At 52.9% G+C, this 69,069-nt stretch overlaps 3 protein-coding genes across 4 annotated transcripts in view; all 3 read left to right on the forward strand.

The window, feature by feature from the left end:
- The first annotated feature begins 4,695 nt into the window (after nt 1-4,695).
- Nucleotides 4,696-17,270, forward strand: HPCAL4 (hippocalcin like 4). The gene is made up of 4 exons (XM_045980547.1): nt 4,696-4,839; nt 10,705-10,874; nt 11,039-11,254; nt 13,218-17,270. Exons 2-4 carry the CDS (start codon nt 10,713-10,715, stop codon nt 13,413-13,415), a joined length of 576 nt encoding a protein of 191 aa, XP_045836503.1. The 5' UTR covers nt 4,696-4,839; nt 10,705-10,712; the 3' UTR covers nt 13,416-17,270.
- Nucleotides 17,271-22,174: 4,904 nt separating this feature from the next.
- On the forward strand, nt 22,175-40,741 carry NT5C1A (5'-nucleotidase, cytosolic IA). Its single transcript, XM_045992628.1, has 6 exons — nt 22,175-22,358; nt 29,016-29,183; nt 29,611-29,740; nt 31,347-31,469; nt 33,761-33,945; nt 35,485-40,741. Exons 1-6 carry the CDS (start codon nt 22,233-22,235, stop codon nt 35,848-35,850), a joined length of 1,098 nt encoding a protein of 365 aa, XP_045848584.1. The 5' UTR covers nt 22,175-22,232; the 3' UTR covers nt 35,851-40,741.
- Nucleotides 40,742-55,369: 14,628 nt separating this feature from the next.
- The window catches only part of HEYL (hes related family bHLH transcription factor with YRPW motif like), a 15,024-nt gene continuing 1,324 nt past the window's right edge, over nt 55,370-69,069 (forward strand). The window contains exons 1-5 of one of the 2 annotated variants that reach the window (XM_046026240.1): nt 55,370-55,526; nt 61,853-61,919; nt 62,943-63,026; nt 64,255-64,336; nt 67,392-69,069. The exon at nt 67,392-69,069 is cut by the window's right edge and continues 1,324 nt beyond it. In XM_046026240.1, the coding sequence (XP_045882196.1) occupies nt 55,447-55,526; nt 61,853-61,919; nt 62,943-63,026; nt 64,255-64,336; nt 67,392-68,065 (987 nt within the window). In that variant the 5' untranslated portion in view covers nt 55,370-55,446 and the 3' untranslated portion in view covers nt 68,066-69,069. Of the gene's footprint in view, nt 55,527-60,909; nt 61,075-61,852; nt 61,920-62,942; nt 63,027-64,254; nt 64,337-67,391 lie in introns of those variants that run through there. The other variant, XM_046026245.1, reaches the window with a different exon arrangement.

Consider the following 69,069-nt stretch of genomic DNA (forward strand, 5'->3'; position numbering starts at 1 on the left):
GCCCAAAACTGTGCTAATAGTTCCCTCCCTGACCTATCTTCAGTCATCTCTTTGAGCGCCATCTGTTTCCTGCTTGCACCCTGATAGTACAGCTTGTATGTGTTTTTATAATTTAGGAACTTCTGCTGTCCTTGGTAAGAACACCCACCTGCCCTACTCTTCGGACACAAGCTTTGGGAGGAGTTGACTTTATCTAGAAGTAGGTAAGTGCCTCACCTCTGGCCAATCCAAGCACTGTATCCCCTGTTTTCAGTGACTGGTTCAGAGCACAGCATGGATCCAAACCAGCCCAGCATACTGGCTGCCTGCACTGGGGAAAAGAAGGTCTCTTCCTTTCTCTGGTTCTCCAACCTGAGAGTGTGTGGGCCTAGAGATGCTGGCTATACCTTGCCTTTATGTGGATCTCAAGAATGAAGTCAACACAGAAGAGCAAAACCATGCCCTGAAAAGAGGTCCTATATGAATCACACTATTTAAGCCCCTGAGTCAAGCCATCCCCAGAGTCCAATCTACTCCTGGTTTTTCTCATCCTGCATCCTCTTTTTGCTTAACCCATTGTGGGCTGGATTCTCTGTCACTTGCAGCCAAGAGCCATAAGGGACAGAGAAATATTCCAAACTCATGTTTTCCACAAGCAGAAATCACCTCTCAATAACTTAAGCTTAAAAAGAAAGAAAGAATAGAAATTTGGGGGAGGGATGGAGAGTGGCTCACAGAACCAAAGGAAAAGCAGAAAAATTAGGTCTTGGAAAGGATGTGTACCAGGGTCACCCCCTGGGGATTCAGATAGGAGGAATGAGTGGACGATCACCAGAGCAGCCTTGGAATAAACCAGTGGTAACCATCTAGAATGCTTGGGTCACTTCACTCCAGACTCAGATGAGCTTGGGCAGGGGGTAGAGTGTCCCTTTAGTCCTACCTGAGACTCGTGCCCAACCCTTGTCTACAGGAGGGCAGGACCCCTGGACTGATAATTCCACCAAGAATGTATACAATTGGGGCTGTATAATTCCCCAGAGCAAAATCTGTTTTAAGCAGTTGGCACATACTAACTCATTTTAGTCCTCAGAGTAGCCGTTTGATATAGGTACTCTTACTACCATCCTTATTTTACAGATGAGGAAATGGACACACAGAGAGGTTAAGTAACTTGCCCATGGTCACACAGCTGGTAAGTGATAGAGTGGGGATGAAAACCCGGTCAGCCTGGCTCTAGAGTCTGTGTATGTAACCCACTACACTATCGGGCTTCTCCAGAAGAAAGTGAATGAAGGGTGGACAAAAACACAAGGTCCCCTGCAGGTAATGCTCAAGGGAGGAATTACCGGGGAACTTCCACTCTCTCAGTATCTTTTTTTTTTTTTTTTTAAGCCACCATGTATTAACAGGAAGAGAAAAAAGATAACAGATTTCTATTTTGGAAATTAAAAAAAAAAAAAAGTCCTGCTTAGCCAATAAGGGAGAGGGAAGGAGTCCAAAGCTGGTGATCTCACTCTCTCTCAGCCATAAAGGCTGTGAAATATCTAGGACCCAGGGGAACTCTAGCTGTCACCAGGCTGCACTAGCCAGGGCTGAGGAAACCCAGGGAGTTAGGGAGGTGTTGTCCATCATAAAGGCCTTGTCCCTACCCAACGGTGAGGAATGTTAGCATTTGGTGAAGCAGATTGAAGGGACCATTGTCTGCAGTCCTCTGCCCTCATCAAAACCCTACTGGGTTTCCCCCTCTGTGCCCCCGTCTTGGGTTCTCCCACACAAGCACGCTGTTCCAGGCAGCCTGCTTTGCCCTCCTCATTCTGCAGGGGTAGGGCCCACTCCTTCAACAACATGGGACAGGTGTTGTCAAGGCTCCAAGCCTGAGAATAGCAAGGCCACAGCATAAGTCCCAGAACTTAAATCTCATTCTTCGGGATCGGCCTTTAGCTGCAGGAAGTGGAAACCCTGACTGCCTCTTCCTAGGAACACAGGTCAGTCGGTGGTAAGAGTGTGGATTCTGGAATCAGACCTGGATGGGTATCCCAACTCTGTTGCTAATGACCTATATGAAATAAAGTCATGCTGCCTGGGCTGAAATTCAGTCCCCAGGCCTGGTACAGCTGAGCTGGTTGAGAAAAACATCAAAATACTTCCAGACTGATTGTAAATAGAGAACCACAGGCCTTGGGCTCCCCCACCCCATCCCTAGCTTCTCTTCTATTTCCCTTGATCCAGTAACTGAAGTGCTAGCTCTTGGCAGACCAGAGATCTACTAAGTCTTTGGTCTAGCACTAAGGCCAGCATCCACTTTGATTGATCATGCTCCTGTCTGAATGGATTGTTAGGTCTTTTTTTTAAAGATTTTATTTATTTATTTGACAGAGAGAGATATCACAAGTAGGCAGAGAGGCAGGCAGAGAGAGAGAGGAGGAAGCAGGCTCCCCGCTGAGCAGAGAGCCTGACGCGGGGCTCCATAGGCTCCATCCCAGGACCCTGAGATCGTGACCTAAGCTGAAGGCAGAAGCTTAACCCACTGAGCCACCCAGGCGTCCCCAGCTGTTATTGTTTTAAACATCAAACCTAAAGGCAGACACAGGATCAAGATCAAGTTCTCAAGTCTTAGAGCAGGTGAAGATGGGTTTTGACTGGAAGCTCAGGAACAGTCAGTCACTGGGCTCGAGAGGATTCATGGGCGAGGCTGCCTGGGTCCTATGTCTTGCTTCACCAACTGCCCCTTGCATGGACCCCATGCTGATGGCTGGGTAGGGGGTGGAGAAGTTGGGAGCAGCCACACTCTAGCCCTCTTGCAGTTCAGGGGAGCTTCTTTTTGTTCTCACAGTTACCAGCTCTACTATGACAGCTACTGCTGGAATCCCATGTCTTGACCACCTCAGAGTCAGAGAAGGTGCTCACGAGAAGTTGAGCTTTGCCTTTCCCGTGGCTTGGAGGGTCCAAAAAAGAACATTCTAATCCAAGGTCTCTGCACTTAAGGACTTGAAAGCTCTTCAAGAGAGGCAGTATTGTTTTCTGGCTAGGAGGGCGGGTCCTGGAGCCACACTGCTGGGGTTCAAATCCCAGCCCTGCAGCGTTACTAGCTTTGTGAACTCTGGTGAGTCACTTACGTGCTCTGAGCCTCAACTTCCTTATCTGTTAAATGGGAGTCATAATAGTACCCGCTTCACTGTGAACATGGGGGAGTTCTTGCCTATCTCTAGGTCCCCAGGGCCCACAGGAGAGAAGGTGCTCAGGAAGTGACACTGTCAGGGCTTTCAAAGCCCTGTCCCTGTGAATCATCAACCATGGGGTCAGGATGTGCCAGCTAACTGGAGGCCTAAGTAGTGCTGTCATCCCGTGGGGACCACCAGAGAGAAGACAGCCTGCAGCCCGAAGAATGGGACGGCAAAACGAGTTCCAGAGGGAATGGGACCTAAATAGGTTCCTTAAAAAAATGTCCTCCGGTTCCTCCCCCACGGAGCCTGGCCCAGGAATTTTGAGGATCAGCCTTGGTTGGCTGACCTGTCCTCATCCCCCATCACCCGGCTCACTTCAACTTTTGCTCTTTCGGCGGAAGCCCCGCCTCCCCCGCCCCCATCTTTAGTACCCCAGCTCCCATTCGAACAATCCCCAGAAACCCCGCCTCACTTTTTTGACAGATGCCTCGAAGTCCCTCCCTCGCACGTGGTCCAGTCCGAGAGATACTAGCTCTTATCCCCTCTTATCCCCAGCCCCTCGGCGCCCCCCCCCTCCCCGTTTGGAATAAAAGAGTTCCTTCCCACCGCCTTGGTTCAGGAGCTCTCAGCTGCCAGAGCAGCTAGGGCAACCCGGCCGGGCTTTGGGGAGACCCCCAAGTGCAGGGAAGAGGTGTTCCCGCGGCCCTGAAACCTTCCAGACCCACTCAGTGTAAACCGCCACGGGTTTGTGTCAACATCCGAGGCCGGAGACTGGCGGCGTCTGGGGACCGGCTCCGTCTGCGGGACGGGAAGATGGGAGGGTGGGGAAAGGAGGGTCCATGGGGTAGGCAGAGGGACTTTCTGGAGGCGATCCCTAGAAGCCTGTTGGGGGTCCATGAGCACCAAGCAAGGCCTGTCTGGAGAGGATCGGAATTAAGGGCTGTAGGGAAAGCACGAGGAGCCTGGAGCCAGGTAGAAGTGGGGCGCTTCGCCATCCGTGCTGCGCTCTCGGCGCAGTCCCACGGCGGCCGGCCGCGCAGTGGGTGGGTTGCGGAGGCGGCGGAAGGTTTGGGGGCGCGAAGCCGACCACCCCAACTCTTCCCTCCCCCACTCAGCTACTCCGCAGCTCCTCATCGCCCTCCTCCGATTTCGGGTGGGACATGGAGGGGGTCACATCTTGTGACTCATCCTCTCTTCCATCCCCACCCCCGGCTGGGGCCCTGGGAGGGAAGGCTTAGAGACTCCACTGTGGCTCTCCCGTTTCCACAGCAACCGTGCGGTTGTTTTTGCGAATCCACTTCAATCATCACTTTTCGCCCCAGACTGCGGCCCGGGGTCTGAACCCTAGGGCGGGGTACCGCTGGGGGCACAGCCCTCCCCCTTCCTCGCGACTCGGAGAAGGTCAGCGCGGGCGGGCGGGGCGCGCTCCGGCCTCGGGGCCTCACTGGCCATCCAGTCCCCACCTGAAACCCCGCCTGCCACTCCGCCCCAGCGGAGCCAATCAACGCCCGATCTGCTCGGGATGAGGCGGGGCTTATGCAAATCGTGTCGCCTCCGAGAGACATAGTGATACAAGAGCTGGGAGGCGGCTCCGGTGCGGACCTCGGAGAGCCTGGCCGCCAGTCCTCGAGCCAGTCTCGGTCCCCGCGGCCCGCCGAGGCTCAGAGCCATCCAGCGACCCGGCGAGCGGCCTCAGGTAACGCGGGCGGGGCTGCGCAGAGGCCCTTGTCCCCTCCCCCTCTACTCTCCATTCCCATTCTCCTCTCCTGCTCCCCTCATTCATCCTTGACCCCTGGTTCCCCCCCCCCAATAGGCGGCAACATCTGGAGGGCCGCCCCTGGGCAGGGGACTCCCACCCCAGTCCAGGCCCCCATGGGTCCCAGGGAATGAGGCACAGCCACCTCCTTACCCCCAGCTCAGGTAAGAACACCCACTGCTCTGGCCCCCCAACACATACACACATACACACACACCTGGGGGTGTGGTGTTGCTGGTGCTTGAGGAGGCACCGATCACCCTTCCCCTTTGGAGATGGGTAATTTGCCCAGCATCATGGCAACCTCCCACCTCCACAGATAGCCCCCACCCAAACGTCCGGCTCCCCCAGCAGCTCCCTGTGCACTTCACACCACAAGGCCCCTGCCCCCAAAGACAGCTTCCACCTCCACAGAGAGCCTACTCCCACTTCACATTGTCCCCTCGACTGTCCCCACCTCCCACCCTTCAAGCTGACGGAGCTCACAGCATATCTGGAAGAGGAAAGAAGCGCCCCCTCCCCCAGTTCTCCTCCTCACATTCTCTCAGCAGCAGCACCACCCCACATGGTCCCAGGGCTAGGAGAAGCCCCATGCTTGGCTTCTTTCATCCTGGCTGGAAGATGAACCAGGGGCACCACCCCCCAGCACACCTGTCGGTCAGTGCTGCCAAGGTCCCAGACTTCCCCTTTCCCCTCACCCTTGACAGGCACCAAATCCTCTCACTCTACCTCTCAAACACTTCTAATTTGGATCCTCTCTGGCCTTCTTGCGCTCAGTCACTCCTGCTCTCCTATCTTCCCGCTGTTCCACAAGGACCTGCCAAAGCTCCATGTGGACTGTGTCACTCCTTTCCCTAAGGTGGCCTGAACCTGGAAGGCAGAAGAGATGGGTTAAATCTTGCCTTTGCCTCAGCTGCTGTTTGCCTTTGGCCAGGCCACTTCCCTCTCTGATCCTTCATGAAATGGGGAAGGGGCAGGACAGAGGGTGGACTGGATGAGATGGTCTTGAACGGCCTTCCAACCCTGATGTGCTCTGGTTCTGTGGCTGATTATGAGCAAATGGGACCGTTTCACACTTGTCCTGAACCATTAGGACATTTCAGAGAAGAGGCCTGAGTGGCATTAATCCTCACCAAGGGGACTTGCTTCTTACTCGGGCCTCCCCCTCCCACATGTTCTCCAGGCCCAGACCCCTTCTCAGCTGTTGGGAGTCCCTCCCAGACCACCAGCCCATGTGGCATGGACAATTTTGCAGTGGAGGTGGTCACTATGGCCCACATCTTGTTTATCATGCCCTGCCCCTCATTAAGGACAGGGAGAAGACCTGGCTGCTGCCGCTATGGCTGCTGCTTGGAGAAGAGCAAAGGGAGGAGAGGAAAGAGAAAATCTCCTGACCAGGGAGCTGTTGTCACTATGGCAACCGTCTCAGCACCAGCTCCTCTGAAGCTGGGTGAGGATGTGGGATTATTGCCTCCCTCAATCCCTCCCACCCTCACCGCCTCTTCCTCATTTGAAACTCGGGACCCCGAGCTCTGCCCTCTGGAAGAAGCACAGAGGAGCCGTGGCTCTGTGTATGGGGCAATGCCATCTCCTTCACAGCTGGAGGGCAGCCCTCAAGCAGTAGGCAAGAAGCCTGCCCATGTCCAGCAGGGCCACAGCTTCAACAGAACACGCCATGCCCCCAATGCCTTTGCCTTGCTACTGTGGTTGGCTTTGGGCAAACCCTTCCTTTCCCGGGTCGGGGTTCCATGGTCTCTGAAGTGGGTGCAATGGCAGGAGAACACAGATAAACTAGAAAGCCTGACGTCATTCCGAGGAGGAAGAAGGGGGTTCTGCTCCTCTCATGGAATCCACAAAGGGACATTCATTGAACATCTCTGTGTTCCAGACAGGGCCTTTGGGTCTCTGCAGGCAGTTCTGGGCAGCCACAGAGAGGAAAGCGGGACTGGTGTGGGGCAGCTACAAGAGGGCAAACCTCAATGATGGTAAAAATGCTTTTCTCACTCTCTGAGCTGCCCCGAAGGGGACTTGGTTATAGGGGGAGGGGATAAGCTCTTCGCCATTGAGAAAAAGGCTTGAAGCATTTTTTTTTTTTTTTTTTTTTTTTTTTTTTTGGCTTGGGCGAAGGCTTAATATGAAGATCTCTTCCAAATCAGGCTCCATTCTGGAATTTTAGAGCATCGGGTGAGGGTCAGAGAGTTCTGGAGTCTACACACTTGTGGGGCTCAGTTTCACAGCCCTCAAAGGCTGAATCCATGCTGCTGACTGTCCACTGTCCCGGCTGGGAGAGGCTGATCATAAGGAAGTGGGCTTCAGCCAGGCCTGAAGGCTGAGGAGAGCTGCATGAGCCCAGATGGGAGGAAGGGATATTAGGGGAGGGGAAAGCAGCTCTGCAATAGGGACATAGGTCCTGGCTGGGTGAAGACTAAGTAGAAAGCATATAGTTGTGAGGGGAGCAGTGGGAGGTAAGGCTAGACAGGTGGGCACCTTGATGCCAGATTCTGTGGGATTCTAGAGTGTGAGGGGCCTAATGGGCATGGCTACCTCTAGCCTATGTCTTCTGGGCAAAACCAGATATGACACTGTCTCAGAACACAGAAGTCAGAAGAAAGGCACTCCCTCTGAGGCCACTGAGCCCATGGGCATGCCTTAGGCTGCAGTGTAGGACCTCAGCCTGTCAGCTGTGCCCCTGGCCCTGACTATGGGGAGAGGAGGACATGGTGAAGGTTCTAGAAACACTTGAAAAGAAAGAACAACAAGACTTGGTGCCGGCTGGACCTAGGGAAAAGGAAGAGGGGAAACTAAAGGTAACTAAGATTGCATTTCAGCCCTGGGACAAGGGAGGGAAGGAAGGAAGGGCTGGTGGAGAGGGAAGATGGCCACAGGTTGCGGGTGTCTGATGGTAGATGAGCGGAGTCAGAGGAGATGTTGGGCCATTCCAAGGGATGGATGTTTCCTAGATGTCAGATATGGTGGCCTGAAGCTTGGTGAGATGGTCCCCCTGAGACCAAGAGGGAGATCAGAGCTAGGGTTTTCCCAGAAGGCAGGCAGGAGTGGGGAAAGTCTGTACTGGACAAGAGTAGCCATGATTTGGAGAGGGTGGTCCAGGCAGGTGGCGTGGACTCTGCCTGGATGTTCATCTGGACTCTTCTACTGACCAGCTGTGTAACTATGAGCCAGTTTTCTCCTTTCTCAGGGTTCCAGTTTCCATTAAAATAAGGGGATATCTTAAAGGGACTGCCAACTTTGACTGACAATGTAAGAACAATAGAGGAAATGAAGAGGGAGATATAGTCTCCAGTGGGCTGGGAATATGGCCCCAGGACATACAGAATTGTGGGAAGGGAGCACAAGACAGGGAGGAGGAAAAGGGTGAAAAAAAAAGCCACACAGACACCATGATACACACACGTACACACACACACACACACACACACACACACGTGCTCTGACAGATATGCAATCTCATAAACTGACGGGCTTCCGCCCACATCCAGCCCGTTACACAGACACTCGGGCACGTCCCCCAGGAGAATGCTAGAGAGATTTCACTTCCCCTACTGGACACCTCTCTCTCTGGCTTCTCCAGCTTCCTTGACTCTACCCCAAGACTTCAGTGTGCTTTGGACTTGGGGATGGATCAACAGAGGAGGAAACCTGTCTTCTTCTGCCCGTAGGTGTCCCAGAGTCATCCTTGCACTGAATGTGGCTGTTTTGGACCCCACATTCCAGGTTCCTGAAGATAGTATATACCTCCCTCCCCACACCCCGGCTTCTCCCCCCACCCCGGGAGCATGGAGGAGTCCTCATGCTCTGGGGGTGGTGAGTGGGGAAGGATGTTGCTACTCCCGCTGCTGCTTGATCTTCCTTGTGGCCCAGTGGAGGAGGCCCAGAGATATCCTATGACTAACCTGAAGCCATGGAGCAAGGGAAGGGGTGTGGAAGAGACCCAGCTCAGGTCTGGTTGTTTGGGGGCATTCCTAGTAGTAAGGATTAGAAGCCACACTGGCAGGCGGTGGGCTAGGGACGTGGAATTCCTTCTGCTAACCTGATGGTTTCCTTTTCCAAGGTATCTTTATGACAGGCTACCCTGCGGCCAGGGTCTGATGCCCTTCCAAAAAGACTGGACAGGTCAAAGTTACCTCCAGGGCCATGTCCTAGGAAACTCAGGCCCTGGAGAGATATTCCTCCCATGGAGGTCAGACAAGAATGCCCACCTTCAGGGCCTGGCAAGGCCTCATTCCTGATGCATCCTGGGGAGGTCCTGTACCTCTCTGCAAAAACTGTCTCTGTCACAGGCTACATGAGGGGCTTCTGCTCCTGTGAGGGACTGACTCTTCATCCTCCCCAAACCTGGTTCTCAACACCACCACTTCCATCCATTCAGCCCCAAATCTAAGCATCTGCCTCAACTTCTCTGTCCCTCTCACCCCCACATTCGGTCACCAAGCCCTGCTGGTGCCCCTCCTAACATATCTCGATCCATCCACGTCACTCCACAGCCTCGGCCCTAGTGTCACCATCTCTGGCCTGAACTATGCAGCTTGCCCCTCTCTGCTCTCTACTTGCCCCCTCTCAGGCCATCTTGTACATTGTAGTCAGAGGAAAAATTCTAAAACACATTCTTTCTCTCTCATCCCAGCATCTAGTTCACGATCTGCCACATAAGCATTCTGTGTTTGTGGATTGAGTGCTATCTTCCTAGCCTTTGCTTTAAAATCCCTATGAGGGGGCGCCTGGGTGGCTCAGTGGGTTAAAGCCTCTGCCTTCGGTTCAGGTCATGATCCCAGGGTCCTGGGATCAAGCCCCACAACAGGCTGTCTGCTCCGTGGGGAGCCTGCTTCCTCCTCTCTCTCTGCCTGCCTCTCTGCCTGCTTGTGATCTCTGTCAAATAAATAAATAAAAACTTTAAAAAAAATCCCTATGGGTATAAGCCAAGCTCCTTGGCAGGGATTGAAGGGCCTTCACAATCAGCCAGCTACTTCTTTGACCCAGTTATGAGTTGTTGAAGGCTGGCCCATATTTCCTTTATCCCCATCACTGGCATGGGACCTGGCACACACAGTCAGCCTCAGTAAAGGCTCAGGGAATGAATGACTAATGAAAAGCAGGATGAGTCAAGGTCATCAGTGCTATCAGCTAGGACTTCTCTTCGTACAGAGGAAGGAGAGAGAGAAGCTTTCTTCTGGGATGGCCCAGAAAGCCTTGAGGAAGAACTTGGGAGATGGTGCCAGGGGGATACACGAGGGACCTTCCTCGAGTCCTGGGGCAGAGAAGAGCCTGCAGAGGCGGGTAGGGGCCAGGGGCCGAAAGCTCTAAATAGCAAGAGAGGATTAAGACTTTCACAGGGATGTGGGGTGCTCTGCCAGGTGTACACAGGAGAGGGAGGATGAAGACTGAGGCATCCACGCTGGTCGGGGAGCAGGTGGGGAGCTGAGACCCGGGGGTGGAGATCCTAGACGCCAGGAGAGGAAACCTGTGTGAGGAGAGAAGAGGCCCTGCCATGGAGGAGTTTGATGGGGGGAGGGACCCCTCCCGTGTGTGGGGAGGGAGACAGGACCTCCGATGGGAAGGGGTGTGAAGGACAGGGCCTAGTTGTAGGAAGGTGAGCTTGTTGAGGGTAGTGATGACAGGAGAGGACCCACCCTGCTGTGGAAGGAGGGATCCTGGCGGTGGGAACGTGAGGTCTCTTATGGGAGGGGTCGTTGTGGAGAAAGGGAACCCTGTCGTCTGGGGACTTGGAGGACCGCTGCTGAGGTGAGGGCCTTGCCCTGAACCAAACTGAGGGAGCCCATGTCCCCCCAGGCCCTGCCATGGGGAAGACCAACAGCAAGCTGGCCCCAGAGGTGCTGGAGGACCTGGTTCAGAACACCGAGTTCAGCGAACAGGAGCTGAAGCAGTGGTACAAGGGCTTCCTGAAGGACTGCCCCAGCGGCATCCTCAACCTGGAGGAATTCCAGCAGCTGTACATTAAGGTGGGCGGGGCCAGAGAACCCCAGGGGGCGGGCCGGGCGGGTGTGGGCGGGGCCAGGCCATCTAGGGAGCTCGCCGGACGGCTAGGGGCGGGGCCACGCAATCTAGGAGACGGGCACAGACCTCGACTCTATGGCTTCGCCCCAACGCCCGGTTCACCCCTCAGTTCTTTCCCTACGGCGACGCCTCCAAGTTTGCGCAGCACGCTTTCCGCACCTTCGACAAGAACGGCGACGGCACCATCGACTTCCGGGAGTTCATCTGTGCCCTTTCGGTCACTTCTCGCGGCAGCTTCGAGCAGAAACTCAACTGGGCCTTTGAGATGTACGACCTAGACGGCGACGGGCGCATCACGCGCCTGGAGATGCTGGAGATCATCGAGGTGCGCGGGGGTGGATGCGGGAGGCCAGGTTGTGCTGGGGTGATGCCCCTCCTATCTTCGTAGCGGGTCCTCTCCAGACTTCCCCAGGCACCCTACTGTCGGGCCTCAGGAGTGTCCTGACTGTACTCCACTCCCTGTCCCCGCCTCCCACCTGCCAGGACCCAGTGGCTAACTAGCATTGGTTGAGTGCGCAGTGTAGGACAAGCCTTGTGCTAAGTGCTTTACCCAGGAACCCTATGGAGTAGGTACTGACAGAAACCCCATTTTACATAGGAGGAAGCGTAGCAAGTAATGGTTCTTGAGTCAAATCCAAGGACTCTTGACTCCAGAGCGAGCCTAAGTTTCTAATTCATTATTTTTCAACAAATACGTATTGAGTGCCTATCGTGTGCCAGGCAAAGTTCTGTTTTATTAGGACACTCATTCTATAGTGAGAAGATTTTTTTAAAAAGATTTTATTTATTTATTTGACAGACAGAGTTCACAGGTACGCAGGCAGAGAGAGAGAGAGAGAGAGAGAAGAGGAAGCAGGCTTCCTGCCGAGCAGAGAGCCCGATATGGGGCTCGATCCCAGGACCCTGAGATCATGACCTGAGCTGAAGGCAGAGACTTTAACCCACTGAGCCACCCAGGTGCCCGAGAAGATTTTTTTTTAAAAGATTTTATTTATTATTTATTTGACAGAGATCATAAATAGGCAGAGAGGCAGGCAGAGAGAGAGAGAGGAGGAAGCAGGCTCCCTGCTGAGCAGAGAGCCCAATGTGGGGCTCAATTCCAGGACCCTGGGATCATGACCTGAGCTGAAGGCAGAGGCTTTAACCCACTGAGCCACCTAGGCGCCCCTTATTTTATTTTTTTAAAAAAGATTTTATTTATTTGATAGAAAGAGATAAAGAGAGAGAGAGAGCCAGAGAGAGCACAAGCAGGGAGGAGAGGGAGAAGCCGACCCCCCCCCCGCGGAGCAGGGAGCCTGATGCAGGGCTCCATCCCAGGACCCTGGGACCACAACATGAGCCAAAAGCAGACACCCAACCGACTAAGCCACCCATGCACCCCAAAACAGTGAGAAGGTTTTAAAACAAGAAAACAACCTGTGCTATGCCAACCCAGTAAGTGTTACGTAGAAGATATGGGAAGCTGAGTAAGGGGAGTGAGAGTAATGGATATGTCTATGGGGTGAAATGTGAGCATCAGCCTGAATAAGGTGAGGGAGCCAATCATATAAATGCCAGGGGGAACAGTGTTCTATGCAGAGGGAACAGTAAATGCAAAGACACTGATGTGAGATTATGTTTGCAGTGTTCAAGGAGTAGCCAGAAGCCGAGAGTGGTACAAGAAAAGTGAGTGAGGGGAGAGTGGTAGGAAGCAGTCAGATAGGCAGCCAGGAACCCAATCACATAGCATCTCACAGTACAACAAATCTGTTGTAGAGATTTGACTTTATTCTGAGTGAGATGGGAAGCCATTTACAGCGCTCTGTTCTCTGTGTGGAGAACAGACTAAGGGCTCAGGAAGGCAGAAGCAAGGAGACCAGATAGGATGGGTCCACTGCAGGCCAGTCAGGAGCTGATGGAAACAGCAACTCTGGAGGAGCAGCGGAAGTGGTTGGATACAGGACCTGTTGCAAAATTTGAGCTGACAAGAGTTGCTGAAAGATTGGACATGAGGGAGAGTCAAGAATGGCGTCAGGGTTTTTGGTCTGAACCAGAAGGATGAATTTGCTATTTACTGAGACTTGGAATGCCGGGGGAAGAGCAGGCTGTAGGTGAAGAGTTGGGTTGTAGCCATGTGTGGTATGAGATACCCATTAAATATGCAGTCTTAATGACCATACATCACCTTCCAGTATCCTTGCCATCTCCCATGTTCTCCCTGCCCATCCCCAACCCCCTTCATTCATCCCTGATCATTCCTGCCCACTGTGAGTGTTCACAGTTCTCCCCTTGCCCCCCACCCCCACCAGGCTATCTACAAGATGGTGGGCACTGTGATCATGATGCGCATGAACCAGGATGGGCTCACACCCCAGCAGCGTGTGGACAAGATCTTCAAGAAGATGGACCAGGATAAGGACGACCAGATCACACTGGAGGAGTTCAAGGAGGCGGCCAAGAGTGACCCGTCCATTGTGCTGCTGCTGCAGTGTGACATGCAGAAGTAGAGGCTGGTGAGGGGCAGGGCCCCTGGCCAGGAGGGGCGTGGCCACCTCCCAACCTGATGACCTCTCAGGGGGAGGGGTACTCTAGCCTCACTCTCTGGCCCACCCACCCCTCTGCCCAAGCCCTTGCTCCCCTCAGTTGAGATCCTTGAGGGACCACCTCATCCTGGAAAAGAGACAGATCCTCAGGTATTCTGTGGTCTAGCCCCACCCCGTCTTGGCCCAGAACCAGCATCCTCTGGGCATAGGGCAATGGCTTTTGCCCCACGAGGCAGGATCGAGGAAGGGGGGCTGCAGGTGTGCTTTGAAATTCTGTTCTTCCTGGGATTGCGCTTTACAAGATGTGATCTCACAGATCCCAGTTAAAGGGCCAAAGTGGGTCTGTCCTTTGCTGAGGACCTAAATTCCTTGAAGGTGGTCTCTGCCCTGCCCCCTTGATTCTACCTGGCCCCTCCGGCCCCAGCCTGTGGAGCGTTCGTTCAGTCCTTTCTTCACCTAACGTTTATTGAGCACCTGTTCAATGCCAGGCATCTCTGGGTGCTAAGGTTATGGTAGTTTACAAGACACATTTTGAGCCCTCTGGAAGCTCATAAGGGAAGAGAGGCAAACGTCCAGTGGCCAGAGTCTCAGTTGGGAGCATGGCACACAGCTGAGCAGTGGGCGTGCTGAGGCCAGTTAGTTTGAAAGGAACCATTAAATCCTCCAGCTCATCTCCACCGGGAGCTGCAGAGGGATGAAATGAAAGGTATTCAGAAGTCTAGGAACAGTTGTGAGTGGAAGGTTTAAGAAACACTGATATTTGTGTAATACTTATTTTTTTAGTACCCTTTAAAAGAGCTAAAGTCATTTTATTAGTTTAGGATATTAAAACATACTTTATATTACTTGGTTTCTTGTAAAAATGATTAAATGAATATAGAAAATGCTAACTTGGGGGGGTGGGGAGGGAGAGCTGAGAAAAAATGAGGGAAAATACCAGCAAACTTAGGAAATAACACCTCTTATCAGACTAAGTCCTGAGGCATCACTATCAGCAGCTTCTGCTGCTTCCTTTTTAATGACCTTTTTCAACTCGGTGGGCAGCTCTCTCATTGTGCACTTGTTCTGGCTGGATGCTGACTGCGGAAACAGAAAAACACAAGGTTTGCTGAGAGTGAGACAAGTGTATCTTCCACATCTTGGTAGTTCCTTTCTGGATTGGGTCTTGTTTCAAGGATGGGCTTGTTCTTTCTGCTACCGAAGCAGAAGGAGCTAGAAGAAGAGAACTGCCCAGCCACTGTTTAGGTTGCCAGACTGCATTTATGGACCAAATGCCTCAAGTGCTGGGGACGTGCTCCATTTGCAAGGCTCTTCCTAACCCCAAATCCTCACTGTGCCAGGAAATTCATCATCTTCCAAGTGTACTAGCTTTGCTTTCTGCTTTTCTGATTTTGGGTCAATGAGCTCTACAGCTGCATGCTTTGACTGCCAGAAAACGAATCTTGCTTCTTCAAGCCTTTCACTTTATTTTCTCCTGTACTTGTGATCAGAAATTAGCTTCGATGTGCAGTGGCAGATTTCCTTTTGAGCTGCTGGTGAAAACAGTCTTGTACACAGGTGCTGTCAGCCCAGGGTAGGAGCAGGGAATGATTGCTGAGTCAGCGGGGTGGGATTGTATCTCTGGGAAAGAGGAAAGGCATCTCTCTTCTGAGGACTCACCTGTCCTCCCTCTCTGCAAGTGGAAGCTCTTGGGGCTGCTGACCTTTGGTCCCAAGCTCTATTGGACCTTCCTTCTTGCTGCCCTTGAAGGTAGCAAGGCCACTTAGTTGCCACTCTCTTTCTGTCTTATGCCTATGACCAGCCATGTGGTGAGGCTGGGAATTTACATCCTCAGGCAGGAACCAGCAGGTTTTTATCCAGTAATGCCTCAAGGAATGTTCCATTGCTCTGAGGAGCGGGTCATTAGGCGTATCTTGTGCTACTGGTCAGCACCACAGATACATAGATACTCAACAGCTTGACTGAGCTGAGACTGCCAGACTTTTTACTAAGTGGGGTTCCCATCCCCCAAATGTTGAATCTAACCTGACTTACAATTGTACAGAACTTCACAGCTTTGAGAGGCTTGCTTGATCTACTCGATCACATTGTATCCTCTGGCCTGGGGAAATAGAGATTTTCATTCCCTTTCTCCAGACTTGGGTTGTGAGGCACAGAAAGCGGGGGGGCTCCCCTTGTGCAAGGAGGGTGGCACAGGCCAAGACTTGAACCCAAGGCTTTAAGAGGGTTTCTTCCTTCAGAGTCTCTCCCTCCTCATCTCTCCTCATGACTCCGAGTCATACCAAGTTGACTGTGGGGCAAACTAAGTTAGTTTTGGTCTTTGACAAGCTTTCTGCTAAGAAGTTTCTAAGGCAGTGGTCTTCCAAAAAGAAATAGGATCTTGGTTGAACTCCTGACATTTTCAAGCATCTTGTTGTGTGCTCCTGGGCAGCTCTGCCCACAGGTCAATGCTGTCCTGGGGTGCCTCTGACTCAGCACCCTGGAAGCATCTTGCTCTATCTTTACCACCATATTCCTCCCTAAGAGAACTGGTTTTGTTTTTCTCCAGCAGGTGGGCAAGTCCTATCTGTGAGAGCATGTTTGATCATTCCAAGATCTGGACATATCCCGTGGCCAAAGATTCACACCCAGCAGTGTGAACACATAAAGCCAGGCTGGGAACTGAGACCACCATCTTGTTGATGAGAGGAGACACAGGCAGGCCAGACCTTGCTCCCACATGCTCCTGGATGTCCCAGGGACTGTGTGCTCAGGGGCTCCTGTGGTAGAGCACTGGCCCTCCCTTGAGAAGAGAGGCAGGCCTCTGATCTCTGTGCCAGCTCTGAGGGACTTGCCATAGAGCCCATGGTAGGAGACATTGAATTATGACTGACAGAGACACAAAAATATACAGACAGTGAAAACAATTATATATTCAAACTCTCCTTTTGAAGTTTTATATCTTCTTGCAGCAAGTCTGAATTAGTCTGAATTGAAAGGTTCTAGAATCTACCTCCTAACTGCATTCTGTCCTTCATCCTTGTGGACTAACTGATGAGCCGCTTATTTCTTATCTCTAAAAACCATCAGCAAGGTCCACTTCAGATGGCTGCTCCGGTCCTTTGAGCTGTAGTCAGGGTTCTATAACTTACCTCTAAATCAAAAGTTAAGAAAAAGGAAGCCCATAAGCAAAGGCACTTAATCTTTTACCGACAGTTTCTGGAGGTAGAAATTCATCCTGCTGCGAGAGAGAGAGAGAGAGAGAGAGAGAGAGAGAGAAGGAGGCAAGGGAAGAGAAAGGAAAGAGAATGAGAGAACAAGCTGGGGTTTCTACACAGGGTAGGAAGCTGACACTGTAGATATTTTTACACAAAAATTTACTAAAGCAACAATTTTCCTGAAGATCTGCCCTGGGTAAGGTTTTGTTCTGACTTTAGAGATCACTGTGGAAGAAAGAATACAGTTCTTATGTATTTTATTTATCATTTTTGAAAAAAAATCCTTCAAATTCTATAATTGCGAAGTCTCCGAAAAATAAGGAATTTTCTTTCTGAAATTTTCAAGGGTTTTCTTTTACCTTTGCCAGAAGGTGGGGCAGAACTGGGCCTCCCAGGGCATATGGCCCTTCCTGCTTGGTGGAGGCTGTGGGGGTGTGGAGGCCTGGGGTGAAGGGGGAGCTGGGCGCCAGAGTGGGGCATCCCAACTCATTCTCTAGTGTGGCCCCTGTCCCTTCCACATGCGCTGCTCCTGGCTGTGGCTGCAGTGACTGTCTTCACTGTTCAACCCTGTGCTGTATGGTGTGTTTGTCACTGACCGTGAATAAAGGTGTGACCATGCTGAGGGCTCTTGCTCTTCCATAAGCTGAGGTAGAGCTGGGGTACAAGACAGGGGGAGAAGAAGCCTGGAGGGAGCTCAACAGTGAGGGTGCCTCCGAAACCTCCTTGGGGCTGAGGGCCTTGTTCTAGCAAGGACTCTGGTTATGTGGAACAGAGACCCACTGGAGCTAGTTCAGAGACAGGGGTGAGCAGATTACAAGGGGCCCTGAAGAGGGAAAATCAAGAATGACTTGGCCTCAGAAGGACTGGAACCCACAATAGGGCCTCACCCTTCTCCTCTCTGGGCCTCTCAGGCTCTCCTCCCCTCGGCAATATTTGCATCTGTGTTCTTTTCCTCGGTTTCTCTTCAGACTTCCTTGGTTTCTCTGCAAAAGTGGCTGCATCCCCAACTCTGTATCAAGACTTCCCAGCAGCGGACAAGTCCCCACTGCGCCAGTTAGTTCCAGTTCTCAAGCAAAAGAATCTGACTGGTTGAGCTTGGCTTATGGTGGGAGCCCTTGGTCCATTCATCAATGACCACACCAGGTGCTGATACGTGGGCCTGTGGGCAGAGCAGTTTCCCCCGAAGGGAGCCAGTGGCAGACAGCCACGAAGTTTCTCCCTCCGTCCAGTGGAAGGCGTCATAGAGCCCCAAGGATTGAATAGTGGGGAGTGGGGAGAAAGGCCAAGAGCCAGGATTACAATTAATTAAGCTATATGGTGCCCTTTGTGCAAATTAGGAAAAGACACCCCTTCTGGGTGTAAACAGCCTCATAAGTACACAGCTGGGCCAGTGGATGGCACCTTTGGCCTAATGAAAAAGTATACCCGTTCTTTTGAATAAACACAGCCTTGTCATGCCATGGTGCATGGCTTGGCAAGTGAAGCATATCTTGAATTTCAGTCCCACCTGCCCTGCTGGTGGAGGGTGCAGTGCGTAACCTGTTCCACTGTCCCCAAGGAGACCAGCCCAGGCCCTGAGACCTTCTGGAATGGAGTTAGTGTTGACGTGTTTTTCTTAGAATACCAACTCCCACCCCCACCCAACCCAGTGGCCAGAGGCACTGCTTGTTGCAGGGAGCTGGGGGCAGTGGCAGCTGGAGGGGACTGCTTGCTCCTGAAACACTCAATTGCATTAACAAGGATTTTCTCAAGGACACTTGGAGGGGGCCAGCTTCCTTGGCAGGAAGCAATTAGGACATAGGAAGGAGGCTGACCTGCCCTCAGGGCAGCCATAAACCTCCAGAGGTGACTCAAGAGCCTGAGAACTTGGGGCTGCTAGTCCCAGCTGAAGCCTAACGGGGGGAATCAGGAGGCTTGTTCCCTACCTACTTGGGGGGCACAGGTCCGGGTCCCAGGTTACATCCTGAAAAATACCCTCCTGGCCTTCAGCACCTCTGACACAGGTTGGTCTGCCTCCTGCTTTCAGGCTTGCCCTCCATGCCATCCAGGTATCCCCAAGGAATCAGAGTGATCTTCTGGAAGTGCAAGTCTGACAGTGTCAACTCTCCGAGATCTCCCCTCTTCTCTCAGTGTGATAAGCTTCCTAAGGGTCCCTTAAGGCCTGGGTGACTCAGTCCGTTAAGCATCTGCCTTGGATTCAGGTCATGATCCCAGAGTCCTGGGATCGAGCCCCGCATTGGGCTTCCTGCTCAGTGGGGAGTCTGCTTCTCGCTCTCCCTCCCCTCTGCTCATCCTCTTTCTCTCTTAAATAAAATCTTTAAAAGAGAGAGAGAGAGTCCCTCAGGTCCTACAGGATCTGCTTGCCACCTGTTGACCTCCAAAGACTTTTCCTCCCCTATCTCCCCAACCTCCCCATCCTTCACCCTGCACTTGGCCTCCCCATACTGCCCTCCATTTCCCTAAGACATCTCTCATGCTTCTGTGCTGGTGTGCAAGCCATCGCCTCTCCCTGGGCCCCCATTCCCTATCTCAATGATGTCCTTCTCTGCGAAACCCTCCTAAAGCTCAAAGAATGACCCCTCTTTTGAACACAGTCCACGATAGCTACCAAACAGTTTCCCATGGGATTGCCTGTCAGCGCCAGTTTCCAGTTTAAAGAAACTGGAAGCCAAGTCTCCAGTTTGGGGAAAAAAAAAAAAGGCAAGGAAATAAAGGCTCAGGGAGTAGCAAGACTACAACTTGAACTTGGGTCTTCTAACATCAAGGCTACTGCTTATTGTGCTTTCTGTGAGGGGGAAGGGGGGGTGCAGAGAACAGTGAAGGGAGCCTTCATGGAGCAGGTGGCTTCTGCCCCAGGTCTTGCTAAAGACCAGACAACAGGGCCAGGCATGCGGGGGCAGAGCTGGCCAGATGAGCAGTTCAGGTGCTGGGATCCTGGAGTCATGTGCAGAGGGGTGTGTTCCCGGCTTATCCACCTGCAGAAGAGCTGAACCCTGAGGTTCAGGTTCAGCTGAACCTTGAAGTGCTGGCCCAAGTTCAGCAATGCAGAGCCAGGGAATCCCTGCACCAAGCCCATGGTCGGAGGTGGCAGAGAAGATAGAGACAATGGCCAGAAGCCTAATAGAGTGGAAAGAACAGTCTAGGATTGAGTTAGAAACTTTCCAAAGAGGGATCTAGGGAGAATTCTTAAAGGAACTGAACCCAGAGTCAGACAGGATCCTTAGAGCCTTAGTCATGTCCATCTAGATTGGTTGAGATTTTTGGTTTCAAGGGAACAAAACCCAATTCAAACAAGCTCAAGAAAAAAGGGAGGCTTATTGGCTCCTGTAATTGGGAATTTGGGCACTGCTGGGGCCAGAGGCTCAGTGTTACATCCTCTCTCCTTCTCCACTTCTGCTTCTCTACCTCTGTGACCTCACCGTCTGCTCTGGATGGGCTTCTCCCATGTTCTTTCGCCTGCCACAGGGAAAGATGGGTTCCCAGCTCACGTTGCCCCAAATTAATAACCCCAGAGAAGAGCCAACCTCCCAGCAACCCTAAATAAGAGCACAGGTGAGTGGTTCAGCTGGGGTCCCAGGCTCTTTCCTTGTTCAGCTGCTATGTTCAGGGAAATAGGGTTTCCGATTGGCCAGGTCTGGTTCACATGCTTACTCCTGTGACCGGGTAGGCCAGGCTCCTTAACTACAACTACCCTTGAACAATGCAGGGATTAGAGGCACTGATCACCCCCTACCACCGAACATTCAAAAAACACACGTATACATTTGGACTCTCCCCAAACTTCATTCTTACAGCCTACAGTTGATGGAAAGCGTTACTGAGAACTAGATGATGAACACAGATTTTGTATGTTATATGCATTATATGCTGTATTCTTACAGTAAAGTAAGCCAGAGAAAGGAAACTTTTAAGAAAGACATAAAGAAGAGAAAATACATTTATGGTACTATACGTATATTTACTGAATAATTTATTTCAATGTATTTATTGAAAAAGTCTGCATCTTTTCCAAAGGATTGCTGTAGGAGAAGTGGATGGGAAGGGTTGCTAGTCAGACGAAACCAGTAGCCACCAACTTTGGGGGGCATTAGTTGAAGTGATGTGGAGAATCTCACGGGGCTTTAGGGATGAACATTATTCCCTGGCCTCAGCTGGAGACTTGGGAAGCTGTCTGGACCAGAGGCAGCTCCCTGCCAAGGCAACATGGTCTCTCTTTCAGGGGATCGCTGCTGCCCTCTGCACAGCCTTTTCTATCTTTCTCTGCTGATTGGCTCATTCTGCTTATAGAGTTTTTTGCCCCCTCTTACCCTCATGTTGCACATGGCTGCAGCCTGCTGAGGCTCACCCAGATCTCTGTCCAAGTCACATTGCCAGAGGGTAGGCAGACTGGAGAGGGTTTGGGGCCATCTATGGAAACTATCAAGTCTGGAGAAGAAACATACTTACCCCGATCCCAAATTTTGTTATTATTTCCCCCTTCCTCCCACACAAGCTTTCTTTGGTGGGACATGGTGGAGGCTGGGCATATCTTTCCATTCTGTACCTCCTTCCAGCCAGATGCCTTCCAGGCTAAGCCAGTATGTTCTCCTGCTGCTCCCACCCACCTGTGCGGACTTCTAGGCTCACACAGAGATGCCCCTTGTCTGCTTCCTGACCTGTACTCCGGGACAGGTGGCATTACTGGCTGCACCCCGGCCTCTGCACCAAGAGGGGACAGTGTCCTGGGACCTCCAGGATGGTGGTCCCATAGTCTTTGGTACCAAGCTCGTTTTCTACCCTCCCTCTGCAGGTGGACCCGGTGAGCGTGAGCCCCCTACTGGCCGTCAAGGGACCAGCAAGAACCTGGGTTCAGAGTCCCTGGGTGTCTTCCTGTGTGGGTCCCCGGCCAGGCTGTGGGGACCTGGTTTCGCTCCCGACTTTAAAGGTCCTTCCGCCTTGGAGGGGAATAGCTGCCCATCGGGCCGTCTATTGTGCGCCCGGCTAGGACCAGAGTTCAGCTCAAGGACGGAGCTGTCCATCCACAGCCACCTCTCCCTCCGCAGAAAGGACTAAGGTCTGCCAATCGAATTCCCAGGGTCCTGGCACCCGAGGGGAAAGCGGCCGCTGGCTAGCTTTTGGCGGGGGGAGGCTAGCTTTTCATTTTTTCCTTTGAGGATCACCATCCTGGGGAAAAAAAGTTGTCAGGCCTCTCCTCTCTCGGGGCCCTTGGACACCAGCGAAGAACACGATCCCCGAAATCCCGAATCCGCGGCAGCCCGCAAGCGCAGCTTCAGGGCCGGTGCTCCTGGGAGCCCGAAAGGCCAAACCCTCCCCAGTCACCACCCCCACCCCCACATTCACTTGGGGACTCAGCCGCCCCCTCCACCCCCCACAGGACACATCCAACATCAGCAACCCGCCAGCAGCGGAGAACGAGTTTAACCAACCCCCGCCCACCCCCACCCCCAGCGGCTCGCGCGCGCACACTCCCCGGGCGGCCCGCCCCCTTCTCACGCCCGGGCCGCGCCTCCCCGCTGCAGCCCATTCCTGTCAGTGCAGCGTCCCCGCCGCCGCCAGCTCCGGCCGGCAGGGTGGACGCCGGATCATGGAAGCCGGGGAGCTCCGGGAGCCCCGCGAGCCCGGGCCGGGGGCAGAGACCGCGGCGGCCCGGTGCTGGGAGGAGACCAAGACTTTCTACGAAAACCTCGCGCCCAAAAAGAAACCCAAATCGGTAACGGCAGGGCCTGGGTACGGGGGGAGGGCAGGGGAAGGGACACCGAGGGAGGGTCGTAAGCCCTCTGGAGAGGGACCCGTGGCAGGCCTCCAGGAGAGGACGCAGCTCCTTCGCACCAGAATGTGCCGGGCCCTTGGCACCGGCTCGCGTTTATTTTGGGAGCTCTGCGCCGGTGTTTTTTTCCCCCGGGCTCGGGTTCCACGCCAGGAACCCCCCTCCCCCATGCTGTCCTCAGGGCCCAGTTCCTCCGAGAGCCCGCAGCCAGGGGCGCGCGGACAGCACTTGTTGGCACAGCGGGTCAGCGGCGCCTGCCCAAAGCGCCCCGGGCTCGGGTAACCTGACCCTGGAAACCCGGCTCCTCGTTGTGCGCTCAGGTCCCTGCCATCTGGGGCATCGGGCTCCGGACCCGAGAGTCTGCGTTCGGGCTCTGGCTCACGGCCCTGCGCTGTGGGCTCCGGGGGCTACGCTGTCCGCGTCCTAAGGGAAGAGAGGTGCACTGGGATCTTCGCCCTACGTTCAGGGCTCCCCACGCTGGACTTTGCGCCACAGCTCCGGGCTCTGGTCCCTTCGCAGTGGGCATCAACATCTCCGTGACTCCCGTGGTGGTCTGGGAGACTCACACGGTGAAGAGAGCTCCTCTTCCCATCGGACAGATTCCTGATGTTCCCGCTGTCCCCTGGGCCTTGCTCATTGCAGCTTCCCAGATCTCAGAGCTTGGGAAGGGGACCGAATAGAGGTTGGCCCAGAGGCATCCTCCAAAAGGTTCCAGCCTGACCTTAAAGCATCCTGCTGCTTCCCTCCAAGGGCCCTTCCCCAGGAGGCCCACCCTGTCAACAGTCATTCCCTGCAGCCTCTCCAGGTCCTGCCTGCTCAGCAGTGGGGACTGAGAGATGAATTTGGTTGAGTCCCTGCCTCAGGAGCTCACAATGCACTGAGGGAGACCCTGGCTGGAGTGAGTGTTCAGATGAAAGACCCTACATGGTCCAGAGAGAGCATACAGGAGTGAGAGACTGCCTGCTAAGGAAGGCTTTGCAGACACAGACTAAGAAAGGCTTTGCAGACGCAGCGTTTGAGCTCAGCTTAAAGGCTGAGTAGGCAGCATTTCCCAGCCAGACTGGGAAACAGGATGGGCAAATGGCTTGAGGATGTCTTTGACACTGAGTGGGAGAATGCAGGATCCTTGGGAGATACATGGGTGGGGTGCCAGAGACCGACATAGGGCCTTGAATGCCATACTCAGGAGCCTGGGTAGTCAGTGGGGTTAGGGGATTTAAAACCAGGTTCCACTGGGGCCCTATGTTTCTGGAGGTCTGCACACATGCGGATCTAATTTATTTTCTTTTTTTCCCACCTACCTCTTAAACAATTAAATGTGTAATAAAACTCAATTCACTCAAATGTGTTATGTGGACATCTTAGCACCTTCAGTACCACCAACATACTAATTTAATGCTGTAAGTTGATTAGTTTGTTGTTGTTGTTGTTTTGGGTTTTTTGTTTGTTTTTTGGTTTGTTTCTCTTTAGCAAACCTCAAGATAAAGCTTTCCCTGGGAACTGTTTTATCTTGAGATTGCTAGCAATTATTGTTGCTGAGTATCTTTAGGCTTGTATTTTAACACAAAACACAAAAAATTTTTTTTGCCATTTGCAACCACTTATCGATGGGACTCAGGACTTTCTAATACTGTGCACAAACCAGTCAAACACAGGAACAAATTAACTAGGTGATGACGTTTAACTCTGCACTGATAGCCTAACCCCTAGGTTCAAATTTATCACTTACACAACCATGCTGTTTCCATTGGTTGACATTATAAGAAATAGATCGTGTACAGGTAATACATTGGAATAAAAAAGTAAACTAGTAAAATAATTGTATGCTAATAAACTGTAGTACTAGCTGATTTACATATTGGGGTTCTGCCCAGTAGTTCATGGAAATAAAAGGTCAACCTGCCTTTTTAAAAGTATGAAAACCATTTTTCAGCAGGGTATTAACTGGTCCCATTTCATCTGAGCTCGACCACTCTGGGGCTGCTTGGGGGATGGATGGGAGACGGTGAGTCCAGCAGCAAGCAGACCAATGAGGAGGCTGGTCCCTGCCTGAGGGGGAACTTTGACTAATCTCATGGCCATGGCTCAGGACATGGACACTGGGGCTGGAGTGGCAAGTAGAGCTCACCAATACATCCCCCTCCCACCCCCCACCCCGTCACAAGGACATGGAGCCAGGGAGCTCAGGCCTAGTTGTCAGTCATGACCCCTGACACCTCACGGGCCTCTGGGAGGTAAGGGGCCTGGCAGCCTCCTAGCCTCTACTCCTTCCTGCAGTAGCCCCTCCTCCCACAAGCTATTTTGAGGGCTTCAGGCCTCCTGGGTCCCATTAGAGCCTAGTCTCATTCCCAGGAGCCTGAGAGAAATATTTAAGCCCTGAAGGCCCAGAGGAGCCCCTCACATCATGGGGTCAGAGGACTCCTCAGTCCAGACCTATCTTGTCCCTCTCTCCTCCAGCAGCTCCTCTCCCAGTAAGACTGTTTGGAAAGAACAGCTTTTGGCTGTGTTCCTCACTTGGGCCCAACAGGCAGAATCATGTTGGTCTAAATGAGAGCTCCTCAGGCAGGCTGGCTCTCCTCCATTAATCCCCCACCTGCCCCCCAGCACCAATGGAAGGCAGAGAACTGGCAGGACCCTAGCTCCTTGGAGCCCATTGTTCACAGGCTGAGTCCCCTGTCTAGGACAAGGGTCCCCCTGATCCATTTCCCAGTCTGGAATCAGGACTTCTTTCTGTGTTCTGGAGGAACAGTTTACTCCTAGTTATGCCTAACAACACGTGAAGGGGTGGTCTCCCTCTGCAGCTAAGCCCAGAGGTGTCTCCAAGTGTTTGGCTTCTCCCCAGCTCAGGCTAGCCTTTTACCTGTCCCTTCAACTCTGTGGGAGCCTGGAGAGGCTGCTCTTTCTGTATCTCTCACAGCAGTTCATGCCCTCTGGGCCCCAAGACCCTACACTCCTTGTACAGTGTGAGAGCAGGTGGAGCTCGTGGAAAGGTCCTTCCCTGGGGACCTCCATTCTGAGGCGAAAGAGAGCCCTGCGGCTTAGAAACTTCAGTCTGGGGGCATTCTCCCCCCACCATTTTCCCAAATCTGGAAGGGGAGGGCTCCCTGGGGCAAGTGTCCCAAGGAAGTGGCTGAAATGGAAGGGGCTGGGGTCATCTGGAAGCTATCCAGGAAGGGTATATGGGAGGGAGGTGGTGCTGCTGTGTGGACAGAGGCCAGGTTAGAGGCCAGAGTCTAGGGCTCTTACCTACCTGGATCTGCCTTGACTTTGCTGTGTGACCTAGAGTGATACTCCGTCCGTCTCTGTGTCTACTTGCCCATTTTTTTTTATATTTTTTTTTTAATATTTTATTTATTTGACAGAGAGAAATCACAACTAGGCAGAGAGGCAGGCAGAGAGAGAGGAGGAAGCAGGCTCCCTGCGGAGCAGAGAGCCGGACGTGGGGCTCGATCCCAGGACCCTGGGATCATGACCTGAGCCGAAGGCAGAGGCTTTAACCCACTGAGCCACCCAGGCGCCCCTCTACTTGCCCATTTTTAAAGGAAGGAAGTGGAGACTCCTAGGGCCAAGACAACTAGGATATCTTTCTTGTGATGACTAGAAATGGGATGGGAGGGGGTGGGGTCTGAGCAGCTCAACCAGAGGGGACCCAGAACGAAGAAGACTGGCAGGGACTGTGGGACAGCAAGAAAGGAGTGAGACCTTGGCTGGCTGCCTGGGCTGGAGCGGCTGGCTTGGGAACCTGCCTGAAGGGACCAGGAGGGCAGCTGGCTCTCTGTCCTTGTTGGGGTGTTGGGCCTGTCCCTGGGAAAGTAAGTCCAGCAGGTGGGGCAAACTCGGTCTCCATTCTGAAGGCCAGCAGGCTTCCTGGGTTTATGAGAGTGGTCTCCCCAACCCCCCAACCCCACCCACACTTACCATCCCTGGCCATCCCTCTATCCTTTGCTTTTGCTTTCCCTTCTTTCCTTGAAAGCTCACAGTTGCCAAGGGGGCTGGGAGGTCCCCAACCCGTGATCACGCAAACAGGGGTGGCTGGCAACAGGGAGAGTACATGGGTTGAGTCCCTAGAAGAGGCACCTGTCCTGCCTGCCACCACCTTTCCCTGACCCTGCTGGCTGCATACACCATCTTTGTTGGGGTCAAAGTTAAAGGTAAACTGAGACTTACTGCATGCGCTCGGGGAACTCTTTGGTCTTCCATTACTGCTTTGAGGTTTAAAGCCTCATTAGCCACTAGCCATTCATAGCTACTCAAATTTAAATTGATTAAAGTTAAACACAATTAGAAATCCCATTCCTCCATCTCACTAGTCACATTGCAAGTGACTGAACATGTCTGTTATCACAGAAAGTTCTACGGGATAATGCTCTTCGAAAAGATGGCACAAATCTCTGCTTAGGGACAGATTGTAAGCTCTGTGGGGGCAGGGATCCTGTCTGTGTTGTTTCCTGCCATGTCCCCAGCACAGTGCCTGTCACATGGTAATCACTCAATGTTACCCGCTGATTGGGTGCCAGGCTTGATTCCAGAAAGCAGCAGTGGAGTTGGGTACGTGGCCGGCAACGCTATCAGGAGCAGGCCCGAATTTGAGGTCCATTTATGAGTCTTGCCCCCATCTTGAGCCTCTGTTTCCTCACATGCAAAGTGCGAATCACCCCCGCATTCTGATCTTCCCCAGGGATTTTTAAGGGTCCAGCCGCTGTCTCTCTCTATTCCACTGAGGGTGGTGAAGGAGTTCTGAGGCCCTCCTGGCTCTTGGGGAAGGCCTCCTAGCACCTGCCCACTCTTCTGGGCTTATCGGCACCCATGCCCCCTGCCCTGGGCTCTGCTCACCTCTGTGAATGCACTGTGTACTTCCTTACTTCCTGATGCCTTCCTTCACCTGATTCCTCCTTCCGAGCTGCACACAAATGCCTCCTCTCCCGTGACAGCCTACTATGAACCCATCATCAAGACTCCGCTTTCCCCTGTATCCTATCACTCATGCCAGCCCCTTTTGTGTCTCTGTTTACCTGCCTTTCTTCCTTATCAGCATGTGACTCTGAGGGCAGAAGCCATGTCACTGCCAGGACCACTTTCCAGGCAGAGCCCAGGGATCTGGCACAAAGAGCTAGTAAATGCTTGTAAAATTTGCATCAACCAGAAACAAACAAACAGACAATAGAGTACCTATAGAAAACTCGGAGCACATTCTCGGAGCACGTACTGTATGTCAAGCAATCTGAACAGATTAGGGTATTGTCCTGGAGTTTCTAGTTCATGTTAAATCTGTCATAGCAAATACTGTTTCTCATTGAAATAGATTATGTGAGAGTTCAGGAGCGTTACAAATTTACTGAGCATCTACTAGGTGCTGGGCACAGTTTTAAGCACTATAGATACTCTGAACGAACAAGATAGTTCTGGCTTATGTTCCCTCCAAACTTAAGCATGGTCCCTTCTTCCTCCCCAGGACTCTGTTTAGACATAGAAATAGGTAAATAAGCAATTAGGGTCATGCTGCATTTAACTAAAAAAGGAAATCTATGGGAGAGGTAGCAAATCTATGACTAGGAGCAAGAAAAGTCTCCTTGCAGGGGACACGTAGTTTGAAACCTGCAGGTTGGGGGGAAGTTAGCTAGATGAAGAGCCAGGCAGAGGGCACGTCACATGCAAAGGCGCAGGGACAGACAGGAAAGGATGCTCTGACATGAGAAAGGTCAGATCGAGCAAAGCTGGATAGCAGAAAGTTGACAGTGCGGAGAGGTAGGCATCTGTCTCCAAGGGCTTCCTACTCCATACTCAAGGCTGTGGAACAGAGTTTGATTGAGAGGAGCGGTTACCACTGAAAGGGGAGGAACATCATCAGATGTGAACTTGAGGACACCCTCTAACAACGATATGGATGACCTAGGGTGGGAGATGGTGATGGACTGGACTTTGATAGGGAGGGCACGGAGAAGTGGATGGATTCTATAGAGTTGACAGGTTTGAGTGATTGATTGATTGATTGGTGTAGGGAGGGGAGCTGAGGAGCGGGGAGGACTTGAGGTTGACTTCTGGGTTTTGGCCTCAGCATTGAGTCCATGGTGGTGCTGAGCATTGAGATGAGGAGGGAGATGGGAGACCAGGTTCGGAGGTGCAGGCGGTGGTGGGAATCCAAACTTGGGCATGTTAAGTTTGAGCGTCTGTTAGCCAGCTGGGGCAATGAGATATATCAGTCTGGATCTCAGGAGAAAGATCTGCGCTAGAGATGAATTTTCTTACATAACTGCCATGTTTCTGGGCACCATTTCTTCCTATAGGGCATGTAGCTCTCATGTTATAATGGAAATAATCTGGAGACCATCTCGAGCATCAGTCACACTCTGGCTACAGGCACTTTATTCGTTTTTCCATTGTGTCCAGATGGCCCACGAGATTGCACACTCCCTGAAGGCATGTCCTCCCACTGGATCATGTTCCTTAGCAGAGAGCCCCCATCAGGTCCTGGCTGGGTCCTGCATGGAAGGGGTCCTGACCCAGGTCTGCCCTTGCCCAAAGCTGGGCACCCAGAGAGGCTGGCACAGGAGACCTGCTTCAGAGAGTGGGAGTAACAGCCCTCCTCCTGCACCTCCACAGCCCAAGCCTCAGAATGCTGTCACCATTGCTGTGTCCTCCCGAGCCTTGTTCCGCATGGACGAGGAGCAGCGCATCTATACGGAGCAGGGCGTGGAGGAGTATGTACGCTACCAGCTGGAACACGAGAATGAGCCCTTCAGCCCGGGGCCAGCCTTCCCTTTTGTGAAGGTGGGTGCCATACAGTGCTTTTGTGAAGATTAGAAAAAAGCCCTCCTGGGTTTGAATAAGGAAAGGGGGCCTCCTCTGGGTAGATGCCAGCCCGCAGGAACACAGCTTGATAAGGGGACAGAGCCATCGTGGGAAGAAGACTCCCTGTCCCCTGCGCTAATGCAATCCCACTCTGGGTCACTAGCTTGGTGAGTGGAGCTGGGCAGGATTTCGGCCCCCACTCACCCTGTATGGAGGAGCCCCTGTGCAGATATCAGCCAGCACAATGGCTGAGGTCAGGATGAGACGGTCCACGTCCACAGCCAGCCCTTGACCATCCCTCTCCGCCCCCATTAGATCCCGGCTCACTCCTCCTCCCCAATGTGGCTACCAACTCCAGATGTCAGTCCTTGGGGTTCTGAGCAGGAGGGTCTCCTCTCCCATCCAGGCTCTGGAGGCTGTGAACAAGAGGCTGCGGGAGCTGTACCCCGATAGTGAGGACATCTTTGATATTGTCCTTGTGACCAACAACCACGCTCAAGTGGGTGTCCGTCTGATCAACAGTATCAACCACTATGGTGAGCATCAGGGGCTTGGCCATGGGACACATCTACTGGATGCTTGCGGATGGGGCCACTCCTCTGGGGTGGGGGTAGTGTGAACCTGAAGCCCAGAGGTACGCTGGTAATCTGGTTCCTCAAGAAAACAAAACAAACCAAAAGAAAAAAACCAAAAAAAAAAAATCCCTGAATGTTTAACCTTCGGCTCCTGCAAGCTGGTGCAGGCCAGCACCGGCACACCACTGTATAGGGCCTGCTGTATTGGGCAGGGCACCTGCTGCCTCCGTGCCTCAGTTTCTCTATCGCTAACGGGGCTCATGGGCCTTACAAGGCTGCTAGGAGAAGCAGGTGCAATTGTCAGAGTGAAGGGACTTTGTGTCTTAGTCCAAACTCTTTTTTTTTTTTTAAGATTTTATTTATTTATTTGACAGACAGAGATCACAAGTAGGCAGAGAGGCAGGCATAGAGAGAGAGAGAAGGAAGCAGGCTCCCCAGTGAGCAGAGAGCCCGATGCGGGGCTGGATCCCAGGACCCTGAGATCATGACCTGAGCTGAAGGCAGAGATTTAACCCACTGAGCCACCCAGGCGCCCCTTAGTCCAAACTCTTGATTCAAAGTAACAGACCCTCCAGAGCTAGCCTACGCTGAAGAGAATCTTAGCAGGTTAAAAGGATGTCTCTTAGACCCACAGGGCAGGAAGTAAAACTGGGCCCAGAGCAGCCTGAATCCAAGTACTGGAAATCTATCTCTCCTGGGCTTTTTCTCTCCGGGCCACGTGAGCCCCTATTTCCGCTTCTCTTGGCACGTCTGTTTCCAGCCCCTCCCCACACCCACATCTCTTTTCCCAAACTAGATCTCTCTGCTTTTCCTGAATATGGCCAAAATTTATACGTTTACAAATCCTTGTTTTAAGCAACCAACAGAGTTTGGTGGCATTTCGTAATCCTTATTTCAAATTTCTGGGAGCAGAGTGATACTCAAAACATTTAACTACCTTAGGACACAGGCACAGAGTGATCAAGAGACACCAGCCGTAGTACTGGCGCAGGGCCCTGCAGGGCCCCTGCCGCACCAGGAATTAGGCCTTCCGTTGTGGATTGTCCCACATGAGGAGCTGGGGTAGTCGTGATGGAGTGACTCAGTAGGCCCAGAGCAGCGGCCTCTTGTCAACTGACAAATCCACTCCTGCCGCTGTGCGTAGGGGTACTGGGTGACCATCTGCCCGGGCTTGGAAAGGATCTGATCAGCCCAGCTTGGGTCAGGTGTATGTCCCTATCCAATCAGCTATGGCCAGGAGGGCCGGCCTCTGGCTGGAGACCTACCTTCTGTAGTAGTAGTAGTAGTAGTAGTAGTAGTAGTAGTAGTAGTAGTAGTAGTGTGATTATCTGACAAGAGGACATTACCGTGGGCCAGGGGGTCACTCCTGGTTAGTCATCCATATTTCATGGGTGAAGGATGGAGGGGCTCAGAGAGGGGACATGTGGTCTACGATCACTCCGAGAATCGCTCTGCTGCCCCATCACCACTCAGAGCCAAGATGGAGCCCACTGGACATGGAGGGACTCCTCTGAGGCCCTGAGGGTTGACTCAGGCATCACCTAGGTGCTCTCTGCCTCCTCCCCAGACCTGTTCATTGAGCGGTTCTGCATGACAGGTGGGAATAGCCCCATCTGCTACCTCAAGGCCTATCACACCAACCTCTACTTGTCAGCTGATGCGGAGAAAGTGCGGGAAGCCATTGATGAAGGTCAGTCATGCTGGGGAGGGAGAATGTGGGGAGTCTGACAAAAGGGTTGCAGAGGTTGGGCGGGCGGCGGGGGGGGAAGGGGGGCTGGCCCTAAAGCTCTAAGCAGATGCTAGGGGTTACTATGGTAATAGGAAAGGGAGTGCCTTCCTTAATTCCTGTGACCTGTCAGGTAAACTGAGAATAAGGCCCACCTGTTCCTCTGATTGCCCTTCCTTTCCACTCTCCCACATTCCACCCTCCCGTGGTAAGGATGCCTTTACTCATCAGCATTCTCCAGGCTTCTCTTCCTGTGGAAACCCTCCTTACAACCTGGAAGGCTACTCACTTTTAAGAACACTCCAGGTTGGTAGTTCTGATGCCTGTGTGACCAGAAGCAGCCTCTGCCCCCCGTCTGGGCCAGTGGGGAGGAAGGTCAGTATCTAGTTCCTCCTGAGCCCTGGGGTCTGGGAAACGGCTGGCCTTCCATCTGCCGGCCTGGCCGGTGCTGAGGTGAGGTTAGGAGACCCAGCCGCAAGGACTGACAAAGAGAATCTCCCTCCATGGGTCTCTGTCAAGGGACAGTTTAGGGTTAAACTGTGGGAACCTGGTATCCCACAGTCCTGGTTCTCCAGACACCGTGTGTATCCCTGTTGCTCATGGAAGAAAACAGGCCCACAGGGGAGGAAGGACTGCTGCACTGCCCACGTGGGCTCCTCAGGCTGAACACTCCCGGCAGATTTCACTATCAACCAGCAATATATTCACTTTTTTTTTTTAATTTAAAGATTTTTAAAAATTTATTTTTGCGTACGCGAGAGAGAGCACACGCAAGAGAGAGATAGCACCCACGAGAGAGAGAGAAAGCGAGTGCGGGCGAGCATGGGTGGGAGGGAAGGGCCAGAGAAAGAAGCAGACTCTCCCCTGAGCAGGGAGCCCAACGCGGGACTCCATCCCAGAACCCTGGGATCATAACCTGAGTCACCCAGGTGCCCTACTTTTTTTTTTCTTTTCTTTTTTAATATCCACTGTTTTCTCCCTCTTTCATGCTGTCTCCTGCCTAGAAGCCTGGCCTCTTACCTCGCTATGCCTCATTCCTCTGTGTTGCTTTGGGCTATAAGAGGCTTGCTTTAACCAGAAACCAGAAGCGATTTCCCTAGGCGGATGGCACACCCTCTGGGTGTCTGGTTGGGGCCTTGGCACTAACCTGAGTGCGTGCCTCTCCACATCTGTAATTTGAGTGCCTGCTAGCAAACAGGGGATGGTCAGGAGGGAGACCCTGCCCCTAGCTGGGTGGTGCTGGTTTCTCTTGGCTCCAGTGTTGCAGGCACTGAGAAGGTGCCAGGCCTGATGCCCGGGAGCATCTTCTGGCTGCTGAAGTTGCTGGGAGCCTGACACTGCTTTCTCCTGGAGTTCCAAGAGCAGAGCTGAATGCAGCCCTTGGGAGATGACCAGTAGAGAACAGACCCCCAGGCCTCCAGCCTCCTAGCACTGGCTCTCTGCTGCCCAGTGCAGCTCCAGTCTGGGGCCTGGGCTCCCACGGGCATCCTTGACTCCTGGAGAAGCCCAGGGTGGCAGAGTCTGTACATGGTCAGATGGCATTGGTACTGCCCTTTTTGGTCACCAATGTTGCCTCAAGGAACCCTGAGTGGGGTATCCCTGGGGCCATTGTGGCAGTGAACTGGGGTACCTGTAGACCTCAGCCTGGGATTCCAGCTCCAGAGCTCGAACACCGTTAATTCTACCTTGGTCCAGAGAGGGTGTTGATTACTTGCAGGAATCAACAGTAGAGAGTAACTGAGGCCAACCCAGCCCACCCCCACTGTGCCTGTGAGGATCTCCTAGAAGGACAGCAGTGGCCTGGGGGACCCTTCCTTCCAGTCAGGATTGACATTCAGCAGGTCCATACCAGCGTGACCTTACTAGATTTTAAGGAATTGAAATTTCTCCATACGGATTGGTAAACAGCTATTTCCCTGAATCCTCTGACTTAACCTCTGTTTCTGGAGCGCCTCCCCCCACCCCACCCCCCGCTGACCTTCCCACAAAGCAGCAACTAAGGGGAAACCCTGACATGGGCCAGGGCCCTCTGAGCCCTCCTCAGAGCAAAAGCCGCTGTTCATCCTTATTGACCAGTTTTTAAATATTCTGAGTATGAGCTCCCATTAGTCTTGCCCTGAGTCCTGGGAGAGGCTGGGGCAGGGGGCCAAAGGCAGCCTGAGATGGCCTTCTCTTGGCCCCAGGTCGCTGAGGCACCTGTCAGGGGCCCCTATTGCCTAGATGAAGGCAGACAACACTTGCCTCTCTTTGCCTAGGGATCGCAGCGGCCACCATCTTCAGCCCCAGCAGGGATGTAGCTGTGTCCCAGAGCCAGCTGCGCGTGGCCTTCGATGGGGATGCTGTGCTTTTCTCGGATGAGTCGGAACGCATCGTCAAGGCCCACGGGTTGGACAGGTTCTTTGAGCATGAGAAGGCCCACGAGAACAAACCTTTGGCCCAGGTGCTGCATACACTCCCCAGAACCCCTGAGAGGAGCGAGGCGGGTCCCCTAAACTTGCCCTTGGCTGGAACGTCAAGCCCAGAACCAAATCCCAGGCCCAACCCAGAATCCAGACAGTTCCCCCCACCAGGCCTCCAGTCCTCATCCTTCTCACCTGACTCCTGGCCCCTCAATGTGTTTCTCCACCTTCATTGACCCTCGTCCCCCTCACTGAAGTCCTATCCTCCACCTCTGAAGCCCCCATTCTCTCTCTAAGCTCCCCTGCCCTCTGATGCTTCCTTCCTCTTTCTGAAAGCCTTATTCTGTCTCCAAAGCTGCCATCTTCTCTCTGGAACCCTCATCCCCTCTCTGAGATTTGCCCACCCCTCTGAGTAGTCTCCCAGGTCCCAGGTCTTCAAGAAGCCCCTGTTTCCCTTACTGGAGGAGAGGAAAATCTGCGCAACTCCTCAGGGGGCAGGGAGACCCCACTGGTTCTGGGGTCTGGAGCAATCCACTGCTTTGGGCCACACCAGCCTTCCTACCTCCTGCCATCCATCCCTTGGCCGGGAGGCTTGGGGACCCTTCCACTGCTTGGAGTCTCCCTGAGAGTAGAATATGCCAGGAAGCCTAGAGAAAATTCCCTGGGTTTGGAGGTGTTGGGATCCGCAGACCTCCTGGGAGGTCCTATTTGTGCTTTTAACAAAAGTCTGGGTGTGCAATAATCCCAGAACTCTTTCCCCAAGAGCTCAGCAGGCTTTTAGTGGCAGCTCCCAGATACTCATCTGACTTCCGTTCTTGTGGAGTCCTCCTGAAATCTCTGGCAACCCAGGGCAGGACCAGTTTTACCACTAAGTGGTAGCCAGAGGCCCAGGAAACCACTGCTTGCTCCAGGTCACCCAGCCAGGGAGGGGTCTCTAAGATTAGAAGCCCACCTGCCCTCGTTTCCAGCACTGATGCAGCTTTCCCCTTCACCGGCATCTAGTTCTTTATTCACACATCCTCCTTCAGCTTTGTTGTTCTGGGCACGGCAGAGAGTCAGTCTTTTCCCTGACCCTAGAGAGCTGGGGCGTGACATCCTGAGCCACCTGTGCCCAATGGGCAGGGTTGATGTTTGGCAGGTACATATTGGTCAGTCTGTCCCCGCTGTTTGCAGCTGGAGTCCATTCTGATTGGGGGGTGCCCATCCCATAGTCACTAAAATATCCTCCCGGCTGATATTGCACAGAAGGGCACACTTACGCAGCTGCACGACAGACAACCACGTACCTACAGGGCACATAGATGGACATACATAGCGACAGTTGCCCTGGGATGGTTATTGTGACCCAGACAGCCCCAATCACAGCAATGTGGATGCCCAGACTGACAGAGGTACCTACAGACCCACTGACGCACACAGTGGCCCCAGCAGGTGTAGCAGAGCTGGGAGATTTAGGGGTCTCGAAAAGCTTTCCCACCCCAAACAGCAGGACCCTAGTGCTTTTGGGAGGAGCCCTGCCAGAGAGGGGGCAAATGTTTGGGAGACAGAGGATCTCACCATGTTCCCTTGCCTTCTCCTAGGGCCCCTTGAAGGGCTTTCTGGAGGCGCTGGGTAGGCTGCAGAAGAAGTTCTACTCCAAGGGCCTGCGGCTGGAGTGTCCGATCCGTACCTACTTGGTGACAGCACGCAGTGCAGCCAGCTCGGGGGCCCGGGCTCTCAAGACCCTGCGCAGCTGGGGCCTGGAGACGGATGAGGCCTTGTTCCTTGCAGGAGCGCCCAAGGGCCCCCTCCTTGAGAAGATCCGCCCACACATCTTCTTCGATGACCAGATGTTCCACGTGGCCGGGGCTCAGGAGATGGGCACGGTGGCCGCCCATGTGCCTTACGGTGTGGCCCAGAAGCCCCGGCCGCCTGCGCCTCTGAAGCCAGCCCCAGCTGCGCAGTGAGCCGCCAGCTTCACTGACCTGCAGGGTTGTGGTCACGGATCCCTGTCTGTATTCCATCCCAATGTCCAGTGGACCCTTCTAGTTCCTCACCGCTCTGTCCTTCTGCACGTCTGCCCTCATCCCCACGAGTGAGGAACTTGTAGGGAATTGACCCAGCACCCTCCACAGCCCTCCTGCAGGACGAACCCTGTGCCATGATCCTGGCTGGAAGAGTAAGATTGCAGAGTAGCTGGGTTTCGGGGGGGGAGGAGGGTGGGTTGATGGGAATGAGAGTGACAGTGTCAGAGGAGCCAGGCTGCCTCCAAGCGGGCTTGGGATGAAGACTAGTTCAGTGCAGTGCAAAGAACTTGGCTTTGAGAGAGAAGGCATCTGGCTTCCAAGCTCTGTGGCGGCGTGAACTGACGACCTGGGGTAAGTCCCTCCCTTTCATGGGCCTCAGTTCCGGCATCTTGTAGGTGGTTTTCCATCTCTCTTGGAGCTGCATTGGCATGGTTTAATAAGATTGCCAGGCCCAGGGCTGCTGCCAGACCGTAGGGTACCTTTGTGCAATTAGAGGAGAACACTGTATCAAGAATGAATTTCAAAAGACTACCCTTGCTCTGCGCTGACCCAGATCCACTCTGGGGTACGTGGCTTGCTCAGAAGCCCGTAGCCTGTATCTCAGCCCCCACGGACTCCTCGGCTCAGAGGTCTTTGTCAAAGGAGCAAAATGCACAGTCGTCCGCAGCAACCCTACCTCTCATTCTGCACGTTTGGAAACCACAAGACAAGATGACCTGTCTGCTTCCCATGATCTTCCACTGTGAGTCCCCCGTCCGGGGGGTCAGCTGCCAGGAGCAGGGTTTGTGGAAGGAAAGAGGAGTGAACTTAACCTGCACGCAAACTCTGCTTCCGCCAGCAGGGGGCACTGCGGGCTCTTCCCCAGGAGGAGCTTTCTGGATCGCCTGCTCAGGGCTTCCTTTGCTTTTGCTTTTAGCCAAAGTTTAGTTGTTCCTGCCTGCCACCCCTCTCCCCTCAACTCTCAGTCCTTTGGTTACCGTGTTTTGCTGTGCTGCCAAGCAGCTTTGCCAGCGGGGAAGAGGTAGGGTGCTGGGGTTCGCTGTTGTGGCCCAAATGCAGGGGAATAAAGCTCAGTGGCTGAAGTGGGAGGGTGTCCGGCTTGCCCCTGAGAGAAGGCCTGCCCAGGGTGACATGGGAAAATCTGGTCTGAGGCAGTGACCCATTAGACAGGAAGGAGCTGAAAGGTGCACTAGCAAGATCCTCCAGCTATGGGACTATGAGTGGAAGAAGCACTGAGCTCTTTGTCACCAGGATGCTGTGCAAGGGACGCCAGAATGAGGTGACCTCTCCCTGCAGTGTGCCAGTGAATCCCCCATTCGCAGGAGCCTCTGCAGCCTCTTTGTCACCACTTCTAGGGGAGAACGCTCACTCTTTAATGAGTCCGCTTTTTTTGCTAACGAGCCTGGCTCTCTTTATGAAGGGAGGGTGTGAACATGGATGGCTGGTCCCTCAGGAAGACTCAGAACAGGTGAGCAGCCATCTGAGAGGGCAGGCGACCGATTATCTGGCTCCTGGGCCATCCCAGCTGTAATCAAGCACTTTGTGAAGGAAGCCAAAGGTCCCATCATAGGGAGCCTAGCCTGGAGGAGTGTGTGTGAGAGAACTGGACTGCTGGTGAGGGCGGGAAAAGGAGGTAAAGGGCTACCTTGGGCCTGACCTTTGTCATTTTGTGGACTCAGTGCAGGATCTGAATGGGGACAGGTTCAGGGCAGTGTATGGCAAGGTAGTAGTTGCAGAAAGATCATCCAGGATGGAAGACAAAGTGAGGAGACAGAAGTGTTTCCAAGGTGAGCAATAATTTGGGCCGGAAGAGGAATGCCAGGCTGGGTTTGCACTCTCCGTGTGTGAAGCTGGGCTGGGGAGTGGGGGAAGGGGGAATGTCAAGGCCATACTGAGTTTCTGGGGCAGACCCCGCCACTGATCGCCTTATCATGGGAGGGGCATGTGATGATGATATCTTCGTACAGGTCCTTCAATCCACAACCAGGATCCATCTGGCCAACAGAGGAGGCCTCAGGGCAGGGGGCCTGGTTTTGAGCTCTTCCCTCTGCTCCAAGCCCAGCCAGAGATACTAGGAGACGTAAGAGCCGCCTCTAGGAAAACAACTGAGAGAGGAATTCAGCTTTGATCTTGGCTGAACCATGAAAGGCCCTCTGTCCTTTCCTCAGTCAGAATCACCCCCTTGGATGAGCCTCTAGGGCTCCAGAGCCAGCCAGAGCCATATGCAGCCTACAAAGCTGGCACAGTTGAGGTTCAAAGAATGGTATTAGCCTGCTTGACCAGAATGGGGTATGTACATTAGGCACCAGATGGCACCTAATTAAGATAAACCCTAGGGATTCTGGGAACCAAGAGGTCTTGCCTCCAGGACCTAATGATAAACAGCCCTGCTCCTTCCAGGTCTTTCAGGAAGCAGAAAAATATGATGCTGGAAGGAGAAAGATAAGGGGCAGTAAAAGCTGTGGATTTCACGGGAGCCACCAGTAACAGACACAGACAGCCCTGGGCATTGAGAGCCACTGGGATCTGGTTCTGTTATTGAAACCGTAAATGAGCATCTCGGGCCTGGAAAAAAGCTTTAGGGGGCTGGAGTAAAAGGCCAGAATCCTGGGAGCAGGGGAGGCAGCAGCCAGACACAGGTTCTGATTCTTTCCAGTGATGAGGAGGAACCCCAGGCAAGGAGCATTGTGCATTGGTTCCACCAGCAAATTGAAATGCCAGGTGAGCATTACAGCTTGTACTGGACTGCAGCACTAGGGCAGGGGGTCCCACCTCCTGAAATGCTGGACCCCTGGAGCCCATAGCTCTGCCCCTTGACAAGTCCCCTGGAATGCTTCCCAGGAAGTGCTTGCCCACGCTGTCCCAGACCCAGGGGAATCTGCCAGTGAGCAGGAAACCAAGCCCGGTTCCTAGACACTGAGCCTGCAAAGATCATCGCAAAGCTGCTCCCTCCTTTCCCCAGGTGCCCAATCAGAATGGCAGGGATGGAGCAGAAAGCGCTAGGAGAAACCAAAACCTGTGAGAAGCTCAAACGTGAGATGGATCCGGGATCATGATGATATCCAGCTGGTGTGACTGGTGAGCACCCCCACACCAAACTGGTGATTAACACATGGAAATACCTCTATGACAGTTGCAAAATAGCGCTGGCCCAAGCCCCCGAGTGCCCCTCCGTGGCCTCTGCTGCACTGGCCTCCTTCCACTGTGACAATGCCGTCTTCCCACAATTCAGCAAAAGCGGTGTCCGGGTGGCTGTGCTGGCCCAATGGCCATCGTCCACTCTAGTTGCTCCTCTAGAGAGAGTAACTTAGCCAGAGTCCCTCAGCTGGTGAGTGGCAACACTGGCAATGAGCCCATGTCTGTCTCTTGGGACCCAGGCTCTCAGCCATTCTGCCGTTCAGCCCAGACAGCATAGAGGCCGCAAGAGAAGCTTCGTGACAGAGGAGATTGCCCACCAGTTAGCATGCTGACCTCCTTCCTGTTAAACTGCTATACAACATGTGGTTCATTGCTGTTGTAGTGTCCTAAGTAGCTAGGAAGAATTTAAATTAGAGCCAGACATTTGCAGAGCTGCTGAAGCATCACCCAAGTTCTCTGGAACCCAGTCTGAAGGCCCTTGTGTGGAGCTCATACAGGGTTTAACTGATGATGAGCCAAATCCCGCTCACCACCTGTTTTTGTAAAGAAACTTTCATCAGAACACAGCCATGCCTGCTGGTTTTGCACACAATAGCAGAATCGAGTTGTTTCAACAGAGACCAAGGAGCTGAAAATATTTATCTGACCCTGGACTGAGGCAAACACCCGCAGCCTGCCCCTTCGTGGGAGAGACCAGCTCATATCCACCCAAGTGCTGGAGGCAGAGGCTGGTTTTCACGGCCAAGGGTGGGCAACATGGGCAGGCTCCGTGCCCATCTGCAGGGATCGTTAGGGCTGCAGAAAATCATAGGCACTAGTTGAGTACCGTGATGTTGAACACAAGAGATCCTTGGTATTGGAGGATTTCAGATTTCAGGTTTTGACCATTTCCAAGTGCCCCATGGCCTGTTATAATTTGAAATGTTGTTGACTCATAAAGTTGACTCGGGTGTGCCCTCCTCAGCTGATGGGTGATGGCAGGGAGCAGGACCCTTGGCTAGGGCTGAGCCCAGCTGGCTGTTCAGCACCTGCTCGGCGTGCCTTTGTGGTTCTCAGCTCGTCATTGCCCTCCTAGGCCTCTTGGGAAATGAAAAGTGCTGGTAGGTGGATGGGCTTTAGCTACATATTGGTTATGGATATAATGGAGTGGCCGATGTTGACTTCAGCACTCTGATCTAACAAGTCATCCGTATGCTCTCCGTGGAAGCAGGAACAAGTTCATGAGGGCAGCTCCAGCGAGTGCTTTAGGTGGCCCAGAACCTACTGATCAAGCAAGAGCTAAAACTCCAGTGAAAGTGAAAACGACAATCGTCTTGGGCTGTGCGGGTGTGAGCAATGCACATACCCTCATGGTGGAACTGCGGATCAGGAGAAATCTGGGACCTGGCAGCCACAGGAGTTTACCCAGTCTCCAGGATCCGCTGCAAGAAAAGCAAGTACAAAAGTGGTCCCACCTATAGACATGACTGTTCCATCATGATACTCTTGTCTCTTAAGCCCAGACTTGGCCTCAGAATCCTTCTCAACCCAGCATTCCAGGAGCCCCTACTAGCAAGTTGGAGTTGGCACAGAAGATGGAACTCTATTCTGACATGTTTGTCGGTGTGGGGTTCTGCTTTCCAGGGCCTCTGCAAGGCCCTGTTTATTCTCTGATGGCACGGTACCACTCAGAATCCGGAGGTCTCACCCTACTCGGCAGGAGGGGTGGATGGGGGGATGGAGGGGGGATGGCAGGCATCCTGGGGTTGGCGGCTTCCCCAGACTGCGTGCGTAGGTCCCTGTTCTCTGGGTTTCACCAGCTCAAGGCAAAGCGCGAAAATTCTTCCCATCAGTAGGTGGCGCTAGAGGCCAGCACCCCGCCATTGGCAAAAGTTCCTGGTTTTCTTCATTGGTTAATTTTCTCTACTGTGGTACTTGGTGCTGTGCTGGACTCCCGCGGGTAGCTTGGCCTAAAAGCACTATAGGTGCTCTGGAAATTTCCTGTGTGACAAGCTGATTTCTCTTACCAGCAACCACTGTGACTGTGTGTGTGGACAGATTCATGTGAGCATGTGCAACAGGATGAAAGCTGCATGTGTCCATGTTTACGTGGGCGTGTAACAGATCAGATATCTCTGTGACAACTCTGTGTGTGTGTATGTGTGTGTGTGTGTGTGTGTGTGTGTACATGTACAGTGGACAGAATGGTTATCTCTGTTAACTAAGGATCCTGGGCCCCATATACTTATGACCAGCCCTGTTTCTTGGGATTGCTTCTGGCCATTCCCATCATCTCATGGGCATTTGCACATGTGCAGCATGGGGGCCACTGAGGCCAAGTTCCATATCTTTCTTTCCAGCTTTCAGATTTGGCCAATAAAGTCTTGGCTCCCACCTCTCTGCCTCCAAGCCCTACCTCCCGCAGCCTTGGAAAGGAAGTGGTAGAATCTGTGCTAGGAGACCCCTTTTGGCTGCACCTGCCTCACCATCTCCATTTGTTTCTTTCCTCCTGCTGATAGTTCCAGGGCCAATGTGAGCAGTTGGGCAGACTGCATACTGCACAAATCCAGATAGAGTTGTTCACGTTATGACTTGAATGGAGCTTTCTAAACACCCGCAACACCTGTCAACCTCCCATGGCTGTCCTGGTCATCTCATGATCATGGCTAGAAAAGTTACCTTCTTCCATGCCCTCCCTGGCCCAGCCCAGCCTAGGCTAGGATTCCTTACTCTGCTTGGGTGTTCTAGTCTGGCCCAGAAGTGACTAACCCTTGACCTTGACCTGGAAATATCTCCTTGATGCCGTGGAGATTGAATTTATGAAAGTGAAGTATGCTGGCAAATTTTCAGTAACCCATCTTCACAGAGTTAGTGGTCCCTGTAAGACAGACTGGGGTTCTATAGACTAGAGTTACTGCCTCCCACGCTCCTGGCCTGTGGGTGAAGATGCCTTCATGGACCCACTGGTTAGATGGGTCTGCCACAGAATTAGGGAAGGCCTCAGGCTAATCTTGGAGTTGCCACCACGTATGAAATCATGAGGTCACCGCAGACTGGATGCCTGGGCCTGGTCCCAAACCCTGAAGCCTCACGGGGCCGGGCGGGAAATGTGAGTGAGTGAAGAGATGAGGCCGGCCCGGTCTTTTGGGTAATGGAGCACACATTTGCTCTTAGTCGGACATGGTTGCTGCCGTGTGGGAATGTGTGGGGCTCTTCCCAGATATCGCACTTTTCATTCCCAGATATCGCACTTTCCCATTTTTCAAGGGAAGCTAAAAATCTGGACTTTCAAATGTTGGCAACTATTTTGAATTTGGAAAGGATCATGTGGGCCAAACAAAACACATCTTGCAGGCCGAAGCCAGCCCTGGAGCCTCCTGTCTGCTCCCTCTGGCCCAGGCCCAGGGAACTGAGTTCTTCAGAACCGACTAACCGAGCGTGTGAGGATATTATCCTCAGGCTCACAGAGTCTGGGGTTTCTGAGAGACCTCAGAGATAGCCTAGTTCACCCCTGTGTGTTTTAAACTGTGTACATATAAAGTTCTTAATAACACACGTATCTTTAGCTTCTGGTATCTATTTAAAAGCATCTCAGTGCCCACCCCCTCGTGTAGGACAAGATCAAAAGTGAAGCCTTACATGTAGTCGTGCTTGTATCTACCTGTCAGAAGCCCTATTTATATCTTTATAGGTCTATTTATATCTCTTGCAAACATGGGCTGCCCTGGTCTTCCTTACAACCGAACATCCTTGGGTTGCTTTTTTAAATCTCCTAAGTGCCTCCTTAAACAGTTAGAGCATGTTCTTCTTCATCTCTGTGAGTTCCCTCATCTGAAGAGGGGGTAAGACAGCTTGTACCTTCTTGGCTCTGCCCCTCATTGGTCTGCAATCAGCCCTCCCCGTGCCCCTGCTCCGTCTGGCTCCTAGCCCCTACCCAGTCACGTGATAAAGGGCGCTGTGTGATCATCAGTGTGGATGCCTCTCAGTCCTCATGCTTGTCCTGTAACTGAATTTCCCAACATGGGCTTCTGCCTCTTAAAAGCCATATTCAAATAAATAGGAGACTTTTAAAATAAACTTATGTTGTCTTGTCTGCCTTCCTCACGATTGTATCCACTGACTGACTGACGGCCCCCTCGAGAAATGCCCGTGGCGAGGCCTGCAGCGAGCAGGCCTGAGATCAGTTTCAGCCTGGGGTACAAGTGTCTACATGAAGACCACCCTGGGGGAAGATTCGGCAGCCCGAGTCCATCAGAAGGCAAGCTTCTCCTAGCGGTGCTCTTGGCATGGACTCAATGTTCCCATCTGGAGCTAGCAAGGGAGGATGGGATGAAGTGGGAGGAAGAGGAGATAAGAGAGGGTGTGAAATGGAGGAGGAAGAGGGTGACTCAGTCTCTAGCCTCAGCCCTCCCATTATCCTTCCTCTTGCACCCCAGTCCCCTCCACAGCCCATCCGACCTGGGCCCGGTACCTCTACCCCATTCTGTCCACCACCCTCATTGCTCCTGTCACTTGCTTTTCCCTCCATCTGCTGCGGCCCTGTCAAGACTTACCTCTAAACAATTTCCTCAGCTAGGCTCCCTCAGAACCTGCATAAGGGACAGATCACTCTCTCCCATTTTAGCTCCATGGCTCTTTGTGCAAAGGAGAAATCTCCTGTTTTATTTTGGTGTTCCCAAAGTGACCCCCAAGTGGGGCTTAATAAACGTGCCTATAATTGGGGTACCTGAGTGGCTCAGATGGTTAAGCCTTCACCTCTTGTTTCAGCTCAGGTCATGAGCTCAGGGCCTTGAAATCAAGCCCTGCATCCAGCTCTGTGTCCAGCACTAAGTTGGCTTGGGATTCTCTCTCTTCTCCCCCTCTGACCCTCCCCTTGCTCTCTCTTGCACTAAATAAATAAAATAAATAAATAAATAAAATCTTAAAAAATTTTTTAAAAAGATGCCTATAATTGAACAATTAAATTCAGGGCTGTTAGGACTGGGTCTACTGTTTGTAGCCAATGTCATTTCGGAATTGGTTGTAAAGTATTTTGAATATCTCTCCTAAAAGACCACCAAAGCATCCCCCATGTGGGTAGGAACCCAAAGGCATGGGAGTCTTACAGCACATTAGTTATCTATTGCTGTGTCACAAATTACCCCAACTCACTTAGCAGCTTACAGCAGCAAACATTTCTTATCTCATGGTCTCTGTGGGGCTGGAACCTAGCAGCAGCTCAGAGTGTCTCAGGAGGTTGTAGTCAGGCTGTCAGCTGGGGCTGAAGTCACCTGTACACTTGCAGGAGCTGGGGGATCTGCTCATGCACACACATGGGTGTTGGCAGGCAGCTTTGGTTCTGGTTGCCTGAGTGTCTTCACGACAAAACTATGGCTTCCCCCAAAGTAATCAAGAGCGGACAAGGCAAACTTCCTTTAAAAAACTGTCCTTGAAGGCCCGGCCTCAGAAGTGACATATTATCGCTTCTACCACGTGCGGTGGATCATGCAGATCAACCTGTTACAGTGTGGGAGGGCACGGCACAAGGGTGTGAACACCAGGAAGTGGAGAAAATCGGTGGCCATCTTGGAGGTTGACTCCCACATGTCATTACGGTCCCATCTGCCTGCTATCACTAGAGGCCTCCAACGTTATCTTAGCCATTCCCCGGCCTCCAGGCAAGATTTGACCCAAATGTGCCTCCTTGGATCTCCCACCTGAAGGTCCTCCACCTTCCCAGCCAGTCACCAGGGAGAAGAAGAAATGTGGCTCCTCATCCACATCCTTCCACACACCTCCCATCCAGCAGATTCCTTCAGGGGCCCTGAGGTCACCTACTTGGGAACGTCATGGAGAGTTTGTGTTCTGAGATGTCTCGGTCTCGCTGTGAAGTTTTCAGAAAGTCCGTAAGGTCAGTGGTACCCGAGCTGCTCACGCTGGTTGTAGGTGATGGGCCATGTCTAAGGCGAGGGAAAGGGCAGGGGTACAGAAGGGTGGTGGGAGAGGTCGTGACCCCTAACTTTCCCCTGCCCAGGCCTCAAGCGAACAGACTCAACCCTCTGGTGCCATAACTGAATCCTCCATTTTCTGACAGGACCTTGGACTGAATCTGGGAGCAAAAATGCTACAACACAGAAAAAGTGTGACTGTGCCTTGGAACAATGCAAAGGAGAAATCATGGTCATAATTCTTTTTCCTCTGTTATGTCCTCACTTTTCAACCTGCAAAGCTGAAAGACCTGAGGGCCCAGCCTTGAAGGCTAAGTGTTCTCTTCCTTTGCCTTTACTTTTCCTTATCGGTGGTTGGTTTTCTTTGACAGTAAGCCATTAAAAATTTTTTTACAAACAGGTAACTCAAGGAATAAATGACAAATTCACATCGTAACAACAAACAGAATGATTGTCCTACGTGCTTTCTATAAACCGATTTATTTGATCCTCGCAATAACCCCATGAAGTAGGTACTATTATTATCCCATTTTACAGAAGAGGAAACTGAGGTTCAGAGAGGCAATGTAACTCACCCATGGTCCATAGCAGAGTTTGACTCAAACTCAAAAACCTGAGTTTTCATTGCTACGCTATACCGACTCTCTTGTGTATCATTTCAAGATAAAGCACACATAAAATTTGAGCTTTCCTTGTTAGTTTGAACTCTGTCCCCCTGAACCTCAGAGGTAGTACAGATAATATTCTGCTACTTGGGTTCCTCCAGGGGGAAGTTTCAGGAGTGGCCTTTCATGGGCACCTCTGTAAGAGACACAGCCATCTTTCCAGACACAAAACAACTGGCCCCCTCGTCCCACTGTTTTCGGATCTGGTCAGGGGAGGGGTGAGCGAGATACTCTCTTATTCCCATCTTGCAAAAGTGAAAGCCGCGTGTTAGAGAAGAGAAGCAACTCATCTGAGGACACACTCTGGTGGATGCTGAAAGGACGTGTAATGCCAACCAGATGCTCCGAGTTCACACCTATTCCCTCTGGAATGTTCCCACCTGACCTCTTCTGAATCTTCATTCTTTCCTTCCTCTGGTGAAGTCCCTCCCCACCCCCCACATCAAGCCCTGTAAAGCTCCAAGAGGTTTAAAGTTTAGGCTAGGATGCCCGCACTGCAGGACCGTGAACTTGACACCTGCTCGCTGGCTGGGTGACTTTGCCAAGCACGGACCCTCGGTGGCTGCTGGGGGACCCATCACTCATATGTGTCCTCAAGAGAAGCTGCTGTGAGGAGCGTCATTAGCCAATAGTCCCCTGATGCTGTGACCTGGATCCACTGGGACTTTCGGGGAGCAGACAGCAGAGGCTCCCCGGACCACTTCCAGTTGGTGGCTGAGCACCATAGGGAGACCAGAGCTGGGCTATTTCTGCTCACTATTTCTGGGACTCCCCTAGTGGGTAATCTCTACTCGGGGCCTAACCAAGACCTTGTCAGAGCTGTGTTGCAGTCTGAGGCTCTTCTTCCACCATCTTCCCTCCTGCTCCTTCTCCTTCACAGGCGTCAGACCTCCACCATGCTCAAAGAAGTCTCTTTGGCCTTTTTCCTGATCCTTCCCTTTACAGGTGGTGTCCCCAATAAATCTGCACCTCTCATTTGTCTTAGCATCTGTCTCCTGGAAAACCTGAGCCAACGCACATTCTGTGGGCCATGGGCCCAGGCCCATCTGCCCCCAGGTGGTCTTAAAATTCTCCATCATTACTAGCGGTGCAAGAGAGGGGAGCGTGGTGGGACCCAATTCCAGTCACAGCCAGAGGTGAGGGACAGCTGTTTCCCAAGTCCGGGGCTCCCACTCAACCCAGTGGGGTCCTGCCTTGACCCCATTATCACTTCCCAGCTCTAACCTACAAGAGGGAGTTAGGGTAGGAAAAAGGGATTGGGGGCCTTAGACTGGGATAGGAGCCCTGAGTTCTAATCCAGTCTTTACTGCTAATTTCTCATCTCTGGGCTTCAGTTTTCCCCATCTGTACAGTGGGACTTTGGCTTGGCTGCCCTGGGTGGGGGAAAGGAAACAGTGGCTGTTTCCTGGGTTTAAGAAATGCCTTAACAGCTGGTAAGGACAAAGCTACTTCCTCTTCCTGTTAAGACCAAACCAGTGGGACTGGAGACTGGGGGCTGGGGGCTGGGGGTGGGGGGTTCTACCAGGTAGCATCAGGGTGAGCCTAGAGCCATGTCCTGGTTATATTCTGGCACCCGCAAGTTGTGGGTGGGTGCTGTGCCTGGGCTCCTGAGAGTGGCCATCATCCCCAGGAAGGACAGCTTCCTGAGAGCCAGTCAGGGGAGGTAAATAGATAGTACAGTATGGGAAGATCAGGCTGCCACAGAGGGAACCATTGGAGTACAAAGAAGAAGTCCCAGTGCCCAAGGGAGTCTAGACAGGCATCTTGGAAAGGGACTCATGTGCTGGGTTCTGAAGGTTGAGTAGGAGTTTTCCAGATAGAGAAAGGAAAAGGCTTTCAAGATTGACAGACTCAGAAGTATGATCCTATGTTATGTGTTCTAAAACATGAAAAATGGCAGGACTGGGGTGGAGGTCAGGGAAGTAGTGAGAGAGAAAGCTGTGTCTACATCACGAAGGAACTCCAACAAGGGTCAAGATTTTACAGCCTCCATATTACACTTAGGAGGTAGCTGCTAGTCTTCTTTCTGTCTTACAGATGAGGAAACTGAGGCTCTAGAGGTGGCAAGGGGCTCTGATAGGAATGCCCTGGGCTGTGTCCAGACCTAGTCAGGCTTGGGAGCAAGAGGCCGAGTCATCCTCTCCTTATTGGTGGTGGTGGTGGGGGTCTCTCCCCCATCCCCATTCCCCATGGCCATCTAACTTCTGGGAGCATAGTGTCCTCAGTACCTCCCCTCCCTCTATCCCCAGTATCCTTGTCCTGCTGACATCATGCACACATGGAAGAGAAATTCGTGGAGATTCCAGAGGCCAGAGTGTGGGAACCGGGACAGATGCCGTTGGCGCTGCCCCAGGGCTGAGAGTCCTTTGGAGCCTCAGGCGCTGCCCAGAGGGCTCTGGAATGTCTGAGGCCTCTGGCTTCCTCTGTCACCGGCCACCCCCCAGGGTCTGGGAAAGAAAGAGAGGCTCTGATCAACCAGGCCACCGTTTTGGTCCTCGACAAGCTCTGGGGAGGCTTTGTGCTACCCGCACACAGGGGCAGGGAATATCCGGGCACCAAGATAGCTGGACCCAGCCAGTGTGCCGTCAGGGACCCCAAACTGGGACCACTGGACTCCCATTGATGGGGCATGAACCCTGCGGCCCAGGGGCAGAGAAAGGGACCAAATCAATACTGTCCACCACCATCCCTAGAGAAGGAGGTTAGGAGTGTGTGTATGTGTGTGTGTGTGTGTGTGTGTGTGTGCGTGTGCATGTGCGTGTGTGTGTGTGTAGTAGATGGATGAACAGACACAGACAGATGGTCCCACCCCCCACCCCCGCCTGGCCCCAGGGGTAGCTGTGCACAGCCTGTTCCCCACATGTGGCTCCCAGCAGCTGTGCATTCCGTCAGGGACCAGCTGTGGCGGCAGCTGTGGAGGTGGGGAGTGAGCGCTGATGGGTCCCAGGGGAGCAGGGGAGGAGGGCAAGGGGAGGACAGGAAGGGCCTGGGATGAGCAGAGGTCAGGGAGGGGGTGAGCCAAGGAGGCTCAGATGGTTCTCAGGGATGGAACCGCAAGCAGGAAAGTGGTGATGGGGACGTTTGACGTCTGGGCTAGGAGCCCTGTGGATGTGGGCCTGGGCGCAGAGAGCCGGGGGAGGTCCTGGGCAGGCCCGGCACACCCCGCTGGGTCTTGGAACATCGGTGGACCAACAGGAGTATAAGGAGAAAGAGTCTGGGTGGTTGGATATATGGGTCCAAAGCTCAGGGAAAAAAAGGTCTACACTAGAGATATAAATCTGGGAACCGTTGGCTTATAGGAGGTAAAACCACAGAAGCAGATGAATCTCCCAGGGAGAGACTGCACAGAGACAGAGGCTTAGCCCAAATGCTAATATTTCCAACTTTCACTCTGAACACCAGGCACTGCTCTATGCCCCTTACCTCATTTAACCCTCACAACCAGCCTATGGAGTGAATAGCTTTGTTATCAGGTTACTTTACAGATAAGAAAACCAAGGTGCAGAAAGGCCAGACACAAAAGGAGGGGCAAGGCCCTACGGAGGGAAGATGGAGTGGCCCCCAGGAGCTCCAGCCCTCCCCCCCAGGCCCTGGCTCAGGAGAGTGCCCACAGGGACTCCTCCACAGAGGCCCCCAGTACCCCCTCTCCATCGCTAGACACTCAGCCAATATTTATCAAACACCTACTAAGTGCCAGACACTGCTAGGCCCTCGGTAGGTGCTAGGGGAGATGATGGTGAGCAGACCTGACCTGGGTCCCACCTCTATGTCCCAGAGACTGACCGAAATTACTGCACAACTAGTAATTCCCAACCACCGCCCCGAGCGCCTCTGTGCCAGCCATCCTCTCCTTTAGGACCCCTTAGATACTGTCGCTACCCAACAGTCAGAGGCTCCGTGCCTGGCCCAGCAAAGGTCTCGTGAAACCCAGCGATTTGGAGCCCGGGCCCTGTGCATTCAGGAATCTGAGTACCAGCGCCAAGAGGAGATGGGGTGACCTAGAGTGGGGACCAGACATTGAGCTGAAGCTGAAACCTGCCTCTGAAAATCTCCCTGCTCGCTCAGCTCTGGAGTAGGAGGACAGGGAAAGTGGGGAGAACAGAGGTCTCCGTTCTGCCTCTCTCTGAGTCCCAGAAGGGCTCGCTCTTCTGCCTGATTTGACTGCCCCCGCCATCAGCAAGCAAATTCCCCCTGCGGCCCTGTGGGGTGCTTTCATTGGCCTGCCTCTTCTTTAAGACTGCTTCTGCCTCCCTCAGACACTTCCCCATCCTGGCCCCTTCCTTGCCTCCTCCACTCATGCCAAGGCCTCTGTGACCTTGTGACTGCTCCTCTTCCTCTCTGAGTCCCAGGACTGGTGACCAAGCACTTGCCCTTGGTCCTCTCTGGCCGCGACCCCTGGCCCTCTATTCTTCCCTGATTTTCCTCCATCTTCCTGGAGTTTCTCTGGGTGTTGTTCCCCAGGCTTCTATCCTGGGTCTTTTCCCTCTTGCTTTACACTAGCTTCTGTGCCCCACGGCTTCAGCTACCAGTCCCCAGTCTCTACTCCAGTCCAGACCTCTCGCCGGGTTCTACTCCTGGGTATTCATGGGTCTCACAAAGAGCATGGCTACACTGAACTTCTCCCCTTCTCCTGTGTTCCCCTTCATGCCCGTCATCTTCACCTCCTCAAGTCACCAGACAGGAATCAAGCATCATTTGGGTTTGTTCCCTCTCTTCCCGCCCAAACCCAGCCCCCATTGCATAGCCAAATGCAGGAGTCTCGTGCTTGGTCTAACTCACGCTAAGGCAGGATGAGAGATGACCAATGTGGATGGTGCCAGCCTGCCTGGGTAGAATCCCAGCTCAACCACCTACTAGCTGTCTGACCTTGGGGGAGTTACTTAACTTCCCTATGTCTCCGTGAAATGGGACTATAATAGATAGTCATAATAACCTCTATTATAAGATTGTGGGAGGGTTAAATGAGTTAATAGATGTCAAAATAGTACAGTAAAATGGTGAGTGCAATAGAATTTTGTTATTATTATCATCACTATTATTTCATTTACTTATTTTATAAATATTTTCTTTTTATTTATTTATTTATTTTAGATTTTATTTATTTATCTGACAGACAGAGATCACAAGTAGGCAGAAAGGCAGAGCAGGCAGAGAGAGAGGAGGAAGCAGGCTCCCCGCTGAGCAGAGAGCCCAATGTGGGGCTCGATCCCAGGACCCTGGATCATGACCAGAGCCAAAGGCAGAGGCTTTAACCCACTGAGCCACCCAGGCGCCCCTATTTTATTAATATTTTAGAATGCCCACTACATGCTGGCACTTTCTTTATCATCTAAAGCTGGGGACATGAAGGAACATGGTTGTGAACAACAAAAATGACTCCTAACCCCAGGAACTTCATAGTCAAGATGGAAGCCTTTTTGTAGTAGAAGTCCTTGCTACTGTATCCAGACCCCACTCTTTCCCGTCTTTAAACAAAACAAAAGCAAAAGCAAACAAACGCTGTATTCCACATCTCCCTCCAGCCATTGTCCTAGCTTCCTCTTCTGCCAGCCAGTATTTATTCACCACACAACCCCTACGTGCCAGGCACTGTGCTGGGCTCTGGAGAGTCAGCAGGAAACAAAAGGGACAGATCTCTACCCTCGATGAGTTTATCTTCTGTTGAGGACATGGACAATAAACAAATATATCCACATACATAATATAATGTCAGCGATATTTGTAGATGCAGTCAAGGAAGACGAAGTGAGGGAGGGAACACAGAGTGACTGGGGGATTGGTGGCTATTTTAGATGGGAGGTGAGGAGGGTCCTCTCTGAGGATGGCAGATCTGAGGGACGCCTTGCATGGAGTGAGGTGATCTAGGATCTGGAGGACGAGGGGTCCAGGGAGAGGGAACAGTAAATGTAAAGCCGTGTGATAGCAACAAACGTGAATATTGGTGGAACGGCAAGAACGCTCTCGTGCTGAGTGAGCAAGGCTGGGGCAGGCGCCAGCACTTAGGATGACCCTACACATCGGGAAGCCGTGGCCTGTCCCGCCATAGTTACTACTATTGCCTCCTTTCCCCTCTCAAGAGCACCCCAGCTTTAGATGATAAGTTACATAGTTACCCTAGATAGAGACCACAGTCGCCACTTGGGATTCTATTCCAAATGTGATGGCAAACCTACGGATAGTTTCGAGCAGGAAGGGACATGATCTGACTGACACTTTTAAAGGAGCTTGACTGAGGACTTTGAACACCCTTCTGGCTGATGTAACACCCCGCTTGGCTCTCCTCCATGTCCCTGGCTGCTCACTCTCAGTCTCTTCTGGCAGCTCTCTCCTACTCAGCGCCTAGTGTTGGGGTTTCCCTAGGCCAGTGGTTCTCAGCTAGGGGTGCTTTTTCCTCTAGGGGACGTTTCCTACAACCCAGGGACATTTTTAAGTGGGGCAGGTGCTTCTGGCACTTAGCGAGTAAAAGGCAGGGATGCTGCTAACCATCCTACAATGCACAGAACAGCTCCACACAATAAAGAATTTTCCAGCCCCAGGGACACCTGGGTGGCTCAATTGGTTAAGCATCTGCTTTCAGCTCAGGTCATGATCTCAGGGTCCTCGGACTGAGTCCCCAAGGGCACCTTGTTCAGTGGGGAGTCTGTTTCTCCCTCTGCCCCTCCTCCCACTCAGCACATACTCTCTCAAAAATAAATTAGTAAGATCTTAAAAAAAAAAAAAGCCCAACAGCAAAAAAGAATTTTCCAGCCCCAAATGTGCTGAGGTTAAGTAACCCTGCACTAGATTAGCACGATCCAAAAGAAATGTAATGAGAGTTGCATAAATTTTTCTAGTAGCCAAATTGAAAAAAACAAAACAAAACAAAACAAAAACAACTAGGGATGCCTGGGTGGCTCAGTCAGTTAAGCATCTGCCTTTGGCTCAGGTCATGATCACACCACTGAGTCCCATATCAGGCTCCCTGCTCAGTGGGGAGTCTCCTTCTCCCTCTGCCCCTCCCTGCCCCCTGCTTGTGCTCACGCTCTCTCTCTCTCGCAAAAATAAATAAAATCTTAAAAAAACTAAAAGTAAAAGTGAAGTTAAGTTTAATAATATATTTTATTTCGTCCAATATGTGCAAAATATTATCATCTTAACATATTAATCAATAGTAAAGATACAAATGAGATTCTTTCCTTCTTTCCTTTCTACCTTCCTTTCTTTTCTCTCTCTCTCTCAGTTCTGGTATGTACTTCACACTTACCACACACAGCAGTTTAGACCAGCCACGTTTCAACTGCCTAGTAGCTACATGTATCTCATGGCTACAGTATTGATGGCGTAGCTCTAGGCTCAGTACTAGATAGGAGAGCCTAATGTTTAAGAACTATACAAGGTAATAAAGCCTAATGGTTTGGTCCTGGAACCCAGTTGTCTTATTGAGTTCCAGCTCTTCCATTTAATTCCCTGTCCATTTTTTAAAGTTTTTTTGTTTTTTTGTTTGTTTGTTTTTTATTTGAGAGAGAGAGAGAGAGAATGCAAACAGAGGGAGGGGCAGAGGAAGAGAGAAAAAGTCTCAAAACAGACTACCCACTGAGTGTAGATCCTGATGCAGTGGCTCTATCCCAGAACCCCGAGATCATAACCTGTGCTGAAATCAAGAGTCAGATGCTCAACCAACTGAGCCACCCAGGCGCCCCTACTCCCTGTCCATTTTATTTTATTTTTAAAGATTTTGTTTATTTATTTGACAGACAGAGATCACAAGTAGTCAGAGAGGCAGACAAAGAGAGAGAGAGAGGAGGAAGCAGGCTCCTCGTGGAGCAGAGAGCCAGATGTGGGGCTCGATCCCAGGACCCTGGGATCATGACCCAAGCTGAAGGCAAGGGCTTTAACCCACTGAGCCACCCAGGCACCCCTCTGTTCATTTCAGGTATAGAGTTACTCTACCTCTCAGGGTCTTCGTTTCCTATTTTAAAGTGGGGAAGACACAATATTACTACTTTATAGAGCTGTCCAGAATTAAATGAGTTAATACTTACAAAACAGTTTCAGGTGTAATAAAACTATTTAGCTAGACCCCTCTTCTATCTTCATCCACACTTTCTCTCTGGGTAATCTGTCTACACCTGTAATTTTAAGTCCCACCTATTGCCTAGTGACTTCCAGATTTAAATAGACCTCTTTTCTGAGCTCCAGACCCCCTGTTTCACTGTGCATCCCATTTTGATGACTTGGGGCATCTCACATAAACATGCGCACAAAAGAGCCCTTCACCTTCCCCTGCAAATCCACGACACTGCCAGGCCTTGCAGTTGGAGTCCCTACACAGGGGCAGGTACCTCGTGACATCTCTGATCTCTGCCTTTCCAGGGAATGCACAGAGCGTGGATCATGCCACTTCTGTGTTGGTTGCGATTTCCACTCCACTGGTGTGTGCCCACAGAAGGTGTGTGAGCGCTGAAGGCATCTGGGGTAAGAGTCCATAGGTGTGGCTGGGGTGACCACTAGGGCCTTCTGAGAAAGCACTGCATGCAGGTTCTGACTGTTCCTACTACCCATGTCTCAGAGTGTGTGTGAACGTGTACTTGGCCATGTGTCTGTGGACATGTGTGGAAGGGGGCACAGGGACGTTATTGCACACTACTGTCATCAAGGGTTCCCAAGCAGGTCTGGAAAGTGCAGGTATTCTCAGATGACCAACCCTATTCGCCCAAGCAGAGGGGCGGCTTCCTCTGTGTTCTGGTGGGCCGGTGAAGGAGAGAGACTTCTCCCGGGTCTGACGCATCACATCAAGACACTCCCTCTTCTTCCCTGCCTTCTTCTTCTTCTTCCCTCTTCTTCCCTGCCTTCCTTGAAGTCCACCTCGCGGGCTGTTCCCTTTCTGCTTCCTTCTGAGCCCTGGGAGCTCCCCTGAGGTACTGTGCCATAAGGATGGCTGGTGAATCCCTGAGAATCTTCCTTGAGTCTCCCTTCTCAGCTGGAATCCCTACTGAGTGAACAGTTTGCTCTGGTTGTGCTGGGGGTGGGGGTGGGGGGACCCAGGAAGGGAGGCTGAAGAGTACTTCTCCACCTTCTTTTTTGAGGCCCTGCCACAGCTTTGGGAATGGAGCCCTCTCCTGGCGCTCTTGGCCTCTGGTAACTGGGAACTGATTCCCAGGGACACCCACCACCCCCACCACCCGGTCCGGTTCTCTTGGCCTGAGCCCCGGTACAGCCACAACTTCAGCCGTCCCTTGGGGGAGATGACAGCCGCCTCTCTCATGCTGGAGCCTCCCTCCCGCCCTGCCCCGACACACACACATTCCACATGCCTTGGACCCCTATGGGAAAAGCTGCCAGAGCGTTCTTGTCAAGCATCAGGCCACAGCCACCCCCACCAACCTCACCAAACTCGATGTGTCTGACTCTTCCCAGAACCCCAGGAGGCAGGAGCCGACGGGCTCGACCCTTGCAGAAACTGGGGCATCCCGGAGGGGCGCCCCCAGAGACCCGCAGCACCCCTGGCGAACCAGGGACAGACGAGGACCCCCGGCTTCCCCGGAGGTGGGCCTCCAAGGGCACCTGCCCAAGGCCACCCAGCGCGCCCGCCGCGGCCAGGGCGGCGGAGCGGAGCCGGACCTCCCAGCCGTCGGAGGGGGCGGTGACCGCCCGGGGCCTTCCCACGGCTCGGCCTGCGCGTCACCGCGGGGGCGAGGGGGCGCCGGGGCGCCGGGGCTGCGGCGCAGGAGAGGGCCCTGGGAAAGGGCGGCGGGACCGGGGCGGGGCCGGGGCGGGGCCGGGGCGGGGCCCGACTTCCCGGCCGGGAGCGGGCACCGTCGCGCGGAGACCCAGAGCCTGCGCTCGCCATGAAGCGGCCCAGGGAACCGAGCGGGTCTGACAGCGAGTCCGACGGACCCATCGACGTGGGCCGCGAGGGCGAGCTGAGGTGAGGGCCGGGATGGGGATACTGGGAGTGCCTGGACGGGTTCAGCGGGCCTTAGGACTATCTCTCCATAAGGCCTCAGGAGGTGCAGGTGTGGGCGGAAGGCCCGCAGGTGTGTGTGTTGGCGGGGGGAGGTGCGAGTGGGGGCACGTGTGCAGCGTGGGCCGTGACACGCACGAGTGTCTGGATCCTCTGCGCTCTGGGCCATTTCAGCCCAGGGTGCCGGGATGGAAGTGGAATTCAGCTCTGGGGTTTCATGCCCAGTTGGTGATAGTCTTTCTGTAGAAGTGCCAGTTTGAAGCTATTGGAGAGTTTTCTCTGAAGATCTTAGGAAACCCTCATGGTTCCACACCCCCGCTGAGTAGGCAGAATAGCCATATTTTCTCTATTCTACCCTGGCTTGGGTGCACTTTCCATGTAGTACACAAAAGGCTTACAGGGGGAAGGAGCTCCCTCCCTTGAGCAAACTGGACTTTGGAATGAAGGTTTTGGTACCGAAGAAAATACTAGCTGACCAGTGCAGGGGCCTAGATTCCAATTCCAACACTCTTTCTAATGCACACCCTGCTGCCAATGCCTCTCAGCTCCTGGTAAATATTCTGACTTGCTTCAAACCTGTGGAACGAACTCCACCGGTACCATTCCACTTTCCCCAGTTCTGTGAACAATCTAAGCTTCAGTTTCCTCATCAGTGGAATGGGTATAAATAACAGAACCGATCCCAGGTTTACCGGGAAAATCAAATACGGTGATGCATGGATGTCACGGGCTTAGCAGAGGGCTTAGCACATAGCAAATGTTTAATTCGTGTCACGCACCCAACATGTGATGCCCAGAGCCCTGAAAGAGCAGCAGGGACCGAGTGGGAGTCTGCAGACCCAAACCTGCCACCGACTCACCATGTGACCTTGGGCCCTTGCTTTCTCTTTCTGAGCCTGTTTCCTCATCAGTAAAATAAAAGGAAGATGTGGAGTGGGAAAGGGAGGGGGGCTATCTGATCTCGCCTGACTCATCCAAACCTGACCTGACTCTCTAGAACAATTTGAAAGGGGGATTCAGTTCATCCTTAGGGATGTTTTTGAGCAGATTTCATCATTTCAGTGATTTCAGTTTTCTGAGACCAGGAGATCCTACCTCAATCACAAATCCTAGTAAAATGTCACCAGTTTCCAAGTATTTATAGCTTATAACAGGACGTAAGGCAATAGATATCCCCCTTGCATCCTGTACATTAATTGGGTCTGGGGGTATATAATACAATTTCCTATGCTACTTATTAGCATTCTTATGCTGTTTAGCAGAAATTGCTATTTAGAGAATCAGTTCTCTAAGTTTGGGCCTGCTAGAGCAGGGGAAGGGCCCAGCACCATGTGGTGGTAGTGGAGGGCGTTCTCAAATTCAATGTCATTGGGTCTTCATGAATCAGAGGCATGAAATTAATGCCAGAGAGCTGGCTCTGTCTTCCAAGAATTTGCATTTTGGCCGGTGACCTGCCAGGTCACACAAAGACCATGGACAGAATGGAAGATGGAAGGAGAGACAGCCTGTGGGCTGTGAGTGCCCCCAAGCAGGGAGAGGTCACTTATACACAGAGGGATCGGGGAGGGCTTCTTGAAGGTGGTGGCATTGGGGCAATGGCATAAAGGATCGGTGGGCAGATTTTTCCTACACGGCATTTTGTCTTTTTAGTCAGAGCCTTTTTAGTTAGAGGCTGTCTAGATTCTTAAAGGAGCAGACCCTCTCAGAGCAGAGAAAACAGTTGGACATCTGGCAGAGGCTGACTTATAGACCCCTCTTTGTAGCACTCACCAAAGGGCCCTCCCCCCCATCAGACATCAATGCTTCAATTCAGGGTGTGCTGAACGATGCCTGCTGTGGCCCAGACCCTGGGCTGGGAGTGGGGGGCCCAGATGTGTCCTGCTAAGCCTCTGCCCTCGGGGAACTCTCAGAGAAGAAGAGCTTCATGTACAAAGAAAGCCAGATAAACAGTGGCAAGGGCCACAAGACTGGGGCAGCCAGCCTCCCCGGGGTCAGAGGCAGGGCGCAAATCCCCCACACTTGAAGATGGGAGAATAAGAAATAGGGTGTATTCCATTGTTACTGTGGGCATCTGCCTGGTGGTGGCATCTTGCCCTATATGAGAAAATCACCCACAGATCTCCTATCTGAACCCAGCAATCCCCACCCCTCAACTCTGCTGACACGTGCTGGGTCCCAACGGAGAGTATAGCTTCCCTCTCCCCTCCCCCTCTGTGAACATTCAGTGAACACCTGTCATATATCAGGCACTGGGTTGGGGCCTGTGGATCTCTCCTACATGATTTAAGGCACATGGTGGCCTTTGATGTCAGACCTGAGTTTAATTCTCACCACCATTAACATGGGCATTTCTGGACTTCAGATTTTCTCCCTTACAACACAGGGAAGCTAATACCTACCTCACGGGTGGGGGGGGGGGTGCTTTGATGAGGTAATGTTCCTAAACTGCACAGCTCCCTGATTTAGCCCAAGGTAACTTCCAACAAAGGCTGCTGTAGAAGGGGTCACCATTCAATTGGAAGGTGCCATGTTCACAAGGCATCTTGGCCTAATGAAAAGATCAGGAGCCTGATGATTTGCTGGGCATGATTCTTTTATTTATTTATTTATTGGACAGACGGAGATCACAAGTAGGCAGAGAGGCAGGCAGAGGGAGAGGAGGAAGCAGGCTCCTGGCTGAGCAGAGAGCCCATGCGGGGCTCCATCCCAGGGCCCTGGGATCATGACCTGAGCTGAAGGCAGAGGCTTTAACCCACTGAGCCACCCAGGCATCCCGCTGGGCATGATTCTTAACTCTTTGTGTCTCTGTCACTCCATCTATCAAATGATTATTTTTCCTAATGTGAAATAGCCCCAGTAAGATTTAGTTCACAGGGCTGTTGTGCAATAAATGAGACAAGTGACTGTGGAAGTACTGTCTAGAACAAGGAGTACTGGCTCTGGGACACACATGGTGGAGGAGGGGGTGGCAATACAGGGTGCACTGGGAAGAGCACTGGATTAAAAGCCAGGAGACTTGGCTCCAGTTCTGGAATTTCCTCTAATTTGCTGTGTGGCCTGGAACAGACCCTTCCCCTCTCAGATTTGCAAGTGGGCTCAGCGCTTCCCAAAACCCTTCACTGGGGATATCATGATTCTGCCTTTGGTTAATGCAAAATGAGTGGAGTCATCTATCTGTAAGGGTTTGGGGGGGAGTGCCCCAGGGGGCCCAAGGGTGAGTGCTGAGGGCAGTCGGGACTGGCAGCCAGACCACCTAGAATGCTGCCCCCCCCTGCAACCCCACCCCAAGAGACCTCCCCAGAAATCTTGCTAGGGACCACTGAAGGCCCCTGGAGCAGATTTTGGTGGTCAGCATATCTTCTCTGGGTCTGTGAAAATCTGCCTTATTTTCAGACTGTCAGACAAGAAGCTCTCACACCTCCCCCCAGTGTCAGGGCCAGATCACAGCCTGGAAGTGAGCTCTGGTTGAGCTCTTGGGAGCTTTAAGGATAAGGGGACTGGAGGGCTATTCAGACAGACAGGAAATAGGAATTAAGAGGGAAAACAATGCTGATTTTGGAGCCAGAAGACATGGATTCCCATGCTGGCTTTGGTCTTTAGCAGCTGCATAGGCTGGACAAGCTGCCTTTGGTCTCCAAGCCTCAGCATCCTCATCTGTAAAATGGGGCTTTTGTTGGGCTCAAAGGAGGGAAATATATGTAACGATGCCAAGAAAACTGTGAAGTGAGGTTTTCCTGTGAGATATGGGAGTCGGGGAAGGGGATAATACTACAGAGAATGAGTGACCAGGAGAGTGGATAAAGGGATTGCAGAGCTATTGTGTCCTACAAGGGGCGCGCCAGCCTCCGACAGATGGTCCCTGAGGAGGGATCAGGCTGAGGGGCAGTGACGTGCGCAGTGCTAACCCAATACCCCTAGGGACTCCTTATCCAGTCTGGGGGGCAGACAAAGGTCATGTTTTAGTATCCCTTGGCTCTTGGGGCTTGTCCTGAGCATAGCTTTGTAAACAAGCTGCCTTACAGATCTCAGGATCTGGCCATCTGAGCCCTGGACCTAGCTTGCTGGGCCATTCCTCCCAGGAGCTTACCAGCCTTTCTCATCCAGATGTTTGGAAGGAGATGCCCTTTTCCAGATGTAGCTGGACAAAGCCAGGGACATAGCAGGGGGATTTGATCACTGTTGATGTGGACTTTCCTGCAAGCTTCTTTCTTTGAGCACTTGATGAAAATGATCTAGCCTCTCATGCCAAGAGGATAGTTACACGGACTGGGACCCTCCTGGTGAGCCACATAGGTCCCCATTCCACAAAAGCCTAGGAGGTAGCATTTACCGTGTCACTTCTCTGCTCCCCAGTGATGCCAAAGATGGGGGCAGGAGGAGGGAGCGCAACCATGGGCTCTGCTGTGCTCCAAGCACTTGCTGGGTACTGGGGCTGCAATGATGAACGAGACAGACATGGTTTGTGACCTCAGGGAGCCTACGTACTTGCTGGAGAGATAGACATTAATCAAATAATCATATACATAAAAAACAACAAATGGGCATCCATGCTATGAATGCAGGATGATAGGAGAGGGTAGATCAGGGGCTACCTAATGGGAGGAGGGATGTCAAAAAAGGCTCCCCCAGGAAGGTGGCATTTGTGTTGAGATCTGAACAGTGGTAGAAGGTACTAGGCAAAGAGGCTGAGGCTTGGGGGTGGGGAGACAGGGAGCACCAGAGAACTCTAGGCTAAGGGAACAGTATGTGCAACCACAGGAAGGAGTAGAGCGTTCACAGGCTGCAGCACACAGAGCAAAGGAGGGTTGAGTCTAGGAGGTGACGAGAGCCAGCTGGGCCACCTGGAAGATGATGGCCTTGATCCTGAAAGCACTGGGAAGGCCCTGAGGAGTTTTAAGAGAGTGACAAAATCAGATGTGTATTTAAATGATCACTAGGCCTGTTTGTAGGGGGGTCAAAGGGGTGCAAAGGGATCCAGCAATAGACTCTTGCAGCAGTCCAGGTGACAGATGACAGATTTTGTCCTTTAAGCAGGAGTGGAAATAAGTAGGACAGAGGAGAGACGTATCTCACATGGAACGGGCATTTTTGGATGAGGTGGGTGAGGACAGAAAAGGAATCAAAGGTAGTGGTGGCCAGGTGGCCTCACAGAGCTGGGAGATGGGGTGCCTTTGCTGAGATGGGGGCCCCGGGGAAGACAGGGGTGGTGGTGGAGCAGAGGCGAGCTGACGGGTACATGCTCAGATGTGTGGCATTTTGCATTTGGAAATGGCAGGGGAGTCCCCTTGTCTAAAGTTATTCATTGATAGGGCATCTCCACCGGGAGCTGAGTGTCTGGACGGCTGGGGCCTGGCGACCGTGTCCAGTGCAGCCCTGGACCTGAATGGGACCTCCGGGGTGTTGGCCAAATGAATGGCCCTCTGTGCAAACCCGCGAATCCCCTGTGTTCCGGGAGAGCCTCTGAAGCAGGAAACCGTTAGCGGGGCGAGCTGTTGGGCTGGAGAAAATTTCGGTCAGTCGCGGCAGGAAAGCCGTCCCCCCAACCCGGGAGGGGGGGCGTTGCTGAACCTCTTCCTGGCAATAGGGACTCCCCGGGGTGCGAGCAAACATCCATCCTGTGCCAGGCCTGCGGAGGGGCGACCCGACGCGATACAGGGTTGCAGCCTTCGGGGGAGGCCGGGGCAGCGTCCCGAGAGTCCGAGGGGGCCTGTGACCCAGATGCCGCCTCCCCCTCGCCCCGGCCGCGCTGCGTGGGAGGAGGCGGCAGCTGCCGGCGGGGCGGAGGGCGGGCGGCGGGCGCGCCCGGCCCGTGGGAAGCGGCGGCATCTGCTCTTTCCACGCTCTTCCCAGCGGCTCCCTCTGAAACCCAACCCGCCGGCCCGGCCCCGCCGCCGCCCGTGCCCTCGCCCGCCCCGCCCGGGATCGGGTTGCAGGAGCGCGGCGGCCGGCTGCGGTTCCCCGACGCCCGCGGCGAGGGGCAGGGGGCGAGACCTAGCGGATCCGGCCCAGAGCCAAGCGACCCCCGCCCCCCGCTCAACCTCCGCCTCAGCCGTCGCGCGACCCTGGGGCAAGAAACCAAGCGCAGGGGCGACTTGGCTGGGGAGCAATGTGTCCCCACCCACGCCTGCCCTGCGCCGCCTCCCAGCCTGGGAGTCTTGGGCCACCGGAGAGACCATGACCAGCTTCGGAGGGGGCAGTGCCCGCCCACATCCCTGCCTCCTCTGAGTTCAGCCCGGGTCAGGGAGATGGTCCCCGAGCACTGAAAAATCAGCCTTTCTCTTCTTCTGCAGCCAGATGGCCAGGCCGCTGTCCACCCCCAGCCCGTCCCAGATGCAAGCCAGGAAGAAACGCAGAGGGGTGAGTGTCTGTCTGGGCAGAGTTGCCCATCCAATCTTTGCCCTGAGTCCCCAGGGCCTGGCCAGGAGAACCCAGGTCAGAAAAACCACCCCCATCCAGACTGCCTGAAGGCCAACCCTGGCTCTCCCAGGAGCTAGCAGAGAGATTTTGGGTAAGCCCCCTAACCTCTCCCTGCCTCATTTCTTCAGCTGTGTAGCTGGACCAGTCAGTGAGAGTGCCTACCTCACAGGGCTATTTTGAAGATTAAATGAATTAATGTAATACACTCAGGACACCTGACATGCAGTTACGCCTTACTGTTTAATCCAGCCTCCCCCTCTCCTGTCCAAGACCAGAACTTTCATTTCCTCTCAGGGTGCTGGGTGGGGGAACAGAAGAAGGTGGCTCCCTGGCTGGCTCTCTGCCGCCTCATCTCAGCCCCCACCCTCTTATGCCCCCAGGATGCAGCTGTGCTTCTGCCCTGGGCATCCAAAGACTGGGAGTGGGGCAAAGACCAGCCCTGCCACTCACTTAGGCCAACCACTTCCTTCCAGCCCTCATCTTTATCTGTAAAATGGGGGTCATAATGTCTGCCCTGCTATCAGTATTCAGCTACCAGTAGGGTGAGGTGAGAATGAGGTTGTGTGAATGAGAGGCCTTCCCAGCTGGAAGCAATGCCTGTTCACCACCCGACAACTGAAAGGGTAAGCTTGGCCGGCCGGAGCCCTCCGGGGCCTTCTGCGGGGCTGTGGCTGATGTCCCTGCTCTGATGGGTGCTCTGATCTGTGGTTGAGCATTTTGAACATCACCCCTGCAGACCGCAACAAGAGATTGGAGTTCCACTCCCAGCTTTGCACTGCCTCGCTGTGTGACCGTAAGCAAGTCACTGCCACCCTCTGAGCCTCGGTTTCCTCCCCCCTTAAGTAAGAACAGATTTCCCTCCCTCACAGAAGTATTGTGAGGGAAGATATGAGTCAGTGTTCCTCAAAGCACGTTGGAAACCAGCGAAGTGCCCGTGAGTAAATTCCTGTCATTGTGTTTTAGATCATAGAGAAACGGCGCCGAGACCGCATCAACAGCAGCCTTTCTGAGTTGCGACGCTTGGTCCCCACCGCCTTTGAGAAACAGGTATGTGATATTCCTGTTGGTGCCAGAGGAAACCTCAGGCAGGTGGCATGTCGTACTGATTGGCAGCAGCTGCTTGACGTGCTGGTGCCTCGTTTGCTGATACCTGTCACCTGCTGGTATCAGCCAGGGACAAAGGGGCTGGAAATTTATATTGATTCTGGTGTCTCCGATGTTGGGGCTTTCTTTCCATCACCGCTTGACAGGAATCCTCAAAATGATCCTAAAGGGTAGAGATGATTATGCCCGTTGCACAGATAAGGAAACTGAGGCACAAGAGGTGAAGTACCTTGCACTTGGTCACACAACTAGGAGGTCGCAGAACAGAACTGGACCACAGAACTGTGTGCCTCTAGAGTCCCCTCACCCTCTGCAGCGCGGACAGTTCCAGAGCTGTTTGAAAGCAGAGCAGGCTGCTTGGGGTGTGAGCCCCCTGCCACTGCCCGTGTGCAGTAGGATGGTGGCAGTGGGGAGGGAGTCAGATGGAGAAATCAGTCTCCAAGTTTCTCCACCCTGCGCTCCAAGGCAAGGCCATGGGTCATGTGACTTCCTTCACGCTGGTGAGAACCAGTCAGTCTTTCCAGAGGTGTTTGCTGAAATTTTCACAGGCCATGACCTAGACCTGGTGCCTGCCCTCAGGAGTTCACAGGGAGAATCTGACCCTCAGGTTTCCCCTGGGAGCCCAGGGGATGCTGGAGGCATAGCAAACATTGTTCAAGAGAAAGAACTGGGGAAGAGGAAGTGCTGTGGGGCTAAGAGGGTGAGCTAGATCTTGGGCATGGTGAATGTAATGTTGGATTCCCAGGAAAGCTGGTCGAGGAGGCTGGTTGGTACATGGGAGTGGGATTCTGCAGATGGTGCGCCAAGCCATGGAGGTTGACGAGACCTTCAGGGGAGAATGTGCAAGTGAGAAAAGGAAGCCAGTGCCCACTGGGGAACAGCCCATTTTAAGGGAACAGGCAGAGCAAGGTAGAAGAAGCCAGAAAAAGTCAAGGGAAGGAGGAGTTTTGGGAAGGATGCTCGGCAGTGCAGGGGTGCACGTGCACTGAAACGGGAACAGAAGAGAATCTGTTCGTTCTGGAAACCTTGGCCAAATCAGAAGGCTGCCTGTAGGCGGTGGTGGAGTGGGAGGAAGATGGGGACATGGAGCCGGTGAGGGCTGATGACATCACAGGGAGGGGAGCGAGAGGTCGGCGGGAGGCCTTCACACTCCTGTCTTCTGTGCACACAGGGCTCCTCCAAGCTGGAGAAGGCCGAGGTCCTGCAGATGACAGTGGACCACTTGAAAATGCTCCATGCTGCTGGTGGGACAGGTACCCATGCTCTTCTCTCCGGGGAGTCATTCATGAAACACATATCTGGGGGCTAGGCCCTTGCAGTCCATTGGTGAGCAGAGTAGACGTGGTCTCTGGCCTCAAGGAACTCACGGTCTGTGGTGGGGCTGGAGCAGGTCCAGGGGCAGCAGTCACAAAGCCTGGCTCTCTCCTTTCAGCATTGTCCTCTCTGCTGTCAGCATCCCCGTTGGTCCCCACCTTGCCCTCAACTCTGCTCCTTCCAGCCTTAGCCCTTGGAGGAGCTCATCTACATAGACTGTCCCTACAGGTTCCCTACCTTAACCCCCACCCTCCTTAAACCTTAGCCTGAATGAACTCATTCTCACTGGGATCCCAGTTAAAACCCTGGGAGGGGCTGCCTGAGATGTTTACCCACAGCTGTTTACTGGTGTGCCTTGTGGGCTAGTGCTGGGGTCATATGGTGTCCTTAGCACCACTGGGACCATAGGTCATGCTCACAGTTGAAGATCCGTCATGGGATTGTAGTAGAACCCAAATGTAACTCGTGCTGTTATTTTGGGCTGGTCCATTATTGTGAAGTCGCTGAACTGTGGCTTTAAAAAGACTTCTGGACAAATGGAAATTTTGTCTGCATGAAGCCTTGCTGTGTATTTTGGCGATTTCACAATTGAGCAATCTTGACAGCTCCACAGAGCTGGGCCACAAAGACCTAAGTCCTAAAACCTTAACTTGGACACCTTTGGAGGGGGCAGTCGCATTTTGAGTGACCCAGCCTGGTGCTTCTCCGGCTTCAGTGAGCCACAGTATCATCTGGGGGCAGACAGCCACAGGGCACACCCCAGAGATGCTGAGCGAGGAGGCCTGGCCTGGAGGTTAGGAATTTGCATGTTTAGCAAACACGCCCGATGACCCTGATGCAGGTGGTCTCTTTGAGAACTTCTGCCAAAGGAATGCATGGCTAACAGTGAAAACTTCTGATTCTAATCAACCAGTGGGGGAGAGCTCTCCACTACATTTATGGGTATCCAATTCAAAGAAAAATAGTGACTAATATTTTGGCCAGCATTTTATAGTTTCAAAATGCTTTCACCAATATTATCTCATTTGATTCTGACAAGAATCTCGAGGCTGGGGGTTGTTGGCATCCCCCTTCTCTGGCCAAGGGCTAATGGAGGACAGGACTGGCTTAGAGCCCTGGCTTTGGGTTAGAATCCTGAATCTAACTGATTCAAATCCCATGAATTGTGAATTTGGTTCTATTACTTGCTAGCTTCATGACCTTTGACAGTGATTTAACTTCTCTGCGCCTCGGTGTTCTCATCTCTAGAACAGGAATGATAGGATTTTTCTGAGGATTAAATCAGATGATGGGAATTGAGTGCCTTATAAGAACTCAGAATATGTTAGCTGAAGAAGAACAGCAAACGCAGAAACTGAAGGCACTTATTCAAACTCACATGGCTAAGTATACAGCCAAGGAAGGTCTTGCCCTCAAGGAGGCCTGACTCCAAACACCATCTCCTGCAGAGCTGTCCCTCTGTGGGAGCCTCAGCTGTGAACCAAGGACCAGATGCTTGCAGCCAGAGTCATGAGGCCAGTGCTCATTGAGGCTGGTCTGTCTCTGCACGGAGGATGGTTGAGAGAAGGGCAAGTAGAAAGGCAGTGTGAACTGAATACCTCCGAGGCCAGGCCACCTGGTCAGACCTCACTGACACTAGTCAGACTGAGTGAGGATCCCAGCCTGGTGGTGGCAGCCACTGAGGACCAGAGTCAGGTCCTGCTTTCCTGACCGCCCTGCAGGCGAGGGCACAAACTCACATGCCTCCAAGAGCCAGGCCAGTCATACGCAGTTAAGCCCTGAACACAGGTTTGAATAGTGCAGCTCTACTTATGTGCAGAGTTTTTACACTAAGTGGAAACATTTTTGGAGATTTGCAACCGTTTGGAAAAAAAAATGGCACACATACCACATAGGCTCTAAATATTGAATGTCATGAATGCATAAAGTAAACAAAGATACAATTCTGTTTTATCACTTACTACCATAATATATACACACATTTATTATTGAAGTTAAAATTTAGCGGAACTTCCTCATAAAAACCCTTTCAGACGTACACAGTGCCATTTGCCGCACAGAGAGATGTAGACGTAAAGATGTGGTGAATTGTATCTGTACCGAGTTAACTGTGGTATGTACCTACTATACTCCAGTAATAATTTCCTAGCTGCCTCCTGTTACTCTTGCAATGAATTCACCTGTTGCCAAGTATCTGCTTAAGACTGCACATGGCACTAATCATCGGGCCTGAGCTGTCCGTCTCTCCAGACTGCTATCACAGTAAAAAGTGATCTCTGGTGGTTCTCATTACTAGTAGTTTTGGGGGGAGTCAAAAGTTTACTCAGGTGTTCAACTGTGCTGGGGGAGGATCGATGTCCCTAACCCCTGTGTTGTTTGAGGGTCAAGTGTAAATGACGGCTAACTTCGAAGTCAGGGACTATTTCTGTCCCCTGTTCCACCCGCACGACCCTGTGTGGCAAGTATTACTCTATGCCCATTTTATAGCCAAGGAAATTGAGGCTTAGAGAGATTAAGAGATACATCCATGGTCAAGCCACTAGTTAAGTGGCAGAGCTGGGATTTGAACTCAGCTCTCCTGGCCTCCAGAGACCTCAGGCGATGGTATGACACTATACTGCCTTCTCTGAGGATTCCCCCATCCCCACTGACCCGCCCTGACCCGCCACCTTCCATGGGCGCAGGCCTTTCACACCTGGCAGGTATTCACTTAAATGACATTATCCTGGTCGCCATGTTTCTTCTCTGCGTTTATCATAGATGTCGATGAAAATGGTACTCCATGTTTTATCATTCTTCCTAGTTCAGTGAACTCATTGGATCCTCACAGTGTGTCCCCTCTACCCCACATAGGGGTGATTATTCCCATTTTACGGAGGTGGAGACAGGGTCTCAAAGGAGTGAGGTGGCAGGTGCAAGGTCACACAGGCCTGACCCCAGGATCTGCCCTTGGCCCTTGCCTGGCCCACACCCTCACCACACCTCGCTTTGCAGGATTCTTTGATGCCAGAGCCTTGGCAGTGGACTTCCGCAGCATCGGTTTTCGGGAGTGCCTCACCGAGGTCATCAGGTACCTGGGGGTCCTGGAAGGGCCAAGCAGCCGTGCAGACCCCGTCCGGATTCGTCTTCTCTCGCACCTCAACAGCTATGCAGCTGAGATGGAGCCTTCTCCCACGCCCGCTGGCCCCCTGGCCTTCCCCACCTGGCCCTGGTCCTTCTTCCATAGTTGTCCAGGGCTGTCAGCCCCGAGCAACCAGCTCACTATCCTGGGAAGAGTGCCCGCTCCCATCCTGCCCAGCACCCCCTCTCTCGCTTACCCCCTCCAGGCCCTCCGAACCGCTCCTGTGCGCAGAGGCACTGGCACCATCCTGCCAGCCCGCAGGAATTTGCTGCCCAGTCGAGGGGCATCTTCCATGCGGAGGGCCCGCCCCTTGGAGAGACCAGCTGCCCCCCTGCCTGTAGCCCCCAGCATCAGGGCTGCCAGGAGCAGCCACATGGCACCCCTCCTACGATCTTCTTCCCCTGTGCCTCCTGGCATTGTGGGGTCCCCTGCTTATGTGGCTGTTCCTGCCCCCAGGCCGTCTTCCCCAGGGGCAGCTGGGAGGCCAGCAGGAGCTGGGCCCTGCCATTCCTGGGTCTCTGAAATCACTGAAATCGGGGCTTTCTGAGCTGGCTTCTCCCCAGGAGCGAGGAGGGTTCTTTTTCCAGGAGCTCTAAAAACAGTGCTGTCTTCTGCCCTGCTTCCTGGCCTGGCTCCTGTCTGTGATGGCATTTCCCTCACCCATCAGAGGCCCCCTCCTCCTTTGGCCCACCTCCCCTCCTCACTGCCCATCCCAGCTTGTCGACCCAGCTCTCCTGGAGCTGTTCTAATCTCAGAGGCCTGGTCTCACTTCTTACCTGGGACAAATAAGTCCTGGGAGGAGGGCCCCGACAAGCTTTGTCCAGACCCTTTCCTGCCCCGGCACACAGAGAGCAGTAGACTCAGAGAGCAGCAGGCTCGAATCTAAGGTCTGGGAACAAAGCTTGACCCTAAAAGGCACAACAGCCTCAGGCCGGCTGCTTGTCTAGAGAGTTCAGAATCCAGCTTGTGCAGTGACTGGTGCAGCATTCCCAGGCCCCCAGGGCCAGGACATAGTGTCTGCCTCACTTCCGGAGACAGTAACGGAGCAGGGGCCACAAAGTGGTCTCTGGGGAAACCCCGTCTGCCCCGTCCACCCCACCGCAGTGGGCCACAGGACAGGAACCCCTGTCCACCGCAGCCAAAGCCTGAGGGTTAGGGGCCCAGCACGGCCTGCTCAGGTGTTCTACCCCACTGCAGACCCCTCCCCTCCGGCTAAGCCACAGTTCCCTGCATAGAGACTGGGAGGTTTCTGGGCAGCAGTAAGACTCCAAAACAGGCGGTCCTTACCAGCAGGCCTGGGACAGCACTCCCAGACAAGAGCCGGGTTTGAGTGGAGAACACAGCTCCCTGCTTCTCACACCATCACCACCCTCTAGATGCCTGGTCCCTGTTGGGTGCACAGCGTGGAGGGTCACATTCCCATGTGATGGCGCCCCGGGAGGAGCCCTCTTGGGATTCAGCACCAGACGTTTGTGTGCCTGGTTTGCATCCGGCTCGCAGAGCCCAGACTGTGGGACAGCCAAGGGCTGTCAAGCTGGACAAAAATAACTG

The sequence above is a fragment of the Meles meles genome, chromosome 1, assembly GCF_922984935.1.
Source record: "Meles meles chromosome 1, mMelMel3.1 paternal haplotype, whole genome shotgun sequence".
Classification (NCBI taxonomy): Eukaryota; Metazoa; Chordata; class Mammalia; order Carnivora; family Mustelidae; genus Meles; species Meles meles.

Excerpts from the sequence above, each read along its gene's own strand:
- HPCAL4 (XM_045980547.1), top strand. The coding sequence starts at position 10,713 with ATGGGGAAGACCAACAGCAAGCTGGCCCCAGAGGTGCTGGAGGACCTG. Across the intron at positions 10,875-11,038 it reads TCCAGCAGCTGTACATTAAG|TTCTTTCCCTACGGCGACGC; the intron begins GTGGGCGGGGCC and ends TTCACCCCTCAG. Across the intron at positions 11,255-13,217 it reads AGATGCTGGAGATCATCGAG|GCTATCTACAAGATGGTGGG; the intron begins GTGCGCGGGGGT and ends CACCCCCACCAG.
- NT5C1A (XM_045992628.1), top strand. The coding sequence starts at position 22,233 with ATGGAAGCCGGGGAGCTCCGGGAGCCCCGCGAGCCCGGGCCGGGGGCA. Across the intron at positions 29,184-29,610 it reads CAGCCTTCCCTTTTGTGAAG|GCTCTGGAGGCTGTGAACAA; the intron begins GTGGGTGCCATA and ends TCTCCCATCCAG. Across the intron at positions 29,741-31,346 it reads CAACAGTATCAACCACTATG|ACCTGTTCATTGAGCGGTTC; the intron begins GTGAGCATCAGG and ends CCTCCTCCCCAG.